General features: G+C 44.1%; 2 protein-coding genes across 8 annotated transcripts in view; one reads left to right on the forward strand and one right to left on the reverse strand.

Moving 5' to 3' along the window:
- Positions 1-9,789, forward strand: part of LOC137346997 (delta-type opioid receptor-like) — a 23,352-nt gene extending 13,563 nt beyond the window's left edge. The window contains exons 2-3 of the mRNA XM_068010982.1: positions 7,553-7,908; positions 9,263-9,789. Coding sequence (XP_067867083.1) covers positions 7,553-7,908; positions 9,263-9,789 — 883 coding nt within the window. The remainder of the gene's footprint in view (positions 1-7,552; positions 7,909-9,262) is intronic.
- Positions 9,790-29,853: 20,064 nt separating this feature from the next.
- Positions 29,854-60,728, reverse strand: rcc1 (regulator of chromosome condensation 1). Of its 7 annotated transcripts, none has more exons than XM_068011501.1 (10): positions 60,635-60,728; positions 59,061-59,151; positions 46,355-46,545; positions 41,941-42,120; positions 40,534-40,630; positions 39,182-39,304; positions 38,728-38,880; positions 37,635-37,754; positions 30,568-30,720; positions 29,854-30,444 (listed from the first exon to the last, which is right to left on the reverse strand). In XM_068011501.1, the coding sequence occupies exons 1-10, from the start codon at positions 60,635-60,637 to the stop codon at positions 30,269-30,271; spliced, it is 1,287 nt and encodes a 428-aa protein (XP_067867602.1). In that variant the 5' UTR covers positions 60,638-60,728; the 3' UTR covers positions 29,854-30,268. The 7 variants fall into 7 exon arrangements, with proteins under 7 accessions (XP_067867602.1, XP_067867606.1, XP_067867603.1 ...); XM_068011505.1 differs by lacking the exon at positions 60,635-60,728 and adding an exon at positions 60,356-60,430; XM_068011502.1 differs by lacking the exon at positions 60,635-60,728 and adding an exon at positions 60,270-60,357.
- Between the last annotated feature and the right edge of the window lie 220 nt (positions 60,729-60,948).

Consider the following 60,948-nt stretch of genomic DNA (forward strand, 5'->3'; position numbering starts at 1 on the left):
AAATAAAGTATATTTTTAGGAAAAAAATCAATCTTATTTTTGGTGCTTTTGGTTGAAGTGGAGAAATTAGTGGAAATAGATCCGGGTTTTGGCAGATGCATCCAAGAATGCTGAGAGAAATCAGAAAGGAAGTAACGGAAACATTAGCCACAATCTTTCAAACCTACTTGGAGATGGAAGTGTGGCAGAGGATTGGATCGTTGCTCACATAGCATCTCTGCCCAAAAGCAGAGAAAAGCATAAACCAAGTAACTATAGACCAGTCAATCTAACATTGGCCAACGGTAGTTTCTGGAGGTTATAGTACAGGATAATATTAATACTCATATAGAAAGGGCGTGACTTAATTAAGGACAGCCAATGTTAATTTGTAAAAAGTCATGTCTGACAAACATAATTGCATTTGTTGAAGAAACAATGGACTGAATTGATAAAGGAAATGTCTTTGATGTGTACATGGATTTTCAAAAGGCACTTGATAAGGTTCCTCATAACAGCCTTGCTGATTAAGTGAAAGCACATGGTATTAAAGGGAGTGTGGCTACAAGGGTAGTGAGCCCCCAACCTTCTGGTAAAAATGCTACCAAATTGACATTGATCATTACAAGGAATGAGGAACTTCAGTTACAAAGAAAGGTTTAGAAAAGTTATGACTTTTTTTTATTCTTTCATGGGATGTGGCATCAATAGCAAGGCCAGCTTTTGTTGCCCATCCCTAATTACCCTTGACAACTGAGTGGCTTTCTTGTCCATTTCAGAGGGCAGCTAAGAGTCAACCACATTGCTGTGTCTCTAGAGTCACATGTAGGCCAGACCAGGCAAGGAAGGCAGATTTCCTTCACTAAAGAACATTAGTGAACCAGATGTGTTTTTATGACCATCAATGATAGTTTCATGGCACAATTACTGAGGCTAACTTTCAATTCCAGCTTCTTTCAAATTACTTAATTGAATTTATTAATTAATTGAATTTAATTTCCATCAGCTGCTGTGGAACAGAGATAGTTAGGAGGTAACCTAATAGAGGTTTCAAGATGATGAGGAATTTTAATTGCATCAAGAAAAACTATTCCCTCTGGTGAGTGGGCCGACAACCAGAGGTCACAGATTTAAAATCATTAGCAAAAGATCTAGAGGGGAGATGAGGCGATTTTTTTTACACTCAGAGTTGTCAGGATCTGGAACGTTCCACCCAAAAAGGTCGTGGAAGCTGATTCCATAAATAATTTTAAAAGAGAATTGGACAGGTACTTGAGGATGAGGACCTTTCAGGGTTACGAGCAAAAATTGGTGTTGTGGGACTAACTTCAAAGAGCCAGCACATGCATGATGGGCTGAATGGCATCCTCCTTTGCTGTAAGTTTCTATGATTCCCTGATTCTATGATCCAAGTATTACCTGGAGTGATGCATCAGAGCAGTGTACACAATCTTTAATGTTTTGCTAAAATTTACTGGAAAACTGAACAGAGCAAAAACGTTTGGTAATTAGATTTTTTTTTATTACTTCAGAGTATAATGAGAACAATCTTTTATTACATTTGGGAAACATAAAAAATAACAAGAACTTGATATCTTTATTGGCATGCATCAGCTTTATATACAGGTTATAAGGTGGTGATCTAACTATGGTATTTAAAATATTGAACAGATTTGCAAGGCAGTTACAGAGGGCTGGATTTAATAAGCTTGCCGCTGATCTTGCCCGCCCGCGTGGGCCGCATGCCAAAGAGCCGTCGCACTCTCAAGCGTGGCTGCTCATTTAAATAGTCAGGGCGGGCCGCCACCCCACCAATCATGTGGAGGGGCAGGCTGTCAGTCCCCAGCAATGGCGTCAGCTGCCTGTGCACTACCGGCTTATTTAAATATTTTAAGACATATTGAATAAAATTAAATAAATACATTTCTTTTGCCCCTCTGCCAACCCACAATAACAATTGGATTAACTGTTTGCCCTTCCCCCCCCCCCCCCACCAAAACACTTAACTTTACCATCTAACTTTCCCCCCCCTAAAACTGCACAAAGTTTAAAGTGCAGCCCTTCCCAACATCCCCTACACGCATGACATTTATTTGACCCCATCCCCCCAACCTGCACTGATAAACTTACCTCCTCCCCCTTCCCCATCAGTGTAGCGCCTTGTTTCCCCAGACAGAGATCTGAAGGCGCGGGAGTGCAGGCCGCAGGACCAAAGGTTGCATCAAGATTAGACGTAAGTATATGTGGGCGGCGCAGTGGTTAGCACCGCAGCCTCACAGCTCCAGCGACCCGGGTTCAATTCTGGGTACTGCCTGTGTGGAGTTTGCATGTTCTCCCTGTGTCTGCGTGGGTTTCCTCCGGGTGCTCCGGTTTCCTCCCACATGCCAAAGACTTGCAGGTTGATAGGTAAATTGGCCATTATAAATTGCCCCTAGTATAGGTAGGTGGTAGGGAAATATATAGGAACAGGTGGGGATGTGGTAGGAATATGGAATTAGTGTAGGATTAGTATAAATGGGTGGTTGATGGTCGGCACAGATTCGTTGGGCCGAAGGGCCTGTTTCAGTGCTGTATCTCTAAACTAAAACTAAACTAAACATATGTAAATCTGTTCGTTTTATTAATTTGCATATGCTGATTGTGGTCCCATCACCAAACGGCTGGGGTGTCGCCATGGTGTGAAAAAGGTAGTGGAAATCTGGAATCTGTCCCCCAAAAGGCTATCGATGCTGGAGCCAATTTAAATTTTCAAGACTGAAAGTGATAAATTTTTATCAGTAGGGGTGTCAAGGTATTTGGATTAAATGTGGAAAATTGGAATTGAGGTATGTTTCATTCATGATCTGATTGAATGGCAGAAGAGGCTCAAGGGGCTGACTGGGCCTACTCCTGTTCCTATATTCCTAAAGTTTTTAGTTCTCATCAAAGTGATGGATGTACACATGGTGGAATAGAACAATTTCAATTTAAGGCACCCTAGTGTTAGAATCAAGCATTCCCAGGTCAAGTACATCCATTGTTAGATTCTTTCCCAATGAAGACATCAGAAGAGCACCTGCACTGCACGAGTGAGACATTTATACATTACCTACATGGTGGGCTTTTGAGCAAGAATTCCAATTGGGGTCATTTTTTGTGCTGTGGTCTAATGTTTACTGGGATCTAGATTACACCTCAATTCACACAGGACCCTCACAGATAGAGAAGATTCTCAACCTGCCAATTTGGGCTGGCTTTGATTCCACGGCTCAGAGATAAAAGGCCAGTGTTAACCTCCTAGTATCCTCATTTGTTTTATCCTAATCGTCTGCTTATACTGAGCTATGGAATCGGATCTTACAAAGTCCGAAGTAGATATTGGCCACCATTTTCTTGCAGGATTGAGACCAATGTGATGTCACAGTGTGCGTCTACAAACAGTTAGAGAACGTGCCACATCCACCAACTCATGTCAGCCATGTCTGTGCGGTAGCACTCTGGCCACTGCATCAAAAGGTTGTGGGTTCAAGTCTCAGTCTGGAGACTTGAGCACAAAAATCTAGGCTGACACTTCAATGTAGTACTGAGGGAGTACTACTGTGTTGAATGTGCCATCTTTCTCATGAGCTGTCAAAGTGCTCTCTCAGGTGAATGTTAAAAAATCCCATGGCACTATTTTGAAGGACAGCCGGGAAGTTCTTCTCGGTGTCTTGGCCAATATTTATCCCTCAACCAGCTTCACTATAAAAACAGATTAGCACGTTGCTGTTTGATAGAGCTTGCCATGCTTGCAAATTGGTTGCTGCACTTTCTACATTACAACGGTGACCACACTTCAAAAGTACTTCATTGGTTATAAAGTGCTTCAGGATGTGAGGCTATGAAAGGTGCTATAGAACTGGAAGTCTTTCAACTCTTCAGAAGTGACAATGTACCTTCAAACACTGGTGCTTGTGTTGTTGAAAATGCTATAATATATAATGGGAAAACAACTGCGTCCTATCATGTAGAAATATGCACAGTGAATACTATTTGAGATAGATGTTAATGAAATCAGCAAGCAGATTTCTGCCAATGAATAACTCTGCAACATAATCATCCCCAAACCCACAGAGGTCCTGTCAGTTTTCCAAGCTGTTTGGTGTTAATATATATTCAATCAGTGCAATGAAAAGGCATCAGTCCAAGGGCACAGTTAACGAGAACCAGAGTTTTGGATGCTATGGGCTTAGAGAACTGGCAATCAGTGAATTTATGACAACAGCAAGGATGAAGAATTTTCGTAGGAACTCTGGTCCAGATGTCCAGAGAATGCATGTCAAAGTGAGTTAAGAGAAACAGTAGCTTGGGGAACCGAAGGACGTGAGATGGGGGAAATAATAATCTCTAGAAAAATAATGTGCTGGATAATGGATAGCCATGGGTTAATTATGTGGTGAAACCCGATATTCCATGAATTACACACAGAATGATGGCTGCTAGCCAGTGAAATAAAATGCAAGCATCCAATAAGGAATCCAGGGAAGGAAGTAGGATTCCAATATTTGTCACAGTTTTAATGTGTTGGTTTAATTTATTGTAAGGTCTGCACAAAAATATGTGAAGATTCTATTTGTTCTTGGCTCCCAGCACAATTTTTGCGCAGGAGTAGAGAGGGATGGAGTCATTGATTTATGCAGCCCACAGGATACTGTGCTTTGTTTTTCTTTGCATCATCTCAGTATTGAATAAAGCACCAAAAGTTGAAATCGAGCTTCACTGCAAACTCATCCTTTCCTCTGTAACGCTTCTAGCTCCTGCAGTTTTTTTTTTTGGTGTTTTCATATCTTGATAATCTTCTCCTTGGGAACAGTGTGAAGCAGTGGAGGGATTTGCAGGCTGACTAACTGTCTGGGTCATTCTTTGTACTTCTAGCACTTTCTTATTTTCTTTCTGGGGATATAGGCTTTGCTGGCAAGGCTGGCTTATTGCCCATCACAATTTGCCCTGAGAAGGTCATGGTGGGCCTTCTTCTTGAACCTTTTCTCTTTGTAGCATTTCAATACATCTGAGTGGCTTGCTAATAGGTCACTTTAGAGGGCATTGGTATGGGACTGGAGTCACATGTAGGCCCAGAGGGGCTAAGGACAGAGGTTTTCTTTCCTAAAAGGACATTAGTGAACCAGTTGGGTTTTTACAACAATCCAATTGCTCCCACAGTCACTTTTACTGATATTTATTTTCAGATTTTCCTCTTATTGTTCCAGAGTTTCTACAATTGCAGTTCATTTCCTCTTACCTCAGAAATGCCCCTTCATTCACAAAATCTCAATTCCTAATCTTCGTTGAAAATTCTTCACATCAAGAAAAAAACAAGAGATCATTCTTGCTTGTCCAAAGTACAACTTCCATCTCACAGCAGATTGACCAGCCACCCCATGATAACTGTAAAATGCAGAGAGCAATTTATGCCAGAGTAGCAGCTCATCTTATTACACTATAAACCTGAAGAAACACTGGTATCTAGCCAAACGAAGCAGTTTATAATCAGTTAATTGTTCTATTTGTTTTTACAGTCAGATGCACATTTTTATTACTGCAATTTGCCAAAGCAAAGGGATTTTTAAAGCTGTTTCGTAAATTGTTTTAATACATGCCAAAGCGAAGCTTCTTGTTATGTTTTATTCTGAGATTAATAATTTCAATCAGCATCAATGATTTTACAAGGGTAAATCACAAGTTCTGATCCCACAGTGTGAAACTCTCAATCCAATTCAACCCCATAGACCAAACATGGGCAACAGTTTGCCTTTTGAGTCAGACGGTTGAGGGTCCCACACCAGAGTCTTGTGCATATTATCTAGGGTGACCCTCCAGGCAGTACTGAGGGAATGCTACACTGTCAGGGGTGCCATCTTTCAGATGAAACGTTAAACTGGGGCCCCATCCGTCCTCTTAGGTGGACATAAAAGATAGTGCAGCACTTGCTGAATTTTTAAAAATTCTCATCTTTCCTCAGGTTCTTTTGTCAATTATCTCAAATCCATGTCCTCTAATTACTGACCCACCCATCAGTCTCACTCTCATGGAAGTGTTTAGTGCTCTGCTTAATGTGCTCCTATCAGCTGCTCCCTGCACTATTCTAAAATAGGTGAATGGTTGCATTAAAGTATAGCAGACCAGAATTGGAGCAAAACACATGGCCAATATCCAAAGAGCACACATACAGGAAATTAAACTGTCTAGTGAGAGCATATGATTTTGGAAACTTTTCCAACGGCCCATTCAAAAAAGACTGTGCAATCCAAAACCAGTCAGGAGGCAACACAATTCCGATCGATCCTCCACTCATGCAGTCTAGACATTGATTTTCGTTAAGTGTGAGTACGGGAACAGAGAAGCACTATTTCCCGGACGAACATAAGAGCAGATTCAGCTCAGTGATGTTCCCATTTCCTGTTCTATCAAAGCTGAAGTGGAACGATGACCCAAAGTACCAGAAAAATCTTTGGCTGTGTCAGGCTGCCTCAATTAACATTGAATAGATCAGTCAGTCAAGTAGAGTTATCAGTGGTCTTACAGCAATGCTGTCACCAAGTACAGATTCCCATTAAAGTCAGTTACATCTAACTAACACACTAGAGATCACATTAAGAGCTTTCCAGATAGCTTGGCATGCAGTAATAGTCCTCTTGCCTCTAAGTCAGAAGGTTGTGGCCTCAAGTCCCACACCAGTGACTTGAGCACAAGATCTAGGCTGATATTCCCGGTGTTTCATCTTCCGGATGAGATGTTAAATTGAGGCTCTGCCTGCTCTCTCAGACAGTGAGAAAGATTCCATGGCACTACTCGAAGAAGAGCAGGGGAGTTCTCCCTTGTGTCCAGAGCAAAATGCATCCCTCAACTGACTTCACTGAATTAGATTATCTGGTCATTATCATATTGCTGTTTGTCGGAGCTTGCGGTGCACAAATGGGCTGCCACATTTTACATTACAACAGTGACGGCAAGGTTGTAAAGTGCTTTGAGATGTCCTGCATTTGTGAAAGTTATATAACTGGACTGAGTAGGGAAATAATAAGTCATACAGACCAACTGTAATCCCTGGACTGAATTAGCTAAACTCAGCACTAGCACCACAATAGTAGATCTTGGTATCACAAGGGTAAGGAATGAGGACAATAAGTAGCTACAGTTCCATCTCCTGATTGTCATCCAGTGACTACATTAGGTAAGTACATATTCATGGATGCCAGGGTGGGGACTGTTCAGCACTGGACAGTGATGCCTTCTAGTGCTGAATAGCCTGTCAAGGCCCAACCATGAAGAATGGCTGCTTGGACTTGGTAACGGACTCTGCCTGCATCTGTGGAACTCCCTCACCACTGCCGTAGGGGAAGAGACTATTCCGTACAATGAACATAACAGGAAATAGAAGTAGGACTAGGTCATTCAGCCCTTCATTACCGCTCTGCCATTCAATAAGATCATGGCTGATCTTCTACTTCAACACCATTTTCCTGTACTATCCCCGTATCCCTTGATGTTTATAAGGATATAAGAATATCCCAGGTGTAACACAATGCTTCTATTTGTTTCTTTTTTTCTTCCCCAGATACACGAAAATGAAGACAGCCACAAACATTTATATCTTCAACCTTGCCCTGGCAGACGCACTCGCCACGAGCACACTGCCATTTCAGAGTGCCAAATATTTGATGGATACGTGGCCCTTCGGGGAGCTCTTGTGCAAAACAGTCCTATCAATTGACTACTACAATATGTTCACCAGCATCTTCACCCTCACCATGATGAGTGTCGATCGTTACATTGCCGTCTGCCACCCTGTTAAGGCGTTAGATTTCCGCACACCCATGAACGCAAAGATCGTCAACGTCTGCGTGTGGCTACTGTCATCTGCCATAGGAGTCCCAGTCATGGTCATGGCTGTCACCAAACCCAACAGTAAAGGTAAGTAACGACCAATGTTCCCTGTAAAATTTTGTTGTTGTTTTATACTGACAGTTTTTTCTGTCAACGATACTTTTAAATTCCTTTGCATAGCAGTATTTAACATGGAACAGGGCCTGTGTGGTACGTTCCAGACTGCTGCGTGGCCATGCACGCCTGCAACTTAGCAGGAACATTAGTAGCGACCAAACCAGAACAATTGTTAGCCGGTAACGGTTGATCTCCTCAAAGCATTGATGATTAAGGGGAGGTTTAATTGAGACATGGAAGGGTTTTAATAGAGTGATTAAGCAGAAGCTGTTGCCACAAGCAGAAGGGTCCAGAGGACACACAGATTTGAGATAACTGGCAACAGAAACAGAAGAGAGATAAGGAGCAATATTTTTTACACAACGAGTTGTTATGACCTGGAACGCACTCCCAGAGAAGGCGGTGGAAGCAGATTTAATAACTTTCAAAGGGAATTGGATTAATACTTGAAAGGGATTATTTTACAAGGCTATGGGGAAAGGGGAAGGGGAGTGAGATTAATTGGATAGCTCTTTCAAAGAGCCAGCACACGCACGATGGGCTGAATGGCCGCATGCTGTGCTGTATGATTCAGAATTGCAGGGAACCTGAAGATGAAAAGATTCCTTATCAAAGTGAGCCTGTTTATTAGAAGCAGGGCCTTCTCCATTCTTATACACTCTTAGCATCTATGATGCCCATATGTAGGACTTTGGAAGAGCTTTGAATTCAATGAGGAGACTTTTAACTGTGACTGCCCAGTGTAACCAGGGAAGTAGGAACCTTAATATGGGGTCGGTGACTTACTGACCCGCTTACACTTGCAGTCCAGTTGCCATCGTATTGGTAAGGGTGTTTATTTAAGTGATTGGAGTATTTGCCTGTTTCAAGTAAGAGGATGCTTTTAATATGCAAATTGGGGTGCTGTGGTACCCACCTCTCTGCCCCTTTGCTCAGCAGCCTAAATTGTTACTCATTGGTGGGAAAGTACTTTGCGACATCCTGTGGTTGTGAAAATTGCCATGTAAATGTAAGTTTATCCTTTGCATTTGCATGAGTGTTTCCCCACGCAGGATCCTAAAATGGACCCTGATATTTCAAAAGCAAACAAATATTGTGTCAAAAACCTGGAATCCTACCTAACCGCAATGTGAGAGCACCTTCACTACATTGAATGCCTCCGTTCAAGAAGGTGACTCACCAACACCTTCTCAAGGGCAACTGGGAGGGAAGGGGCAATGAATCCTGGGCTTGCCAGCAACACCCACGTCCCGAAAATGATTAATTTTTTTAAAAATTAAAGACCTTATTTATATGCATTTCTTCTTTTCTTCTTCCCTTTCAGGTAACGTGATGTGTACCATACAATTTCCAGCGCCCACTTGGTACTGGGATAATGTAACCAAAATCTGTGTCTTCATATTTGCCTTTGTGATACCAGTCCTGGTCATAACCATCTGCTACGGCCTGATGATTCTGCGCCTGAAAAGCGTCCGACTCCTTTCAGGCTCCAAAGAGAAGGACAGAAACCTGCGGAGGATCACACGAATGGTCCTAGTGGTGGTGGCCATCTTTATCATCTGCTGGACACCCATCCACATCTTCGTCATTGTCAAGACCTTAGTGGAGATCCACCCCAGCCCCTTGGTGACCGCCAGCTGGCACTTCTGCATTGCCCTGGGCTACACCAACAGCTGCCTGAACCCTGTGCTCTATGCCTTCCTGGACGAGAACTTCAAGCGGTGTTTCCGGGAGTTCTGCCTGCCCCTACGCTCCAGGCTTGAGCAGAACAGCTTCACCCGAGCCAGGAAGTCAACCAGGGAATCGGTCTGTGCCTGCACTCCCTCCGAGATGGTCAACAAGTCGGTATGACTAGGCGTGGACAAGCCCGGCAAGGGCTCACACTATAGGAGAGGACAGGACCTGAACACTGAAGTAACCCAAATCACGACTGAGTTTTAAAACTTAACGATTTCAAAGAAGCTCTTTATGATTGTAACCAAGTCTTTACAAAAGAACAAGGAATCTCAACTGACTTGCCTCACTTTTCTAGGGTATTTAGCTCATGAGGTCACACTGTGATCCTGTTAGCTTTTAATTTATGAACAGAAAGAAAATTTAATTGATTGCTCATAAGGAAAAATAACTAATCAATTATTTTTAATTAGAAAACATACATATGCATACATAGTGCCTTTGGCACAAAGATTTTTGAATTGAAGAAATAACAACAACTTGCATTTATATAGCACCTTTACCATAATAAAACGTTCCACGGTGCTTGACAAGCAGTATCAAACAAACTTTGACAGCAAGCAGATAAGGTTTCAATGTTTCAATGTGCCTGGCTGTTTTACTTAACGCTAAATGTTTTCTGACCTTTGTTGGAAAGCTTGAAACTAAAAGGCGTTCGGTCACATTACCATAATTATAAAATTTCTATTTTAATGCTCACTGGATGTCGATTGAATGCATTACCTGTACAGAACTATGTAGATACTTTTATGGAGTTGCTGCAAAGGTTTAATGAACTTCTTGAGGGAAGGTAAGCAGGTCTGGTTTTTCCTTTCTTGCTGATCATGTTTATAGAAATCAATGGGATTGTTTCCTTCGAATCACTCTCAGCCCCCAAAAACAAACAAATGAATGCATCTTCCCTGAAAGGAGGTGAAGACGGAAAATGAGCTATTTATTTTTCTCTTTTGCAGAATTCAGTTACGAAAGTAGGAGATTGGAAATTCAACAGCTGCAAAGATGTCCGAGGACGTTGTGGTTAATGTTTTATATTGCTGTATATGTGCTTGAAGTTATCACTGTCAAGTGAGTTAAGATATTCCTTATTGTACTGTATTTCTGACATTATAAATGCATTGATTAAAGAGTCGATCACATTTTCTCCAGCCAGGTTTTATCCCTTCCCATCATCAGGTCTTCCCATAGAATGACTAGCTTGCTTCTGTGCTGTAATGGTCTATGGTACAACAACAATAACTTGCATTTATATAGCAACGTTAACACAGTAAAATGTCCAAAGGCGCTTCACAGGAATATTATCAATCAAAATTTGACAGCGAGCCACATAAGGAGACTGGTGACCAAAACCTTGATAAAAGAGATAAGTTTGAATTGGCTTCTTAAAAGAGAGGTGGAGAAGTTTATGGAAGAATTCCAGAGCTTAGGGCCAAGGCAACTGCAGGCACGGCCACCAAGGGAGGTATGCTGAAAATCAGGGATGCACAGGAGGCCAGAATTGGAGGACTGCAGCGATCTGAGAGAGTTGTAGGGCTGCAGCGATCTGAGAGAGGTGGGGAGGGGTGAGGCCATGGAGGGAATTGAACTCAAGGATGTGAATTTAAGCTCCAAAATAACAGCTGTTTTCAAGCACCTTTTAAACCACAGTAAAGATCGCTGAATAAAAATGTTTAAAACTTTGGTCAGAGTCTATGTGCTCATTTAAACATTAGTTGGGGAGGGGGTGGAGTGGGGGTAATTTTGATTTTGGACAGTAGTGTAAAATGGTAGAAACTGATATCTGATCATTTGCCCATTTTACATCTCTTCTGATTATCATTTCCATGGAAGGAATGGGGAAGAGGTAAATCGAAGAGATGTAAAATGAGCAAACAATTCGCCATCACCCAGAGTCAGTTATTCCCCCCAGGGGCTAAAATTCCTCACAGACTCTTCCAATCACCCAACACAACCCCAGATTAGACAAGTGTATGGGATTCCACTGACTTCCAACCAAAGTTACCGCAACCAATTATGAGAAGCCTCAAGGAAATTTCTGTCCTCGGTCACCAGGGTTCTCTGCTTGCAAAGGATGTTAGTTTTAGCGACTGTATGTGTGTCGAAGAGACTTAGTAGTTGGCAGGAAAAAAGACAGAGGCGCAAGGGGAGAGCCAACTGTGCAACAACCCCAACAAACAAATTTCTCTGCAGCACCTGTGGAAGAGCCTGTCACTCCAGAATTGGCCTTTATAGCCACTCCAGGCGCTGCTTCACAAACCACTGACCACCTCCAGGCGCGTATCCATTGTCTCTCGAGATAAGGAGGCCCAAAAGAAAAAAAGAAAGATGTGTGTTCCAGTGATAAGCTGTGTGTTTTGTATTGCACAGTCAGCCAGAGCTCTGGTACCAATTGCTTTGGCTCTCACACGTCACCTTGCAATAGACTTGGGCAACCTTGGCAGTGTCCTGTACTTCACATAGAACCCGTACTGTCAATAGAGGAAAGAGCACTACACTGGCTGTTTTTTTTTATTTGTTCTTGGGATGCGAGTGTCACTGGCAAGGCCAGCATTTGTTGCTCACCCCAACTGCTCGCGAGAAGGTGGTGATAGGCTTTTATAATGTAATCATGGACATTTTCAATTTTCAGTACCACTGCACTGACTTCAGGAAAAGAAAAAAGAAAAATTTGCATTTCTATAGCATTTTTCACAACCTCAGGGCACCCCAAAGCACTTCACAGTTAATGAGGTGAAGTCACAGTTGTAATGTAGAAAACGTGGCAGCCAATTAGCACACAGCAAGATCCCACAAACAGCAGTGAAATAATAACCAGATAATCTGTTTTTTTGATGTTAATTGAGAGATAAATATTGGCCAGGACACCAGGATAACACCCCTGCTCTTCATCAAAATAGTGCCATAGCATATTTTACATCCACTTGAGAGGGCAGACAGGGAGTCAGTTTAACATCTTATCCAAAAGACTGCACCGCAACAGTGCAGCACTAGAGTGTCAGCTTTTTGATCTTTGGGTTTAAGTCCTAGAATAGGAGCTGAACTAACAACCTTCTGAATCAGAGATGAAAGTGCTATCAACTCAGCCATGGGTAATACCTAGACCAGTGCATGTCATGGAACCTCAAGTTGTAGTGACTGTCCTAACCATTTCACCAAGACACTTAGAGCTGGGCTTTTTCTCAGTTATCCTGCTTGAAGTCAGAGTGGAAATGTGGGCAAAATTGTGCAGTAAGGCCCTACATGTATTACCTTCCTAATGCCCAGGCCAGGGCTGCCCCTCTCCCCACCACTGCCTCCCCCTCCCCTATCCGCTGCATGCAAATGGCGGCAAGAGATGGAGGATCAGGTTCCCCCCACAACCCCTCACTTCCCTTCTGCTCCGGGCAATAGCAAATCAGTCTCCCAATTTACCTCTTTTCTATTGCCTTCAACGGAAATGGGAAGCCTGGGGTACAGAAAGAACTTACCTTTATATAGCACCTTTCACCACCTCAGAAAATTCCAAAGCACTTTACAACCAATCAAGTAATGTTGAAGTGTCGTCACTGTTGTGCAAATATGCTGCTGTATATTTTACAAGCAAGCTTCCACAATCAGCAATGTGATAAACAACCAGATAATCTGTTTTTTTTTATGATTTTGGTTGAGGGATAAAATTGACCAGGACACCAGGAAAATCTTCCCTGCCCTCCTTCACAAATGTATCATGGCAACTTTTATGTCCACCCAAGAGAGCAGACAGGGCCTTGGTTTAACATCTCATCCAAAAGACGCCCTCTGCAACAGTGCAGCACTCCCTCTAAGTATTGCAATGTGAGTAGCAAAGGGAAGTGTCCAGTTAGGGGCAGAGGAGATTGCAATGGCCTCCTCCCCTTCCATTTCGCCCCCAGCACTCAGCTGCTGAAGGGCTCAGTCTGAGTTGAGGCCTTCGGTGGGAGAGTCATTAAATCTTTCTAGCCCTTTACTATGGTTCATGTCTCTTATGGATGCCCCACTGCAACCTGACTGGCATTTCCCACAGGGTAAGTGACAGGATCATACCTGCTGGGAGGGAATGCATCGGAACCCCGCCACGAGTGTTTACAAACTACTGGGTCAAAACTGGGCAAGTTCAGGGCAACAGGTGCAAGCCCTGTTCTGGCCCTGTAGGACAGGGAGAGAGAAATGGAACCTCTTAAAGTATCAGTAAAAATACCTTTATTTCGGGATGCAATGCTATTACCAGCCTTTTTCAAATTAACAGTTCACAACCTTGCTGTCACTACGTTTACTGAAGAACTCCAGGACAATAAAAATCACACCTCCCTCCGCCCCCTTTGCTTTCAATCCATCACCTGAAATTAGTGCCACCTTTAGGGACAGAGCTACAATCAGGGAGTTCTCCCTGGTGTCCTGGCCCAATATTTATTCCTCAACCAGCATCACTAAAACAGATGATCTCGTCATTATCACAGTGCTTGTTTGTGGGATCTTGCTGTGTGCACATTGGCTGCACGTTTGCTGCATTGCAACAGTGACCATACTTCGAAAAGCACTTTATTGGCTGTAAAGCACTTTGGAATGTCCTGAGGTTGTTTAGAGATACAGCACTAAAACAGCCCTTCGGCCCACCGAGTCTGTGCCGACCATCAACCACCCATTTATACTAATCCTACACTAATTCCATATTCCTACCACATCCCCACCTGTCCCTATATTTCCCTACCACCTACCTATACTAGGGACAATTTATAATGGCCAATTTACCTATCAACCTGCAAGTCTTTGGCATGTGGGAGGAAACCGGAGCACCCGGAGGAAACCCACGCAGACACAGGGAGAACTTGCAAACTCCACACAGGCAGTACCCAGAATTGAACCCGGGTCGCTGGAGCTGTGAGGCTGCGGTGCTAACCACTGCGCCACTGTGCCGCCCACCGTTGTGAAAGGCTCTATATAAATGCAATTTATTTTGTTTACAATCACAGATGCTTCAACCCCTCTGCAATACAGCTCAAAATGCTCTCTCCAGATATAACCTATGTTTAGACGGACAAAGATGGTGACTGCACTGCTCTATGGTTCATGTTGTCCACCTTAGGTGGATGACGGTTGAGGTGAGGACTGCCCAGATTTAAACCCAAGATCTGTGAGCCTTGTGCACCCATACAAATATTACCAAGCATGTCTTCCACAATCAAGCATATTCATCATAGGGAGGCCAAGAGCTCTTCAAAATAATTCTAGAACTCTACAATGCAGGAAGAGGCCATTCGGACCATCATGCCTGTGCCACCTCTTTGAAAGAGCCGCACTGTCCTCCTATGTTGCCCCATAGCCCTGCAAATTTTTGCTTTTCAAGTACTCTATTTATTTTTGAAAGTTACTACTGGATCTGTTTACATTGCTATTTCAGGTAGTGCATTTCAGGTCATCATAACTCGACATGTAAAAAGAATTCTGCTCATCTCTCCCTCCCCACCCCCCAGGTTCTTTTGCCAATTAGCTTAAATCTGTGTCCTCTTGTTACCGAACCTGCTGCCAGTGGAAACAGTTTCTTCTTATTTACTCAATCAAACTCCCTCACGATTTTGAGCATCTCTATTAAATCTCCCCTTAACCTTCTCTGCTCTAAAGAGAATAATCTAAAGGCCGGCTACCCAACCTGAACCTGATGGGACCTGACATGTGTCGGGTTCGGGTTGGGTCCGGCGCGTGAGAAAATGAATAGGACTTGGGCCGGATCGGACTTGGGGTGGTTCTGTCAGGCTTGCGTCGGGTTTCATTTGCAGACCCGAGCCGGCCTTTAGAATAATCCTAGTTTTTCCAGTGTCTCCACATAACTGAAGATGTTCATCTTTCATCCAAATCCAGAGACTTGGAATGTAAGCTGCTTTCAATAGAGAAAAAGCACTTATATAAACGCTATATAAAATCTGATGAACTTCATCAAGCCATCATCAGAAAAATGGCCAGCGATCTGAAAAAGGAGATATTAGGAGGAGTGGTCAAAGGTTTGCTGAAAGAGGTGGTTTTTTTAAGGAGTGTCTTTAAGGGGTAGCTGGTGGTGGAGAGGAAGAGTTTAGGATCCAAGATGGCTGAAGGCACCTGCTACTGGTGGTGCGATGAAAGGGAAGTGGGCTTCCACAAGAGCACCAGAAGGTAGAGTCAATGGAACAGAAAGTCCCAGTGACAGTGTGGGGGGGGGTTGTTGGATTGGAGAAGTTAACAGAGAATTCTGAATCTAGCATACACCAACCGTGAGTCTATCATTGGGGTCCCAGAATCCAAACTCAAGATAAGACCAATATAAAAGTGGCTCCAATTGATCCTACCCCATGAGGGCTGGCGATGGAAAGGGGCCTAACTCAAAACTCCTAGCTCATTCAAAGCAGGGCCCATCATTTTACAATTTGGCCGATGTTATTTTAATTTTAAACGTAGAAGGAGGTTGTTTGCCAATTTACTTGGAATACTTAAATTTCAGGCATCCTGACTCCGGAAAAGGGGATGATTCTCAGTATGACCAATAAGTTGGTGTGTTTAGCTCTTGGTTCATGCACCATGTATTATGTATTTAGATTATATCATTGAATGCACTTTTAATAAGGAAGGCCTGTGCTATTAGAATAATTGGTCTGCAAATTAAAACTATAAACTGAATATGCGTAAAGCCTCCTGCAGCTGGGTGCAGTAATAGTGCACAGGAGTTTTTAAAAATGCAGATTTTGATTTATGTATGATGATCCCTGGGAATGCAGCTCTCAAAACCTACTTACATTTATATACAGCATCTTTAACATAGTAAAAGTTGTAAAGGTGCTTCACAGAAGTGTAAACAAATAACATTTGACACTGAGCTACACAAGGAGATATTAGGACAGATGACCAAAAGTAAAATCAAAGAGGTAGGTTATAAGCGGCATCTTAACGGAGGAGAGAGTTAGCAAAGCAGAGAGGTTTAGAGAGAGAATTCCTGAGCACAGCAGCCAACGGTCAAGCAATGAAAATCAGGGAATGCGCAAGAGGCCAGAATTGGAGGGAACTCAGAGTTGTAGGAGGACGAAGTTACAGAGATAGGGAGGGGCGAGACCATGGAGGGATGTGAACTCAAGGATGTGAACTTTACATTCCAAAAGAGCAGCTGTTTTCAAGCATCTTTCAAACCACCGTAAAGATCATGGAATAAAAATATGAAAACATTGGTCAGAGTCAATCTGCTCTTTTAATTTGAAATCAAGGAGAACGCGGATTCAAACATTTCATATGGTCCCCTGGGGCTCAAAGTTACGTAACAATGCAACCCGCTAAGACCATAAGGTGAATACTCCAGCCGCACTGCAAGCAACATTTCACAGCTCCTGATTTTTTTTCCTCATCAATTTTCAACACTGTATAACTCTCAATAAAAGAAATGAAACAAAGAAAAATGCATTCTGTAGTTGACACAAAGAATGACGCCCGATATATAGACAAGTAGAAGACAGGCTTTTCTTGAAAGGACAGATCATACGATGTCTGCTTCACCCAGCAAATTAATGAAAAGTCTGTCTGAGGTACAAACAGATAATTCTTGAATACGTCTGTATTTTTTAAAAAGACTCGCCAGTATACAGCATATCACAACGTCCCAAAGAGCTCGACAATCAATTAAGTACTTTTGTAGGAAATGAGGCAGCCAACTTGCACACAGGCAGACCCCACAAACAGCAAACAAACGACTAGTTAATCTTTTTTAGTGATGTTGGTTCAGGGATAAATATTGGCTAGGACACCAGGGATAACTCCACTGCTCCCCTTCGAAATAGTGGTGGTGGGATCTTATACGCCCACTGTATCTGAACATTGATTGTACTCCCGTCGCACATCAAATCCTGTGCTACGCCATATGTCACACTGAATCCCATATCTCACACTGAACACTCTATACCATATCTCACACTGAACTCCATACCTCACACTGAACTCCTGAACCCCAGATCTCACACTGAACCCCATATACCATACACAACAAGAACACGAATTAGAAGCTGCAGTAGGCCATTTGGCCCCTCAAGCCTGCTCCACCATGCGATAAGATTATGGCTGATCTGATTGTGGCCTCAAATCCACTTTCCTATCTGTTCCCCATAATGCTTGATTTCCTTGTCCATCAAAAATCAATTTTTTAAAATTCATTCATGGGATGTGGGCATCGCTGGCTCGGCCAGCATTTATTGCCCATCCCTAATTGCCCTCGAGAAGGTGGTGGTGAGCTTGCCTTCTTGAACCGCTGCAGTCCATGTGAGGTAGGAACACCCACAGTGCTGTTAGGAAGGGAGTTCCAGGATTTTGACACAGCGACAATGAAGGAACCACAATATAGTTCCAAGTCAGGTTGGCGTGGGGCTTGGAGGAGAACTTGCAGGTGGTGGTGTTCCCACGCATCCACTGCCCTTGTCCTTCTAGGTGGTAGAGTTTGCGAGTTTGGGAGGTGCTAAGGAGCCTTGGGTGCATTGCTGCAGTGCATCTTATAGATAGTAACCTCTGCTACCACTGCGCGTCGGTGGTGGAGGGAGCAAATGTTTGTGGATGGGGTGTCAATCAAGCAGGCTGCTTTGTCCTGGATGGTGTCGAGCTTCTTGAGTGTTGTTGGGGCTGCCCCCATCCAGGCAAGTGGTGAGAATTCCATTACACTCCTGACTTGTGCTTTGTAGATGGTGGACAGGCTTTGGGGAGTCAGGAGGTGAGTTACCCGCCGCAGGATTCCTAGCCTCTCACCTGCTCTTGTAGCCACAGTATTTACATGGCTACACCAGTTCAGTTTCTGGTCAATGGTAACCCCCCAGGATATTGATAGTGGGAGATTCAGCGATCGTAATGCCATTGAATGTCAACGGAAGATGGTTAGATTCTCTCTTGTTGGAGATGGTCATTGCATGGCACTTGTGTGGCGCGAATGTTACTGCCACTTATCAGCCCAAGCCTGTATACTGTCATGGACAGATGCATCTGTGGCAGGCAGATTAGTGAGGACAATGTCAATTATGTTTTTCCCTCTTGTTGGTTCCCTCACCACCTGCTGCAGATCCAGTCTAGCAGCTATGTCCTTTAGGACTCGGCCAGCTTGGTCAGTAGTGGTGCTATTGAGCCACTCTTGATGATGGACATTGAAGTTCCCAACCAGAGTACATTCTGCGCCCTTGCCACACTCAGTGCTTCCTTCAAGTGCTGTTGAACATGGAGGAGTACTGATTCATCAGCTGAGGGTTGGCGGTAGGTGGTAATCAGCAGATTTCCTTGCCCATGTTGACCTGATGCCATAAGACATCATGGGGTCTGGAGCTGATGTTGAGGACTCCCAGGGCAACTCCCTCCTGACTGTATACCACTGTTCCGCCACCTCTGCTGGGTCTGTCCTGTCGGTGGGTCAGGAGATACCCGGGGATGGTGATGGCAGTGTATGGGACATTGTCTGTAAGATATGATTTGGTGAGTATGATTATGTCAGGCTGTTGCTTGACTAGTCTGTGTGACAGCTCTCCCAACTTTGGCACAAGCCCTCAGATGTTAGTAAGGAGGACTTTGCAGGTTGGCGGGGCTGCGTTTGCCGTTGATGTTTCCTGTGCCTAGGTTGATGCCGGGTTGTCCGTCCGGTTTCATTGTAGCGATTTGATACAACGGAGTGGCTTGCTAGGCCATTTCAGAGGGCATTTAAGAGTCAACCACATTGCCAGGACACCCAGATCCCTCTGTACTGCAGTTCTGTAATCTCTCTCCATTTAAATATACTGCTTTTCTATTCTTCCTGCCAAAGTGGACAAGTTCACATTTTCCCACATTATACTCCATCTGCCAAATGTTTGCCCACTCCTCTAAAACACTTTGTAGACTCTTCATGCCCTCTTGACAGCTTACTTTCCTACCTTTGTGTCATCAATATAGCTACCATATATTCAGTCCCTTCATCCAAGTCATTGATATAGATTGTAAATATTTGAGACCACAGTACTGTTCCCCGTGGCACTCCAATAGTAATGGCTTGCCAACCTGAAAATGACCCATTTATCCCTACTCTCTGCTTCCTGTTAGCTAACTAATTCTCTATCCATACTACTATGTTTCACCCTACACCATGAGCTCTTATTTTGTAGAGTAACCTTTGAAGTGGCACCGTATCAAATGCCTTTGGAAATCGAAGTACACCACATCTACAGGTTCCCCTTTATCCACCTTGTTTGTTACTTCCTCTCAGAACTCTAATAAATTAGTCCAACACGATTTCCCTTTCACAAAACTATGTTGACTCTGCCTGATTGTATTACGATTTTCTAAATGTTCTGCTATTGCCTCCTTAATAATGGATTCTAGCATTTTCCCTATGATAGATGTTAGCCCAACTGGCCTATAGTTTCCTGTTTTCTGCCTATCACACAAATGAGTAATGTGATATATGAATTTCAATACCAGTGTGATGCTAGATATATTGGCTGTAAGCCCCAAAGACCGGCAGATCGTATCAAACAGCATGTCCCTTCCACTGTTCACAACAGGAAAGTTACAGGCCGTACCCAACCAGCCCGTTCTTGCAAAACTCAGAACACAGTGTCCAACATTAGATGTGATTCCACAATTGGACAACATTTGCTAAATAATCCTCAGTGTGCTAAGAATTACACTGACAACCAATTTAAGATTGTCAGTTGGGCTCACAGTGTGGCGCATTTGCACATACTAAAAGCTACATATATTAATACACAGTGCCCTGTTCTTTGAAGACAGAAAGAACATGTACACACATTGCACCTGTTTCAGCTAAACAAAATAAGTGACAGTCTTTCACTGGTTCATTCCTCAGGACAATGCCTTGACCAATCAGAGTCAAGCTGCCTGGTTTAAACTTCAAACAAAGCTTGGCAGTTCCGATGAAGGGTCACTGACCCGAAACGTTAACTCTGCTTCTCTTTCCACAGATGCTGCCAGACCTGCTGAGTGGTTCCAGCATTTCTTGTTTTTATTTCAGATTTCCAGCATCTGCAGTATTTTGCTTTTATTATATTGGCAGTTACCTGTCAGTCACCATAAACTGGTGTATTCTCCATGGCAACACCTCTACCAATCAGAGTCCACTTGCCAACCAATCAGCACTCTCTTCTCTTATAGAATAAATTTGTTGCTTGATACATTGGTATTCTTGCGAATTGTATTGATGAGCGCAAGGTGAAAAGCTTCAACAAAATGTCTCCGTTTTCAGCAATACTTCTTATGGTAGCAAGTTCCACATTCTAACCACTCTCAAGTAAAGAGATTTCTCCTTATTTCATTATTGGAGTTATTAGTAACTAACTTGGATTTATGTCCCCTAGTTTTGCTTTCTTCCACAAGGGGAAATATTCCCTCCCCATCCACCCTGTCCAACCCATTCATATTTCTATCAGGTCACTGCTAAGTCTACTCTTTTCTAACAATGAGTTTTACCCTTCATCCGATGAAGGGTCACTGACCCGAAACGTTAACTCTGCTTCTCTTTCCACAGATGCTGCCAGACCTGCTGAGTGGTTCCAGCATTTCTTGTTTTTATTTCAGATTTCCAGCATCCACAGTATTTTGCTTTTATTATATTAATGTGTTTTACCCCTTAGGTGGGCCATCACTTCCTCTGAATTGTCATGCTGCTGGTCCAACAGTCAGTATAAAATGAGCAGACATTTCTTCCAATTAAGTACTTGGATGACCAAACCTGTCACCACCACAAGTTCCGTTCCTGAGCCACTGATTCCAAAACTCTGTTGCCCATGTCCTAACTCGCACCAAGTCCCGTTCACCCATCGCCCCTGTGCTCGCTGACCTACATTAGCTCCTGATCAGGCCATGCTTTAAATTTAAAATTCTCATCCACATTTTCAAATCCCTCCATGGTCTCACCCCTTTCTATCACTGTAACCTCCTCCACACTATGACTCGCCGAGATCTCTTCCCTCTTCTAATTTTGGTCTCTTGCACATTGCCGATTTTCATCACTCCACCATTGCTTGCTATGCCTTTGGCTACCTGAGTCCTAAGCTCTGGAATTCCCTCTCTAAACCTCACCACCTCTCCCTCTTCCTTTAAGAGGCTTCTAAACCTATTTCTATGACGACCTAATATCTCATGTGGCTTGGTGTCATATTTTATCTGATTATGCTCTTGAGAGACACCTTTGGATGTTTTACTATGTTAAAGGCATTATATAAGTGCAAGGTGTTGTTGTTCTCTGGTTTACATTAGTGGTAATTTGTAATCATCTGGGGGAATTTTACATTGGCAAATAATGGGGGGCGGGTGCGGTAGTGGGGTGGGGGGAGGGAACTGGATTTTGGGACTTTACATAAACACACTAGGGTGATAGCTGGTGATCAGATTTATTAACTGGTCATCAAAGGACCCCTGTTTAACTTGATAATTTAAGCTGCAAATAAGCATAAGCAAATAATCATCAGGGGTCTGGACAGAGAGGATGGGAGAAACTCTTCCCATTGGCAGAAAGATCCAGAACCAGAGGACACCAATTTAAGGCAAATGGTAAAAGATTCAATTGTAATTTTCAAAAGGGCATTGGATAATTATCTGAATAGAAAAAATCTGCAGGGCTTCAGGGAAGAGGTGGAGAGTGAGACTAGCTGAGTAGCTCCTACAGAGAGCCAGTACGGGCACGATGGACAGAATGGCCTCCTTCTGTGCTGTAACCATTCTATGATTCGATAAAATCATAGTAACGAGGCTATTGTCACAGTCTAAGTAGAAACCATAGAGAACATTAGTGCTTGAGAGCAAACTACATCAATGAACATCATCCTGTGTCAGAGGTGGCTATGACTGCCCGGTCACATGCGACTGCTGGAATTTGGAGATGTTGGACAGTGAATTCCACTTCTGTTTAGAGGCATTAAGAAGTCTTTGTTGAACTTATTATAAATTACAGTGTGAAAGCATCAGATCATGGACATTATAATATGCTGCATAAATCACATGTTAAATATATATTTCTCTCCTTTCTGTGCCTGATTTATATTTTAATGGTTCTGTCAAGAAAACATGCTTCACCAAATGAAGACTTTTAATTCATCAGTTGGACATCTACTTTAAACTTTTAAAAAGGAGCTGGGATCCCACAGTTAACTTTTTAAAAAGCTGGCAGCCAAGACGGCCACCACAATTTGCATTGAAATACCACACATTCCAGGACATCGAATCAGAGACACATGTCTAGTGAGGTTGCATCCAGGACAATGCCTCATGAATTTGGAAACAGCGAACAGCTTTGTTTCAAATGGCAAAACATTCAAAGCCATCTTGGTACATTAACAGAGCAGTCATACCTCCAGGAGGTGAACATTGAAACAATGAGACACAAGAGAGATTGAAAATATCTAGACTCTAATCTAATTAACTTGCAAACAATGTCACTGGACAATCATGTGAATGCCCCTCCCCCATCTGCAGAAAAACTAACAGTCTTTTGCAAAAGGACAAGCTCCTGAGACTTTGAAGTAGACAAGCTTTGACTGCTAACCAGACCAGACCTCAGTAGGGCTGTGTGTGTGCATCTCTCGCTCTCTCTCTCCAGAAAGCATCGCAAGTTTGAAACCTGTCTGTGACTGTGGAATTTCCAAGTCTACCATTGCTACAGACAGAGACCCTGGGGAGGAAAGCCACCTACAACTCTGTCTCCAAGAAAAACCTAAACCAGGTGGGCCAGCCACAAAGTGCACTTCTACCTGCCAAAGACTTCAAGATCACAACTTCAGCCGGAAGACAAGGGAATTACCCGACCCTACAGACTGTATATTAATTATTACTTGTTCTGGACTCTAATACAACCCAAACTATATCTCTATTACTTATCACTCTGTACTCTATTTGTGTGTGTGATTCTCGTGTGCATGTGTGAGTGAAAGTGTAGCGTAGTTTTATTATTGTATTTAGATCGGGATTAGTTTTTTTTTTAAGTACAATAAACTCACCTCTTTCTTGCTTAAACTCAAGAAAACTTGTCTGATTCGTTCTTTTACGATCACAACAAAGGAAAAAGGTAAAACACTCACTGAAGTGGTAAGCACATCCACTGTTTTAAAAAGAAATAAACCCTGTTGTGGTCAAATAAGGAAGACATGAAGGGAGCCTTGTCACCTGATCATAACAGTTCAGTTAAAATATTCTACCCTCTCTGTACCTATTTCTAATATATTTCTAAGCCTGGATATAGTGACATCTCATGTTCTGGCCAGAATGGAGATGATTGGGTAACTTACCTGTCAATTATGCCTGGAGTCAATCAATGCTGTACCTGCCGGTGATTGATTTTATGCTCATTTGTACAGTGTAACTATCCTCCACTCACTGTAAGCCCCACCATGCCTCCAACTCATTGACTGACAGTGGTTTCAGTGATCACAGTGTGTGTGAAAAAAGTATTGTGTATCTTGTTTGCCCTGTAACACTTCTTGGTCATATTGAATTACAGACAGATTTATTCCAAACTGCTCATTTCCTTGCTAAATTTATTCTGCCACACCTGATTAGTCCATTCTTGCCTTGTGATTGAACCCATGCCCTGATCCTACCAGCCCTGTCTTCCACCTTCTCAGTAGTTGCAGCAGACCACAAAAAAATAAGCTAAAACAACTGATTATTTCAATTTTGTAAATAATTATTTTTAGAATTAGGATTATGTCGATCTCCCGTGCTCTTTACAGCCACTTGCACTTATATAGCACCTTTAACTTAGTAAAAGGTCTCAAGGCATGTCACAGGAGTGTTAGCAAACAGAATTTGGTCGTGTCAAATAATATGGACTCCTTTACATTGAGGGGCCAAATGTGGATTAGGGGATTGTTTTACTGAATTACTCCGCTCAGTCAGTCAGCCAGCATGACTCTGAGCTTCTGCTCACTTGCCATCTTGATTCCACGCCCTACTCCCACTCTGACCTCGGCCTCCTGCCCTGTTCCAATGAAGCTCAACAGAAGCTCGAGGTACAGTACCAATTTTTCAAGTAGGCTGTAACATTGAGTCCAACAATTTCAGATCATAACCACCACTGCTCCCATTTTTTATTTATTTTTATTTTATTTATTTAGAGATACAGCACTGAAACAGGCCCTTCAGCCCACCGAGTCTGTGCCGACCATCAACCACCCATTTCTACTAGTCCTATATTCCTACCGCATCCCCACCTGTCCCTATATTCCCCTACCACCTACCTATACTAGGGGCAATTTATAATGGCCAATTTACCCATCAACCTGCAAGTCTTTGGCGGTGGGAGGAAACCGGAGCACCCGGCGGAAACCCACGCAGACACAGGGAGAACTTGCAAACTCCGCACAGGCAGTACCCAGAATTGAACCGGGGTCGCTGGAGCTGTGAGGCTGCGGTGCTAACCACTGCGCCACTGTAACACCCTAAAGAGAGCAGGTGCTGAAAATGGTTCTGCTGTTGCCATTTTGATTCTCTACCTGTTCCATTACCATCCCCTTTTGCCTTGCACCATCATCCCTTTTGTCATTTAATCTCTCCTCCCTTCCAGCCACCCTTTCCCTGCTTAAAATTGTTCTGATGAAAGGTCATCGACCTGAAACATTAACTCAGTTTCTGTCTCCACAGATGCAGCCTGGCTTGTTGAGTGTTGCCAGCAGTTTCTATTTCATTACTAATTAACACTGATTCAGATTGGACAGTTTAGTTTAACGTGCTCCTGGCCTGCCATTTTCTGACAGCAGATGACACTGTTCAGTTCATAACAGGTTTTATTTTTATCTAATGCAACACCACCATCTGCAGATGGGAAGTAGAAGTACAGGAACAACATGGAAAACTAACACTTAGGTGAGAAAGTACAGCAATCAGAATGATACAGTAGAGGTGGTCATCATTTGGACCATTGTGTCTGTGCCAGCTCTTTGAAAGTGCTATCCAGTAAGTCCCAATCCCCTGCTTTCCCCATAGCCCCACAAATGTTTCCTTTTCAAGTATTGCTCCAATTCCTTTATTATTTATTTAGATACAGCACTGAAACAGGTCCTTCGGCCCACCGAGTCTGCGCCGACCATCAACCACCCATTTATACTAATCCTACATTAATCCCATATTTCTACCACATCCCCATCTACCCTCAATTCCCCTACCACCCACCTATACCAGGGGCAATTTATAATGGCCAATTTACCTATCAATCTGCAAGTCTTTGGCTGTGGGAGGAAACCGAAGCACCAGGCGAAAACCCACGCGGTCACAGGGAGAACTTGCAAACTTGCAAGTTACCACTGGATCGGCTTCCACCACCCTTCACAGCAGTGAATCAGATCATAAAACAATTCAGTGCATTAAAAAAGATTCTCGTCGTCCCTCTGGTTCTTTTGTAATTACCTTAAATCTGATGAAAGGTCATCCACCTGAAATGTTAACTTTGTTTCTCTCTCCACAGATGCTGCCTCACCTGCTGAGTATTTCCAGCACTTTGTTTTTATTTCAGATTTCCAGCATCCGCAGTATTTTGCTTTTAATTTGAGTTAGCTGATATCAGCCGGAGCACTAGTATTTATGTCAGTGGCCCTGGGTACAGAGGGGATAAATCAGCTGGGTTTCTGCTCCTACTTGCTCTCCAGTGACCTCTACTGGCAAGTGATGCAAATCACAGCTCACCCCCCCAATCCCTGCCACAACCAGCAGCTACTGACACTCACCCTCTGGGCTCCAGCCTGAACTACGGAGACTTGGACAAGACAGCTAACATCCATGCAACTGTCATCCGGCAACAATCAGCACCTTCGAGAAAAGAGGGAGAAACTTGGAAGGAGAACTGCAATGCAAAGTGACAAAATGGAACATGAAAAGGACAATTCAACTCACCTCGATGTTTAGGTCCTCATTCAGGTTCTGCACAGACCGTTTGTCTCTCAGTCCATCGCCTTTTAGTGCTCATTATGTAACTTCAGCCCTTCCCTGGGAAAGGGCATCAGAAATCTACCAATTTCTTCTTTTGAGTGGCAGGAGAATTCAGCCATTTGGCCCATCGAACTTGTGTCCCCACAATGACAGCACTGTCACATCTGAGCAGGAGGGCAGTCTTTACACAAGATCACATTAGTGCCACATGAAAGTCTTTACACAAGGAGCTTAATAGTGTCACATCTCAATTTATGAGATGTAAATCTACTCTTCAGAATAAAGTCTGTTTCATTGGTTACTCATTTTCATAATACATTATGCATTAAGCAGAGGTTATTCAAACATAAAATTTTACAGGACAGATAAAGACCATTCCACCCATCAAGTCTATGCTATATCCTTAAAAGAGCAATCCAAGTTGTTCCATCCCCATTCACTGGACCTTTTGGAATTTGTCACTTCCAAAAGTTTATTCACTTGTCTTTTAAAAGTGATTATGAGCGTTGATTCCATCAGCGTTTTGGTTGAACATTCCATGTCCGAACAATTTCTTTATTGAATTTTAAACAACAGAACTTTACCCAACCCCGCCCCAGTCTGGTCTTATCCAGGCTCCAGTGAACCCAGACGTAAAGGCGCAACCCATCCCAGTGTTGATGTGACGTGCCCAGGACATTGTAGTGGGGGCGGGGGTGGACGCAAAATTACAAACCTCAACTTTCCGACCTATTGGTCCCATTCCAGGAGGTAATTCTAGCAAGCATTTAGAAATGCAACTGCCTGAGGGCAGCCAGCGCCAACTTGCCAAAGGCAAGTCACATTTGACAAGTTTAAGAGAATTGGTTTTTAAACGGGTAGATAAAAGTAACACAAATGTAGTCTATATGGACTTTCAGGTGGTGAAGAATCAGGTTTCTCACAAGAAGCTTGTTCGAAAACGTTCAGCGTGTGTTACAAATGTAGCAGCATAGATAGAAAGTTGAACAGGAAAGGGGCAAATATTAACTCTGGACAATAGTGTAAAACGAGTGACGTTGATTCAGCTGCCCATTATACACCACTCATTTGAAAATGGCAACTAAAGCCATTTTTAAAAAAGCCAACAGAATTTTGCATTTTATAAATAGGGGCATAGCATACAAGAGCAAACTATGACAAATTTATACAAAACATTGGTTATTCCAGTTAGACTGCTGTGCAGTTTTGGGTGTTTTGTAGAAAGGGTATGAAATCTGTAAGAAAGCATTCAGCGTTGATGCACCAGGATGATCCAAAGGTTTGGGAATTGTAGCTATGAGGAAAGACGAGATACGTGGTTATTTGAACTTGAACACAGAAGGCTAACAGGAGATTTAGTGAAGTTTTTTCTTAATTATGCAAAGTTTGCATCGTGAGAGTAGGGAAAAGATCATTTCCCTGGGGAGTCCGTGACAATAGATCAATTTAAAATTGTCACTAAGTGACTGGATTATGTTAAATTTCTTTAGAGGCTTGTTGCAGCTGATCAAGGCAGAGACCATTATTTCTTTTAAGGGAAAATTAGGTGAGTATTTGAAGTACAAAGTTACAAAGCAATAGGGATAGCACAGAGAGGCTGATTAATTTTAGGTTCATTGAGCAAGAAAACCAGACATAAAAAGCAAATTGTAGAGCTGAAGCACCCACACTGCTGCATGAAGAATTTGCATTTATATAGCACCTTTCACAATCTCAGGACATCCCAAAGTGCTGCAACCAAAGAAGCACTTTTTGGAAGTCTAGTCACTGTTGTAATGTAGGAAACGCAGCAAACTCGAACAAACAGTAATGTGATAACGAACAATTAGTTTTAACCTCCACCTGAGAGGGCAGATGCAGCCTCGGCTGAATATCTTATCCAAAGAGCAGCACCTCCGACAGTTCAGTACTGCAATGAAGCGTCAGCCTGGCTTTTGTGTTCAAATTTCTGGAGTGATTCTTGAACCCATGACATTCTGACACAGGTGAGAGTGCCTCCCACTGAGCAAATGCTGACACCTTAATGTTAGTGAACATATGAAACTGAAGGGCAAGGAAATACCAACTGGCCCATCATAATAGTGATGACTGGAGCATCGTGACGCGACACTTCCTTCCTCTCACTCCCCACAGCCACATCACTTTTCATTTCTCTGCTGACTGTGTTTCCTCACACTGCCAGAACACTCCGTCACCAGTTGTCCAGCAAATACCTCATCCAAATCATCCAACATCTTTCATTTGACCGCAACTTGCACACAGTTGCAGTGTGGGGTCACAGAGTAATGACTAGAAACAGACATCCAGTTCAACTCCACCCTTCCGGCTGTAAACCAGGGCTGTAACTCGCTGAATAAATCCACTCTGCCAGTGTGGATTGGGTTGGATCAGCTCCTTGAACCAGGTTTTTATTATACAGGTAAAACAAAGCAAGTCTGATGATACCACATAGTTTGAATCCTTTGGATGCTTTAATTCTTTATGCTTGCTATTTTTGGTCCAAACAATGCCTTTGCATAAATTTCTGTCTGTTTATTTTTAGTCAGATAGTAGGGGCAGAATCGCAGAATGATACAGCACAGGAGGCCTTTTGGCCCATCATGCCCATGCCAGCTCTTTGAAAGAACTCTCAAATTAGTCCCATTCTTTTGCTCTTTCCCTACAGCCCTGTAAATTTTCCCCCTTCAAGTGTTTATCCAATTCTCTTTGAAAGTTACTACTGAATCTGCTTCCACCACCCTGTCAGACAGTGCATTCCAGATCAGTATAACTCGCTGAGTATTTCCCGCCCCCACCCACACCTCCCCCCATGATGCCTCTGGTTCTTCTGTCAATCATCTTCACCGTGTGCACTGGTTACTAACCCTCCTGCCACTGAAAACAGATTCTCCTCATTTGCTCCATCTAAAGCCTTCATGCTTTCGAACACCAGTACACAATAGTGGGGTTACCAACAATGGCACACAGGCAAAAGAAATTAAACACATTCAAACCTAGGAAACTTTTCTTTTTATTCATTTCATAGGATGTGGGCATCACTGGCAAGGCCAGCATTTGTTGCCCATCCCTAATTGCCCTTCAGAAGGTGGTGGTGAGCTGCCTTCTTGAACTGCTGCAGATACCCCCACAGTGCTGTTAGGGAGTTCCAGCATTTCGATCTAGTGACAGTGAAGGAACAGCGATGGTGTGTGACATAGAGGGGAACTTACAGATGGTGGTGTTCCCATGCATCTGCTGCCCTTGTCCTTCTAAAAGTGTCAAAATCAGTCAAGTTACACAAGGATGAGAAATGCAAAAATCTTATAGAAAACTATCACAAAAAGATTTATTTGATTTTAAAAGAATATTTCTTTTCTCCCCTCTTCAATCTACTTGCCTGCCCGGCCATTCTCCCCAAACAGAACTGAAATTTAACATAAAAAATAACAGCTCTTACTGTAAAATCTGAATCAAAGTCAACACATCGAAGTGAGGACAAACCAAGTTCATACATCTGTAACAACGTTAAAATGGCTCTGCAGAGTACACGAGTGCATAGGGTTGGATTTCTATTCCAAAGGGCTATTAGAGAAAATACAAATGAACAAAAATAAAAAGGCTTATTTATTCCTGTAGCATCCAAGCATTGCATTCAAGGATTGTGGGGAAAGTGCAGGGCTCAGTCTTTACAATCGAGGTTAACGGCAGTAGGCTCTGCACAGAGGAGGTGCTTTCATCAGCTCTGCCCCCGGTCTGCAACGAGTAACGCAGTGTGCTGCCCTCCACTGGAGATGGACAGCACCTCTCTGTTCTCCAGCTGCTGGCCCGACATCTGGACCGGGCTCCACATATCTTCCTCATTGCCTGTGCTCAGCTGGAAGTTTGTTCCCATTCCCCAGGCAAAGGCTTGGCCTAAGAGAACAATCCGGGGGGAGAAAGAAAACAAAATAAACATCAGAACCCAGTAAGCAAACTCGGCACAGATCAACAGCTTTATGAGGGGAGAAAAGAGAGAGCGAGGAAGCAAAAACTTACCATCCTTGCTGACAGCATAACTAACAGAAGCCCCACAAGCCACCGCAGTGATAATGGGAAGTCCTTGAACAACGGTCGGCGTGCTCTTCTCTGTACCATGCTCTCCTAACCCTAGGCGTCCGTACTCTGCTCGACCCAGGCTGTACACTTTACCTTTTATTTTAAAAAAAAATCAGAATTCATGACGGGAAAAGAAATAAAACTCACAGAATAACCAAGCCTGGCTGCAGGGGAACATTTTACCACCCAAACCTGGTGGAGCAGAAATGTTTGACTGTTTCCTCGGGACTCCCTTCCATAACATGTGTCAAGAAGCAAATCAGGAAATGGCAGAGAGGGAGGAAATCAAGAAAATTACAATCACCAAGGAAGTGGTACTGAACAAATTGTTAGAGCTGCAGGCTGACAAGTCCCGGGTCCTGATGGACTTCATCCTTAGGTCTTATAAGAAGTGGCTCATGAGATAGTTGATACATTGGCTTTAATTTTCCAAATTTCCCGAGATTCGAGGAACGTTCCATTAGATTGGAAAATAGTGAATGTAACTCCTTTATTCAAAAAGGGAGGGAGACAGAAAGCAGGAAACTACAGGCCAGTTAGCTTAACATCTGTCTTAGGGAAAATGTTAGAAGCTATTAAAGATGTTATAGCAGGGCACTTAAGAAAATTCAACATGGTTTTGTGAAAGGGAAATCAGGTTTAACCAATTTATTGGAGTTCTTTGAGGAAGTAACATGTGCTGTGGATAAAGGGGAAATCAGTGGATGTACTATACTTAGATTTCCAGAAGGCAACTGTTAAGGTGCCACATCAAAGGTTATTATGAAAAATAAAAGCTCATGGTGTACGGGGTAACACATTGGCTAGCTAACAGTAGGCATAAATGGGTCACATTCTGGTTGGCAAGATGTAACGAGTGGTGTGCCACAGGGATCAGTGCTGGGGCCTCAGCTTTTTACAATTTATATAAATGACTTAGATGAAGGGACCAAAGGTATGGTTGCTAAATCTGCTGATGACACAAAGATAGGTAGGAAAGCTGGTTGAAGAGGATATAAGGAGGCGTCTGAGGGATATAGATAGATGAAGTGAGTGGGCAAAGATCTGGCAAATGTGAAATTGTCCATTTTGGCAGGAAGAATAAAAAAGCATATTACGACCATACGAGTTAGGAGCAGAAATAGACCATTCGGCCCATCAAGCCTGCTCTGCCATTCAATAAGATCATGGTTGATCTGCTTCAGTCTTGAATTCCACACTCCCATCTACCTCCAATAATCTTTGATTCACTTGCCTAACAAGAATCTATCTACCTCCGCCTTAAAAATATTCAATGACCCCGCCTCCACCACCATCTGAGGCAGAGTTTCAAAGTTGCACAACCCTCAGAAAAATTTCTCCTCGTCTCTTCTTAAAAGGGCAATTCCTAATTTTAAAACCAAAGTGACTCGCGACAACGCAGCGGCCCACCGACGTCATCAGAACACTTCAAGCTGCGCTCACACGCAGCCTATGTCTTGCCAGGACTAAGTGGCGCAAGCGCAGGATAACATCATTGCGTATCGGCGCCTGGTCGGGCTTCTCACACTGGCTGGAGGGAGCGGCTGAATGGAGACTTTGAGGCTAGTGCTCAATCCCTGCCAACTCAGCTACTCTCCCACCCCACAGGCCGCTCTCCCCCCCCCTTGGTAACATGCTCCAGGCCTAGACGCTTCTCCTCCCCGCCCCCCACTCCACTCAACCGCTTGCTCCAGACCTCACTGTACCCCCCACTCCCCTGGCCGATTGTTCCCCGCTCCTCGCTTCATGCCACCCCACTCTCCGGCCACTCACGCCCGCACCGCACCACCACCACCCCTCCAGCCACTAGCTCTGGGCCATGCTGCTTCCCTCCTCTTGGTCACTTGTTCTTGCGTTGCCCCGTCACCCCTCGCGGCCTGCCTTGCTTTTTGGGTGGCACGCGAAGAACGATCAAACGTAGGAGTGAGTGGCCGAGAGGAGGGAAGCGGCCCAGTCTGCAGCTTGGGTGGGGTGGGGAGGGGGGGGCGTGGGGAATGAGCAGCTGGAGAGTGGGACGGAGCGAAGCGATGAATAATCAAACGGGGAGTGGGGGGAGCAGCAAAGTCTGGTGCAAGTAGTGGGGGTGGGTGGGGGGGGTGGGGAGGAGCGGCAGTGGGGCAGGTGCGAGGAGCTAATTTGGGGTGAAATCAGTCCTGGTCAGTCATATAAAATATGGGTAACAAATTGGCAGCACATTTTATACTCTGCCCCATTATTCTCTCCATTGATCGGAGTGCCAATTCACTATCTCCCAAAAGTATCAGAACATGGAAATTCAATCATAAAATTCCTTTTGTATTTACTGGAATATTAAATGGATCGGAGGATTACAGTTAATATCCTATACTACATACTAGTATATTACTGGGCTGCCATCCAACTTAATGTAAGGTTAGTTTGCTAGACTAAATAGCCATAAGCATTTCCTGTGATAAATTGAGCAGCGCCATCTTTAATCCTGGCAGCTGCCTGAACGTCATAGACAGTGACATTCCAGTGAAAGAGGCTGCATTTGTACATGTGCTAGTACTGCGCCACTTGTGGTTGCGTTATCAGCAAATGCAACCTTTTAAAACAGTGCCCCTTAGTTCTGGACTCACCCACAAGAGGAAACATCCTTTCCGCATCCACCTTGTCAAGACTGTTCAGAATCTTAGATACTTCAATCAAGTCTCCCCTCACTCTTCTAAACTCCAGTGAAAACAAGCCTAGTCTGTCCAACCTTTCCTCATAAGACAACCCGATTATTCCAGATATCAATCGAGTACACCTGCTCGGAACCGTCTCCAACGCATTCACATCCTTCCTTAAATAAGGAGACCAAAACTGCACACGGTATTCGAGATGTGGCCTCACCAATGCCCTGTATAACTGAAGCATAACATCCTTACTTTTACTTTCAGTTCCTCTTGTAATAAAGGATAGCATTCCATCAGCCTTCTTTATTACTCGCGGTACCTGCATACTAACTTTTTCTGACTCAAGCGCTAGAACACCTAGCTCCCTCTGCACCTCTGAATTCTGCAGTAGTTTCCCATTTAAGTAATACTCTGCTTTTTTATTCTTCCTGCCAAAGTGATCAACTTCACATTTTCCAACATTATACTCCATCTGCCAGATTTTTGCCCGCTCGACCTATCTATATTGGTCTGCAACCTCCTTTACGTCCTCTTCACATCATACTTCCCTACCTGTGTGTCATCTGCAAATTTAGCTACCATGCCATCACACCCCTCATCTAAGTCATTGATATAAATTGTAAAAAGTTGAGCACAGACCCCTGCGGGATTCCACTTGTCACATCCTGCCAATCAGAAAAGGACCCATTTATGCATACTCTGTTTTCTGTCAGCCAACGAATCCTCTACCCATGCTAATAGATTAGCCCCTACACCATGAGCTCCTACTTTGCACAACAACCTTTTCTGTGGCATCTTGTCAAATGCCTTCTGGAAATTCAAGTACAGTACGTCAACGGGCTGCGCTTTATCCACAGCGCATGTTACTCCTTCAAAGAACTCCAATAAATTGGTTAAACATGATTTCCCTTTCACAAATCCATGCTGACTATTCCCGATTACCTCGAGTTTTTCTAAGTACACAGTTGTGGCCTCCTTAAATGATCGATTCTAACACCTTCCCTATGACAGACGTCAAGCTAACTGGCCTATAGTTACCGGTTTTCTGCCTCCCCCCACTTCTTGAATAGAGGGGTTATATTTGCTTCTTCCCAGTCTGATGAAACCTTTCCAGAATCTAGCAAATTTTGAAAAATTAACCACAACGCAATTACTACCTCATTAGCCACCTTTTTTAAAACTCTAGAATGAAGCCCATCAGGACCCAGGGACATGTCAGCCCACAGCTCCATCAGTTTGCTCAGTACCGCTTCCCTGGTGATTGTAATTTCACCAAGTTCCTCTCTTCCTTCCACCTCCTGATTTACAGCTATCACTGGAATGTTCTTGTATCCTCTTTAGTGAAGACAGAAGCAAAATATTTGTTCATTCCATCCTCCATTTCCTTATTATCTATTAACTCCCCATTCTCACTCTCTAGAGGACCAACACTCACTTTAATTACTCTGTTCCTTTTTAAATACCTGTAGAAACTCTTGCTGTCCGTTTTTACATTTCTAGTTAGCTTCCTCTCATACTGTAATTTCTTTCTCTTGATTAACCTTTTATTCATTCTCTGCTGTACTTGATATTTTGACCAATCATCTGACCTCCCTCTCATCCTTGCACAATTATATGCTTTTCCCTCAAATTTGATGCTTTCCTTAACATCTTAAGTTAACCACGGATGGTGGGTCCTCCCCTTTGAATTTTTCTTTATAGTTGGAATATACGTATTCTGAAATATCCCCTTAAATGTCTGCCACTGCTTCTCTATTGATCTATACTAGTCTAGTAACCCAGTTCACTTCAGCTAGCTCAGCTTTCGTGCCCACATTGTTGCCCTTATTTAAGTTTAAAATACTAGTCTTAAACCCACTCCTCTCTTTTTCAAACTGGATGTAAAATTCAATCATATTGTGGTCACTGCTACCTAGAGGTGCCTTTACTCTGAGGTTGTTAATTAATCCGGTCATATTATCTAAATAGTAAGAGATTGCAGGCCTCCGAGATGCAGAGGGATCTGGTGTCCAGATAGCAAGTAATTAGGAATGCTAATAGAATGTTATTGTTTATTGCAAGGGGAATTGAATACAATAGTAGGGAGGTTATGCTTGTTCTACAGGGCATTGGTGAGACCACATCTGGAGTACTGTGTACAGTATTGGTCTCCTTATTTAAGGAAGGATGTAAATCGTTGGAAGCAGTTCAGAGAATGTTTACTCGACTAATACCTGGAATAGGCGAGTTGTCTTATGAGGGAAGATTGGACAGGTTGGGCTTGCATCCGCTGGAGTTTAGAAGAGTAAGAGGTGACTTGATCGAACCCCTTATAAGATCCTGAGGAGTCTTGACAAGGTGGTTGCGGAAAGGATGTTTCCCCTTGTGGGAGAATCTAGAACTAAGGGTCACTATTTAAAAATAAGGGGTCTCCCATTTAAGACAGAAGGGGAAGCACACTGTGGTAGTAGTAGCTATTCAACAATGAGAGAGATAGATTTGCAAGCATGACCGAGAGTTCCGCACGGTAAGCTGCCTGCCTGTTGTCAGGGCGAGGGACATCACAAATCAGCTTAAAAGGATAATGGAGAGGGAGGGGCAGGATCCAGTTATTGATGGTCCATGTTGGGACCATCGGTAAGTGGCCCTGTTTGAAGAGCATCAGGAACGAGCAGCTAAATTAAACGTAACTTCAAGAATTACAATCTCTGGATTATTACCCGAACCATGAGCTAACTGGCATAGGGATAAGCTTAGGGAGGTGAACACATGGCTGAAGGAGTGGTGTGGGAAAGAGGGGTTCCATTTCTTGAGGTACTGGCACCAGTATGGTGACAGGAAGGAACTGCAGGATCTGAGTAGTGGTGTCCTGCAAGATCTGTGTTAAAGCCTCATCTATTCATCGTATTTATTAATGACTTAGATGATGGGATAGAAAGCCACATATCCATATTTGTTGATGATTCAAAGAAATGGGGTGCTGTAAGCAGTGTAAATGGAAGCATAAATTACAAAGAGATATTAATAAATTAAGTGAATGCGCAAAACTGTGACAAATGGATTTCAATGTAGGCAAATGTCAGGTCATCCACTTTGATCCTCAAAAACAATACAGGGTACTTGTTAAATGGGGAATAGCAAGAAACAGTGGAGATCCAAAGAGACTTGGGTGGGGGTTGGGGGGTGCGGGGGAGATAGAAGTCATGCTTCAGCTATATGAAGCACTGGCTAAATCACATCTGGAGCACTGCAAGGGTTCTGGGCCCCACACCTTAGGAAGGATATGTTAGCTTTGGAGTTAGTGCAGCACAGATTTACCAGAATGATACCTGGACACCGGGGGTGAAATTAAGAGTAGAAATTACACACTCAAGGGATGTATCACCTAGAATTTAGAAAGTTAAAGGGTGATTTGATCGTAGTTTTCAAGATATTCGGGGAACAGATAGGGTAGATTGAAAGAAACTATTTCGACTAGTTGGGGAGTCTAGGACTAGACAGCATAGTTAAAAAATTAGAGCGAGACCTTCCAGGAGTGAAATTAGGAAACACTTATACACAAAAAGGGTGGAAGAAGTTTGGAACTGTCTTCCTCAAACAGCAATTGACACTAGATCAATTGTAAATTTTAAATTGGACACTGATAGATTTTTTATATCCAGAGATATTAACAAATATGGGGCAAAGGCAGGTATATGGAGTTAGGTCCTTGATCGGCCATGATGTCAGTGAATGGCAGAACAGGCTCGAGAAGCAGAATGGCCTCCTCTGGTTCCTATGTGCCTAGTAGGTCAGGACAGCAGGTTTCCTTCCCTAAGGGACATTAGTGAACCAGCTGGATTTTTACAACAACTTCACAGCCACTTTTACTGGCAACAGCTTTTTATTTCCAGATTTTTAAAAAAAGTGAAATAATATTCTCAAACTGGCCATTATAGAATCATACAGCACAGAAGGAGGCCATTCCTCCCATCATGTCTGTGCCGGCTCACTGATGGATCTGACTACTTAGCCCCACTATTAAATATTGTTTGCAAATAGATAGTTCAAGTCTTATGATGGAAATCCAACATAATTTGGTGTACTAGTCCTGTAACATAACCACTATAAATCAGTACTGTAACTCTGATCAGGACTGGGGCAAGTGCATTATTGAGAGACTGCTTTGGATAAAGCATTGGGACCAGGTTCCTACCAACTTATCCCAGGTGGACACTGATAACGGAGAAGCCAGTGGGATTGATGAACTTGACAATAAAAGTCAGGGACAAAGATAGATGAGAAATGGTGAGACTTCACTGCCTTTCCGAAAACCTCAGAACAAAATGGTAGCTGCCTCCCACCACACCCAGTGCCTGTAGTCATTTGCCCCTGCACTGTAACACCCACCTTCAGAGTCTAAGCACAGGGTGTGGTGTTGTCCACCAGAGAACTTTACCCAAGACTTGGTCGAGTTCTTGAACGCAGTTAGCTTGTGCGCTGAATAACAGGGAGTTGTGCCTGATGTTCCTGCAGTGGAAACAATACATGTCTTACATACACAGCATCTTCATTTCTCTTTTTGCCCCTTCAGTTGACTTGTTTCCCCAACCCCCACCTCTGTCCTGAAAGACCCAGTCCTGCTGGGGAACATTTCCACACTTTATCCTTGGAGCTTCACCCACGCTGCTGCCCCAATACACAAGCCTAACCAGTGAGCATCAACAGACTATTCAACTGCAGGGGCAGCACAGGTTGTGTGTGATCCGGTCGGCAGCCTGTTAACCACACATACATTCTGCACCACAGTAAAGTTAAAGCAAAGCTGCTATCCCTCACAACCTTATGCCTGGTTAAGCAATAGCCCCACTACAGATCCAGGAACAAACAGCATACTTCCCTCTCTTACTAAACCTCACCCATTGGGCCTCAGCTCGGCTACTGTGTCCAATTTTCCATTCATGTTTGAGTGAATCATGAAACCTGCAACCTGTATCGAAACTTACACCAAGTCCCGTTACCCATCAACCCCGGAGCTCGCTGACCTATGTTGGCTCCTGGTCCAGCAACGCCTTGATTTTAAAATTCTCAATCTTGTTTTCAACGGTCCCAACCCTTCCCATCCCTCTAATCTTCTCCAGCTCTGCAACTCTCAGAGATCACTGCACACCTCCAATTCTGGCCTCTTGGGCATCCCCAATTTTTATCACTCCACATTAGCAGCTGTGCCTTCTGCTGCCAGGGCCCTGAGCTCAGGAATTCCCTCCCTAAACCTCTCTATCTGCCTTTAAGACCATCCCTAAAACCTATCTCTATGACTAAGCTTCTGCTCATGTGTACCAATATCTCATGTGTTAAATTTTGTTTTATAACGCTCCTGTGACATTTCACTGCATTAAAGGTTCTACATAAGTACATGTTATTTGGGCTGAACAAAAATAGCATTTTTTTTGTGCTGTATGTCCACATGGCCCAGGTTATAAGTAACGGTAATTGTGCTCACCCAGCTGATGATAGTTGGACAGTCCAAAACCATAGACATGTCCTTCCTTTGAAATTGCAAATGTACAATATGCCCCGCAGAAAACGTCATGAAATTTCACCTTCCCACTCCCCTTAGCTTTGAGATGGAGGCTCTTGGGAATCAGGAGTCGCTCTGAGCAAAATAAACAAAAATAATTAGTGATTAAACAGAACAAACTATTTTCAATAACAGACATCAACGGACATCACGGTGAATGGGCCGCAGCTCCGGATCAATAATGAACGCAAGAGAGCCGAGACTGCAACGTAATTCTCATCAGTTTACTGGGTGTGTAATTGGATGCAAAGGGCATGGAGCAAATGGAGATGTGGTGTAGTTCAGCTGTGTTCTAACTGAAAGGCGAAGCAGGCACGAGGGGCTGAATGGCCTGGTCCTGATGGTCGTGTGTTGTAGGAATTAGCGCCACATTTACCTAGACCCCGCCTTCCTCCCCGGTTTGTAAAGCATTCTGCAATTCTTCCCAGCTGTCCCTGTTCGCCACAGCCGGAGGTATAAATGTCACCATCGAGAGACAACAATGCCAAGTGGTCGTTGCCTAGAAATAAAGAACAGAAAAGAGACTTTTTGATAAACTGTATTCAAAATAAAATGTCCATTAGCATGCAGGCTCCTGACCCAATTCACCAGTCACTGAGACGGACAAGAGCAGTCGTGTCCGAGGAACACCATCACTTCCAATTCACAAACCATGCTGACTGGGACCACACCCTAGAATTCCCCAATACCAGTGTGGCTGCATCAGCAGCAAGTTAGAGCCAGTGAAGTACTTCTGCAGTGTAGCAATGCAGGAAACACGACAGCCAATTTGTGCACAGCAAGTTCCCACAAATAGCAATGTGTTAATGACCTGACCATTTTTTTTTTTAAATGTGATTTTGATTGAGGGATAAATATTGGCCAGGACACCAAGAAGAACTCCCCTGCCCTTCTTCAAAATAGTGCCATGGGATCTTTTATTTCCACTCATCATCTGAAGGATGGCACCTCCAACAGTGCAGCACTTCCTCAGTACTGCACCAGAGTGTCAATCAAGATTGTTGTCCTCAAGGCTCTGGAATGGGACTTTAACCCGCAATCTTCTGATTCAGAGGCGAGAGTGCTACTCACTGATTCATGGCTGAGTATACAATGACTGCAGCAACTGGAAGAGGAGGCTCACCAGCAAAACTTTCAGGACAATAGGGCGGCACAGTGGCGCAGTGGTTAGCACCGCAGCCTCACAGCTCCAGCGGCCCGGGTTCAATTCTGGGTACTGCCTGTGTGGAGTTTGCAAGTTCTCCCTGTGTCTGCGTGGGTTTTCACCGGGTGCTCCGGTTTCCTCCCACAGCCAAAGACTTGCAGGTTGATAGGTAAATTGGCCATTATAAATTGCCCCTAGTATGGTTAGGTGGTAGGGGAATATAGGGACAGGTTAGGATGTGGTAAGAATATGGGATTAGTGTAGGATTAGTATAAATGGGTAGTTAATGGTCGGCACAGACTTGGTGGGCCGAAGGGCCTGTTTCAGTGCTGTTTCTCTAAATAAATAAATAACATCACAACAATAAGTATTCAAATCAAGTAGGAATCTGCAAACATCAAGATGTGCCACAACTGAAAAAGAAGCACTTGTATATTTATACCGTTACCATATTGAAATAACGTTTTACTTCCAGTTTCTCATCTCCCCCTCCCAACCCTCCAGGAAAGCTCTCCCCATTGTATCTGACACAGAAACTCCTTGTAAATCTGGATCAAACTATACCGGAAGTGAAGCCTTCTCACCTGAGGCGATTTTAACTATGGGAACGTCAAGGGGGACTTTCTGTGGCAAAAAGCTGGTCTTCATGGGCTCCAGAAGTCCTATAACTCCATTGTTATCCTGTGGGATTCCACATTTAAGCACAAGTTAAGCACAGTCATCAAATTTCTACATGTTTTGAAAACATACAGTGCCCCGTGAGGAACAGAAACAAAATCTAAGCTGATACTCCCAGTTCTGAGGGAGTGCTGCACTGCCAGAGATGCATCTTTGATATGTTAAACCAAGGCACCATCTACCCTCTCAGGTAGACGTTATTTTAAAGAGCAGGGGAGTTCTCCCCAGTGCCCTGGCCAATATTGATCCCTCAACCAATTGGTCATCTATCTCATTCCTCTTTGCGGGAGCTTGCTGCAACATTTTCCTCCATTTAAACACTGACTATATTTCAAAAGAGCTTCATTGGCTGTAAAGTGTTTTGGGACTTCCCGAGATCATGAAAGGTGCTATATAAATCCAAGCCGTACTTATTTTTCTTCAACAAACACACACCTGGGTCTTTAGGGCAGTTACAACAGGCAACACCTCCCCTTGGTTAGAAAGGCACAAATCAGATAGGGCTCCCACCCCTGGTCGCTATGGAGCACCACAACGGCCACATGCGGATATCAAGAGAGGATAAATCAGGTTCAGAGGGACAGAAGGCGGCAATTCAAGGTCTCGAGCCTCTTCTGTCATTCAATTAGATCATGGCTGATCTGTATCTTAATTCCATTTACCTGCCTTTGTTCCACATTCCTCGATAGCCTTTACCCAACAAAAATCTATCAATCCAAGTCCTGAAAATTTCAATTGACCCACAGCTTTGAGGAAGAGAGTTCCTGACTTCCACAACCCTTTGTGTGAACACAATGTTTACCGACTTCCCTCTAGACAGAATTAAGAAATAGTTGGCTGTGATGTCTCCATTATTCAGTCCCTAGATTGACATAAAAGGATGCCCACTTGTGCTTGGTACCCCAACAAGGAGCGGCAATGAGAAAACTAACTAGAATCGCACAGCACAGGAAGTGACCACTCGGCCCAGCCTATGCTGGCTCTTCAAAAGTGCTATCCAATTAGTTCCACTCCCTTGCACTTTCCTCATAGTCCTGCAATTTTCTCCTTTTCAAGGTTATATCCAATTTCTTTTTGAACGTTACTATGGAATCTGCTTCCACCACCCTTTCAGGCAGCGCATTCCAGATCCTCATAACTCGCTGCATAAAAGAACTCATCTCCCCTCTGGTTCTTTTACTAATTACCTGAAATCTGTGTCCTCTGGTTACTGAACTTCTACCAGTGGAAACAGTTTCGCCCTATCCGATCTATCAAAACTGCTCAATTTTGAAAGCCTCAATTAAATATCCCCGTAACCTCTCGCAGCTCACCCTGAAGGAACCCCAGATGTAAACTTGGCCAACGTCGGTCAGAGCCGCAGAGTGACTGTCGCCGGCAGAAACCTGGACTACGTGTTCACTGAGCGGAATCTGGACCGGGACCATTTCCGACCCATCCTGCAATGTATCGCGACCGAGTGCACCTTCATCATTGCAGCCGAACGTGTAAACCTGAGGACACAAGATAGGTCAGGATTATCCTCCAATATTGGGTGAAAACAATCAGCGCGGCTTTAATGGGCCACTCCTAACCGTTGGAGCAGCAGAGTTTCCCCCGCCCCCAACTCCCCGAGTTCAGGTGAATATTTATCCCTCAACCGACATCACTAAAAACAACGATTTGGTCATTTATCTCATTGCTGTTACTGGGAGCTTACTGTGTGCAAAATGGCTGCTGCCTTTCCTACACTACATTTCATTGGCTGTTTGCCCTTTGGGACATCCAGAGGACGTGAAAGGTTCCATATAAATGCAAGTCTTTCTTTCACAGACAAAAACAGAAAAAACTGGAAACATTCACTTCAGTCAGCATCTGTAGAGAGAAGAGTTCATGTTTCAAGTGCTCTCACTTCATCTAGCTGACAAAATGTTCGCTCCTCTTTTCCCTCATCGATTAACCCTGAGTTTTCCCATCATTTCCTGCTTTTTAAATTACAAATGATACAGCACAAGAGGCAGCCAGTCGGCCCATCAAGCTTCTGCCAGTTCTTTGATAGAGCTATCTAGTTAGCCCCAACCTCCTGTCCTTTCCCCATAACCCATAAAATTGAAGCTAGCCTTTTTTCTAAAAGGGCTCAGATTGCTAACACAAAACCAGAGTATGATGGCAGGGCAGGGGAAGCACTTTCTGATGCAAGTTGAGGTCAGGGACGTGTATGAACTCTTTTTTTTTTTTATTTGTTCATGGGATGAGAGTGTGACTGGCAACGCCAGCGTTTATTTCCTATCCCTAACTGCCCTCGAGAAGGTGGTGGTGAGCCGCCTTCCAGAACCACGCAATCTATACGGTGTAGGTACACCCACAGTGCTGTTCGGAAGGGAGTTCCAGGATTTTGACCCAGCGACACTGAAGTAACGACGTTATAGTTCCAAGTCAGGATGGTGTGAGACTTGGAGAGGAATTTGCAGGTGGTGATGTTCCCATGCATCTGCTGCCCTTGTCTTTCTAGGTGGTAGAGGTCGCAGGTTTGGAAGATGCTGTCGAAGGAGCCTTGGCAAGTTGCTGCAGTGCATCTTGTAGATGGTACACACTGCTGCCACTGTGCACTGGTGGTGAAAGGAGTGACCATCTAAGGTGGTGGATGGAATAACGAGCTTGCAGGCTGCTTTGTCCAGGACTGGGTTGAGTATCGGGTGCTGTTGGAGCTTCACTCACCCAAGCAAGGAGAGTATTCCATCAAACTCCTGACTTGTGCCTTGTAGATGGTGGACAGGCTTTGGGGAGTCAGGTGGACAGTTACTGGCCACAAAATTCCCAGCCTCTGACCTGCTATTGCAGTCACAGTATTTATATACTTGTAACTATGTTGTACAAACATGGCACCCCTTCTGTCACTATGCAAAAGCATACATGAAGAATGATTACAGCAACAATGCACTATAATTATTAGCATAAAGATTATGAATTATAAAGGATTTGCCCACATATTTAGAAACCAGCCATTCGCCTTGCAGCCAGAAGCATTCTAAGGGTCAGCGACCTGATACGTTAAGTCGGTTTCTCTCTCCACAGATACTGCCAAACCTGCCAAGTATTTCCAGTATTTTCTGCTGTTATTTCGAAAGGGTCAGCTTGTCACGTGCATGGTGGGAGGAAGAATACAAGTAATCTGCACATACTGGGCACCCATTTCAAAATGTACTGCATGATCACTACGGCATTAAATACTAATGATGTTCATAGAGGTTCACTGTGGGACTCCTTTCAATGATCTTTGGCCTCCTTGTCTCGAGACACAATGGGTAAGTGCCTGGAGGTGGTCAGTGGTTTGTGAAGCAACGCCTGGAGTGGCTATAAAGGCTAATTCTAGAGTGACAGGCTCTTCCACAGGTGCTGCAGATAAAATTGGTTGTTGGGGCTGTTACACAGTTGGCTCTCTCCTTGCGCCTCTGTCTTTTTTCCTGCCAACTGCTAGGTCTCTTTGACTCGCCACTCTTTAGCCCCGCCTTTATGGCTGTCCGCCAGCTCTGGCGATCACTGGCAACTGACTCCCACGACTTGTGATCAATGTCACAGGACTTCATGTCGCGCTTGAAGACGTCTTTAAAGCGGAGACATGGACGGCCGGTGGGTCTGATACCAGTGACGAGCTCACTGTATAATGTGTCCTTGGGGATCCTGCCATCTTCCATGCGGCTCACATGGCCAAGCCATCTCAAGCGCCACTGGCTCAGTAGGGTGTATATGCTAGGGATGTTGGCCGCCTCGAGGACTTCTGTGTTGGAGATGCGGTCCTGCCACCTGATGCCAAGGATTCTCTGGAGGCAGCGAAGATGGAATGAATTGAGACGTCGCTCTTGGCTGGCATACGTTGTCCAGGCCTCGCAGCCGTAGAGCAAGGTACTGAGGACACAGGCTTGATACACTCGGACTTTTGTGTTCTGTGTCAGTGCGCCATTTTCCCACACTCCCTTGGCCAGTCTGGACATAGCAGTGGAAGCCTTTCCCATGCACTTGTTGATTTCTGCCTCGAGAGACGGGTTACTGGTGATAGTTGAGCCTAGGTAGGTGAACTCTTGAACCACTTCCAGAGCGTGGTCGCCGATATTGATGGATGGAGCATTTCTGGTGTCCTGTCCCATGATGTTCGTTTTCTTGAGGCTGATGGCTAGGCCAAATTTGCTGCAGGCATCGCAATCCTGTCGATGAGTCTCTGCAGACACTCTTCTGTGTGGGATGTTAATGCAGCATCGTCAGCAAAGAGGAGTTCCCTGATGAGGACCTTCCGTACTTTGGTCTTCACTCTTAGACAGGCAAGGTCGAACAACCTGCCATCTAATCTTGTGTGGAAGAAAATTCCTTCTTAAGACTTGAACGCATGTGACAGCAGCAAGGAGATGATGATCCCAAACAGTGTAGGTGTGAGAACACAGCCCTGTTTCACACCACTCAGGATAGGAAAGAGGTCTGATGAGGCGCCAATATGCTGAATTGTGCCTTTCATATTGTCATGGAAGTGAGGTGATGATACTTAGTAGCTTTGGTGAACATCCGATCTTTGCTAGCAGTCTGAAGAGACCACGTCTGCTGACGAGGTTAAAGGCTTTGGTGAGATCAATGAAAGCAATGTAGAGGGGCATCTGTTGTTCACGGCATTTCTCCTGTATCTGGCGAAGGGAGAACAGCAGGTCAATGGTGGATCTCTTTGCTCGAAAGCCACACTGTGCCTCAGGCAGACACGCGCAGCCAGCTTCTGGAGCCTGTTTAAAATGACTCCTGCGAAGACTTTCCCCACTATGCTGAGCAGGGAGATTCCACAGGTAGTTGTTGCAGTCACCGCGGTCACCCTTGTTCTTATAGAGGGTGATGATATTGGCATCATACATGTCCTGTGGTGCTGCTCCCTCATCCCAGCACAGGCAAAGCAGTTCACGGAGTGGTGAAAGTATAGCAGGCTTGGCACTCTTGATGATTTTAGGGGTATTGCCGTCCTTCCCAGGGGCTTTTCCACTGGCTAGAGAATCAATGACATCACTGAGTTCCGATTTTGTTGGCTGTTCGTCCAGCTCATCCATGACTGGCAGAGACTAGGCTGCATTGAGGGCGGTCTCAGTGACAACATTTTTCCTGGAGTACAGTTCTAGGTAGTGCTCCACCCAACGGTCCATTTGCTTGCGTTGGTCAGTGATCGTGTCCCCTGATTTAGACTTGAGGGGGGGTGAACTTCCTGATGGTTGGCCCAAAGGCTCTCTTGATGCCATCATACATTCCTCTGATGTTTCCAGTGTCAGAGGCCAGCTGAATACGACTGCATAGGTGTTTCCAGTAGTCATTTGCGCAGCGCCTAGCTGTTCTTTGTGCAGCGCTTCTGGCTACTTTAAGTGCTACGGATGTTAACTCGCTGGGGGCTTTCTTGTAGTTCAACAGTCCAATGCGCTTAGTGGCTATGACAGGTTTCAGCTCTTCAATGTGAGATTGAAACCAGTCTGCATTCTGCTTCTCACGTTTGCCAAAGGTGGTCACTGCTGAATCACCGATGGCATCTCTGATGTGGGCCCACTTGGTCTCTGCATCCCCTGTACGAGTGTTTTGAAGGGCTTTTTCAAGTGAATTTAGAAATTTATCTAACAGCTGCGGATAAGAAGTTCTGTTAGTTACCACATTCAGAAAGCACTTCACTGGCTGTGAAGAGTTTTGGGTCATAAAAGGCGCTACATAAATGCTAGTTATTCTTTCTGTACTTACGCTGCCCGACAACCCGAGGCACACAGTGTGCATTCCCCCAGCCTCCACCTGCACTATTTTCTCCGGCAATAGCTTGACGAAGGCGGGTTTCTTCCTCTCCATCACATTTTCTCCGAGACCGAGTTGGCCAACGTCACCCTGGCCCAAGGTCAGGACAATCCCAGGGATCGTCCTATGTGAGGAATGAGAGACTGCAGGGAGGAAAAACAAATTAGGCTTCCATCATCAGAAAGCACACACTCAGCAAGTAGAACCACACAGACTAGGTTTCTATTCCCTTGAGTCTCGAAGATTAAAGGGGTGATATAACTGAGGCATTTAAGATGAGCAAAAGAACTTGATAGGGTAGACAGAGAGAAACTATTTCCTCTGGTGGGGGAAATCCAGAAACAGGGGGGCATACCCTTAAAATTAGAGCTAGGCTGCTCAGGAGTGATGTCAGGAAATCCTTCTCCACACAAAGGGTACTGGAAATTTCTCTCATTAGGGCGGCAGTGGCTAGCACCGCAGAATCACAGCTCCAGTGACCCGGGTCCAATTCTGGGTACTGCCTGTGCGGAGTTTGCAAGTTCTCCCTGTGACCGCATGGGTTTCCGCCGGGTGCTCCGGTTTCCTCCCACAGCAGGTGGATAGGTAAACTGGCCGTTGTAAATTGCCCCTAGTGTAGGTAGGTGGTAGGGGAATTGAGGGGATGCGGTAGAAATATGGGATTAATGTAGGATTAGTATAAGTGGGTGGTTGATGGTCAGCACAGACTCAGTGGGCCGGAGGGCCTGTTTCAGTGCTGTATCTCTAAATAAAAATAAAATAAAAATCTGGAATTCTCTCCCCCAAACCGCTGGGAGTCAACTGAAAACTTCAAAACAGAGATTGATAGAATTTTATTCGGCAAGGATATTAAAAAGTTACAAAACCAAGGCGGGTAAATGGAGTTAAGATACAGATCAGCCATGATCTAATTCATTTGGGCGGAACAGGTTCGAGGGACTGAATGGCCTACTCCAGTTCCTATGCGCCTAGAATAACTTCTGCTCAAATAATTAGTAGATGGAGTTTCTAATTAAATTGAGTTGCTTTTGATACAGTTCCAATATCGCCACATCCTGTTTTCCCAGTCAGCAATAGCATCAAGGAACCACTTGCGAATTTCACTGATGCCAACAGGTGAGAAGACCTTTTTACTCAGGGGTTTGTGACAGGAGCAGCTTTTCACAAAACTTTACTCACAATGTGCAGGAGCGACATAAGATCATTGGGCAGGTGGATTTGTTGTTTAGAAAATGGTTCTTTCAAAGATATACTCCAAATCTAAGCTCTAAACTGCCTCTAACTTTTAAGTCATCTGCAAAAATGCAGCCACGTTGAATTTCTAAATGCCTCCCTTGCAATTGGTAATGCACTGAATGCATGCAGCAGTGCGTCAAGGAGGTCCCAGGTTCACTGGAGAACCTGATCCCAGCTGGGGGGTCGATATTGCTCCTAAGTTTGGGGTGGGGGGGGGGGCAGGGGAAAGAGGAAACTGAACAGCCTGGGATCTCACTTCTGATCATTATCCAGCAACCCCTGATGAAAAGTGCATGTTTGAGTGGATGGGTGTGAAGACCCCCGCAGTTGACCAGCCCATCACGACTCACTGCCGAGGCTCGCCCTTGGAAAAAAATTGACACTCGAGTGAGTTTCGAAGGGAAGCTGGTATTTGTGCAGCCATACCCAAGCGTCAGCACCTTCAGAAAAGGCGAATAAACCATATTTTAAAAATTGCCAGTGTGTCAGTTTACATCAAATAGTCTTCAGGGACCATTGCAGGACAGCAATGTGTGTGTGCAGACATCATAGCAGCTTCCTCACAACCTTACCAAAGCAGCACAAACACATGCGTGAAGGCTCAAGAGTCAGATTCGAGCTAATTTCCCCTATCCTCTCTCACCCATTCCCCACTGACGTGAGGCCAACTGAAGGTGACTAAATTGCTGCTCTAGCTGAATTAGTGATCGTAGCATAATAATAAAAAAAAATGCAAAATTTCACTATAGTGAGAAATCTGTCATACAGGCTGTGGCTTTATGTTATTGCTTTTTGTAAGACTTTCAACCCAGTGCTTCCTGCGACCCTCAGGAAGAAGTTAAATAACATGGGAGTGCATGACAAAATCTTGGGATTTTATCTGACAGTCTCATTCCAAGAATCCATGTAAGGTTAACTGAGAGACTCACGAAATTTGGCGGGCACAGACACGATGGGCCAAAGGGCCTGCTTCTGTGCTGTATAACTATCTCGCTCCAATGAAAGAGGAACGAGGCAAGATTAACCTCGGTTGTCCATCTTATATAATGTCTTTTATCAATTACATGTTTGATGGCATCATGATGGACCACGTGGAAAGGTTTTACCAGGAGTTCTTAAAGCAGTGCAATGCTGCGTTATTGATGAACTTGTCTGAAGATCTAGTGCACTCTATTCACAATTCCGGGCCGAACAGCAGGATAGGTTTATGGGTGTCCCGAGTGTAGTACTATGGGTTTTCACAGATCATGGACATTTTGAGGTATTGACTGGAAGATACAAAGGCCACTGACCTGAATGTTATTTGGAATTTAGAGCACAGAAACAAGGCATTCAGCCCAACTGGTTTATGCCAGTGTTGTTATGCTCCACATGAGCCTCCTCCTGTACTACTTCATCTAACGCTACAAGTACGTCCTTCTATTCCTTTCTCCTTCATGTCCTCTACTATTTTCCCCTTAAATGTATCCATACCATTTGTCCCAACGATTTCATGTGGTAGCAAATTCCACATTCTAACCACTCTAAGTGAAATCATTTCTCCTGAATGCCCTACTGGAATTATCGGTGACTCTTACATTTATGGCCCCCAGTATTGGTCTCCCCACAAGTGGGAACATCTTCTCTACATCTAGCCTAACGAACGACAAACATTGGTGCACACTGATACTCTGAGGCCCTGATAGATGCCAACATCAGTTGTTGCAGCAGTCTGGGAAGAGGCAAAGAGGCCTTTGGTGTTGCTTCAAAAGCAGCCAATTCCCACTGCAGACTAAGCTTGTGGTGTGGAGGTTATGTCCAAATACTTGTCCTTCATGGTTCAGAACTCTCAATCAGGCAATGAAAGGGCTTCTTCCAGCCCACACACGAGATACAGGAGCAAGCTAAATGGTCCTGTATGACCAAGATCAAGTATAGGGCAGGGGGTGGGGGCTTGGAAATAGGGTGAAGTGATAAAGTTACTGGACTAGAACAAAGAGCTCACATTTGAGTATATGGAAATAAACGTCCAGTATCAGTAAAAGTTACCAGGAAGCAGTCTGATTATCACCATGATTTAGTGATGTCATTTGGGGAAGAAAACCTACTGTTCTTACCTGGTCTGGCCTATACGTGACTCCAGACCCACAAGACTGTGGTTGACTCTGACCTGCCCTCTGAAGTGATCGACAGCCCATCCACCACCTAAAATATTCACTCACACATCACCAGCAAAACATGGCTGCAGTGTGCACCATCTACAAGATGCAATGCAGAAACTCACCATATGAACATACGGACGAACATATGAACATACAAATTAGGAGCAGGAGAAGGCCACTCAGCCCTTCGAGCCTGCTCTGCCATTCAATAAGTTCATGGCTGTATGGATTACTCCACATTTCCACCTACTCCTGATAACCTTTTACCCCCTTGCTCATCAAGAATCTATCTACCTCTGCCTTAAAAATATTCAAAGACTCTGCTTCCACCACCTTTTGATGAAGAGAGTTCCAAAGACTCAAGACCCTCAGAGAAAAAATTTCCCCTCATCTCTGTCTTGAATGGGCAACCTCTTATTTTTAAACAGTGACCCCTAGTTCTAGATTCTCCCACAAGGGGAAACATCCTTTCCACATCCACCCTGTCAAGACCCCTCAGGATCTTATGTTTCAATCCAGTCACCTCCTACTCTTCTAAATTCCAGCGGATACAAGCCTAGCCTGTCCAATCTTTCCTCGTAAGACAGCGCTCCCATTCCAGGTATTAAGTCTAGAAAACCTTCTCTGCACTGCCTCCTACGCATTTACAGTACTCCAGATGTGGTCTCACAAATGCCCTGTATAGCTGAAGCATCACCTCCCTACTTTTGTATTCAATTCCCCTTGCGATAAACGATAACATTCTATTAACTTTCCTAATTACGTGCTGTACCTGCATACTAACCTCTGGCGATACATGCGCTAGGACACCCAGATCCCTTTGCATCTCCGAGATCTGCAATCTCTCACCATTTAGATAATATGCTTCTTTTTTAATTCTTCCTGCCAAAGCGGACAATTTCCCACTTTCCCACATTATACTCCATCTGCCAGGTCTTTGCCCACTCACTTAACCTATGTCCCTTTGTAGCCCCCTTGTGTCCTCTTCACAAATTACTTTCCAACCTATCAATAACCAGGGGGCATAGATTTAAGGTAAGAGGCAGGAGGTTTAGAGGGAATTTGAGGAAATTCTTTTTCACTCAGAGGGTGGTTGGAATCTGGAACACACTGCCTGAAGGGTTGGTAGAGACAGGAACATTCACAACATTTAAGAAGTATTTAGATGAGCACTTGAAATGCCATAGCATACAAGGCTACGGGAAAAGTGCTGGAAAATGGGATTCGAAGAGATAGGTGCTTGATGGCCAGCACGGACATGATGGGCCAAAGGGCCTGTTTCTGTGCCATATAACTATGACAATCTTTGTGTCATCAGCAAATTTGGCAACCATACCTTCGGTTCCTTCATCTAAGTCATTTATATAAATTGTAAAAGGTTGAGGCCCAGCGCTGATCCCTGTGGCACTCGTTACATCTTGCCAACCAGAAAATTACCCATTTATGCCTACTGTGTTTCCTGTTAGCTAGCCAATCTTCTATCCATGCCAATACGTTACCCACTGCACCGTGAGCTTTTATTTTCTGCAATAACCTTTGATCTGGCACCTTACCAAATGCATTCTGGAAATCTAAGTGCAATACATCCACGTTTATCCACAGCACATATACCTCCCTCAAAGACCTCCAATAAATTGGTTGAACATGATTTCCTTTCACATAACCATGTTGACTCAGCCTGATTACCTTGAGTTTTTCTAAATGCCCTGCTATAATGTCTTTAATAATAGCTTCTTACATTTTCCCTAAGACAGATGTTAAGCTAACTGGCCTGTAGTTTCCTGCCTTCTGTCGCCCTCCCTTTTTGAATAAAGGAGTTACATTCACTAATTTCCAATCTAATAGAACCTTCCCTGAATCTAGAGAATTTTGGAAAATTAAAACTACCGCATCAACTATCTCACTAGCCACTTCCTTTAACACCCTAGGATGAAGTCCATCAGGACCCGGGTACTTGTCAGTCCACAGCTCCAACAATTTGTTCAGTACCACTTCCTGGTGTTTCTAATGTTGTTGAGTTCCTCCCTCCCTTCCATTTCCTGACTTACAGCTAATACTGGGATGTTACTTGTATCCTCAATAGTGAAGACTGATGCAAAATATCTGTTCAATTCATCTGCCATCTCCTTATTATCCATCATTAATTCCCGAAACTCACTTTCTACAGGACCAGTGCTTACTTTGTTAGCTCTTTTCTTTTTAAAATATCTATAGAAACTATTACTTTATATTTCTATAATAAAAGCAAAATAGTGCGGATGCTGGAAATCGGAAATAAAAACAAGAAATGCTGGAACCACTCAGCAGGTCTGGCAGCATCTGTGGAAAGAGAAGCAGAGTTAACGTTTCGGGTCAGTGACCCTGCTTCTCTTTCCACAGATGCTGCCAGACCTGCTGAGTGGTTCCAGCAATTCTTTATATTTCTAGCTCGCTTTCTCTCATACTCTAATTTTACCTTCCTTATCAATCTTTAGTCATTCTTTGCTGTTTTTTATATTCTGTCCAATCCTCTGACCTGCCTCTCATCTTTGCACAGATATAGGCTTTTTATTTAAGTTTGATACTATCTTTAATTGTTTTAGTTAACCACGGATGGTGGTATTTTTTGGAATTTTTCTTTCTCGTTGAAATGTATCTATTCTGCGTATTTTGAAATAACCCCTTAAATGTCTGCCACTACATCTCTATTGACCTATCCCTTAACCTGATTTGCAACTTCACTTTAGCTAGCTCGACTTTCATGCCCTCATAATTGCCCTTATTTAAGTTTAAAATACTAGTCTTGGACCCACTCTTCTCTCCCTCAAACTGAATGTAAAATTCAATCATATTATGATCGCTGCTACCTAGGGGCGCCTTAACTATGAGGTCATTAATTAACCCTATCTCGTAGCACAATACCAGATCTAGTATAGCCTGCTCTCTGGTTGGCTCCAAAACATATTGTTCCAAGAAATTATCCCGAAAACATTCTACGTACGCCTCATCTAGGCTACCTCTGCCCATCTGATTTTTCCAGTCTATATGTTGGTTAAAATCCCCTATAATTATCGCTGTACCTTTCTGACAAGCTGCCATTATTTCTTCCTTTATATCCCATCCAACAGTGTGGTTAATCCTGTACACCACTCCCACAAGTGACTTCTTACCTTTATGATTTCTCATCTCTACCCAAACTGCTTCAACATCCCGGTCTCCTGAACTTAGGTCATCCCTCTCTATTGCGTTAATACCATCATTAATTAATTAAGAGCCACCCCTCCACCTTTTCCTAGCTTCCTATCCTTCCTAAATGCTATGTACCCTTCAATATTCAGGTCCCAATCTATGTCGTCCTGCAGCCCTGTCTCTGTAATCAGATTGCACTTATTTTATTTTTATTTGTGCTCTCAGTTCATCTGTTTTGTTCCGAATGCTAGGTGCATTCAGATTTAGAGCCTTTAGTTTTGTCCTTTTATTATTTTTGTAACCTCTAGCCTTATTTGTTGATTTACTGTTAGATTTGTATGCTCTGTCCCTTCTAGTCACAGTCTGTTTATCATTTCCCTTATTAATACCTTTCTCTTTTGTCTTGTCTCTACTCCTTGATTTACCATATCTTCCCAAATTTGATCTCTTTCCCCCACTATTCAGTTTAAAACCCCCTCTACCTCCCTAGCTATGCAGCTCGCTAGAATACCGGCCTCATGACAGTTCAGGTGTAGACCGTCCCACCACTTTCCCCAGTACTGGTGCCAATGCCCCACGAACCAGAACCCACTTCTACCACACCAGTCTTTGAGCCACACATTAATTTCTATAATCTTATTTGCCCTATGCCAGTTTGCACATGGCACATTATTACCTTTGAGGTTCAGCTTCTTAATTTGGTGCCTAGTTCCTCATACTGACTATGCAGAACCTCTTTCCTTGCCCTACCTATGTCGTTGGTACCTACATGGACCACGACGATTGGATCCTCCCCCTCCCACTGTACGTTCCTCTCCATCCCTGGCACCGGGCAGGCAACACAGCCATCTGGACTCTCACTCTTTGCTGCAGAGAACAGTATCAATCCCAATAATTATACTGTCCCCTACTACCACTACATTCCTTTTTTCTCCTTCCACTTGAATGGTTCCTGTACCATGGTGAGGTTGCTCATCCACCCTGCAGCCCCCACTCTCATCCAAACAAGCTGAAAGAACCTCAAACCTGTTGGACAATCGCAAAGACTGAGGCTTCTGCACTCCTGCCCTCTGGGTCCCCTTACCTGCCTCAGCTACAGCCACACTCTCCTGTACCTGACCAATGACCAAATCAGAAGACCACCTCCTCCTAGTACAAAATGTCCAGGTAACTTTCCTCCTCCCTCATGTGTTGCAGTGTCTGCAGCTCGGGCTCCAGTTCAATGATCTGAGCCGAAGTTCTTCGAGCCGCAAACACTTACTGCAGACATGCGCGCCCTGGATCACACTGGCATCCAGGAGCTCCCATATGCTGTAGCCATGACACATCACCTGTCCTGCCATTCTTAATGTGTTTTAATTACCAATTACTTTAAATTATTTTCCTTTTTTATATATATTTTATTAAGCTTATCACTAGTTCCTTTACAATTTTAAATGTTAAGTGATTAAGGTCCATTCTAATCCTAACAGATACTCACCAAACAGGTAGCTTCTTCCCAAACCAATCACCTACCTGCTTGCCTGTGATGTTCGGTGCTAGGTTTGATTTAAATTAAATTAAAGGCTTACCTGTATACTCACCCCAGCGGCTCTCTGTTTCCCTGCTCTCTCTGTTGATTGTGACATCACTCTGATGTCACTTTTCGATTTTTCTCTGTTCCACTCCTGCTGCTCCTCTCTCTCTCGCTCGGTATCAGTCTCCAACTCTGGGCTTTTGATATGCTTTTTAAACCTCCGCTCCCGCCATGCTCCTCCCTCTCTCTCTCACTCTGTCTCCGGTCTCCGACTCTGGGCTTTTGGCGCGCTTTTTAAACCTCCGCTCCCACTGTGCTCCCCTCTCTCTCTCGCCGTTTCGGTTTCTTCAACAGCACATCCCAAACCCATTCCTTCACCGTCACTGGGTCAAAATCCTGGAACTCCTTCCCCAAGATGCACTGTGAGTGCACCTACACTAGACGGACTGCAGCAGTTCACTACCACTTTCTCAAGGGCAATTAGGTGTGGACAATAAATGCCAGACTTGCCAACAATGGCCTCATCCCAAAAATGAATAAAAAAGTTGAGGCATTGCGTGTCCATGCTGTGGTCCAAAGCCTAATCAATGGTTGTTGGCCTCTTATTACAGCACTTCTCGTGAATCAGTTTTGTCCTCACTCATCAGGCATCTTTACATTGATGCCAGAGCTTCAGGAAGAGAGGTTTGAGTGCAGTAACACAACCTCCGATTGCCACTGGCTTCTTTTACTGCATTTCGGGGCTGCTGTTTCTTGCAATCTTCACATCTCTGACCTCCCTCAGTTCTCATTGTCCAATAAAAGTTAGGCCCTGGATTTCATCATAAGGAGTCCACCTTGCTTTGTATCACATTCAGAGACCAGGTGTCTGTTGATTGTACGTTATATAAACATACATGTGTGGCTATGAATTCAACTGGGTTCTCCGTTTTAACAGTGACATTCAGACCTACTTAGAATATGGGTATTATACAGCAAGTTAAAAAAAAACTGATTATCCCAACTTGTTTCCCCCACTACAACAACTGACATTTATATAGTACTTTAAGGTAATAAAAACACCCCAAAGCACTTCACAGGAGGATATGAATCAAAACTGTGACACCGAGCCATGTAAGGTGACATAAGGGCAGCTAACCAAAAGGGTAGGTTTTAAGGAGCATTTTAAAGGAGAGAGGACAGAGGATTGAGAGGGAATTCTGGAGCTCAAGATCTAGGCTGCTGAAGGCATGGTTGTTATAGTGGAGTGATGGAAATGGGGAATGCCCAAGAGACTGGAATTGCAGGAGTGCAGAGGTCTCAGAGGTTTGTAGGGCTGGAGCTCACAGACATATGTTTCAATCCCAGCTGAAGAACTCCCTCCAAATGCAACAAATGTCTAGAAAGGTAAGAATCTTAGAACAATCCTGCTGGGTGATTTTCATGCAAGTTTAGCTGGAAACCGGACAAAATGTCACATGCCCATCTTTAAAGAAGCTGATCATGGCAGAGGTCAAGATCCAAGCCCCTCTCCTCGACTAATGGGCCACCTTCATTTGAGATTCTAGGTGGCTGGCTTTGGCAGGTTATTCAGCTGTGGAGGGCATCAAAGCCAGGTTCAGCCCTGGCTCTGCTTAAAACAGGATTCAGGGAATAGCTATCTGGGCAGAAATAACAACAGAAAATGCTAGAAACACTCAGCAGTTTTGATGAAAGATCATCGACCTGAAATATTAACTCTGTTTCTCTCAACAGATGCTGCCAGACCTGCTGAGTATTTCCAGCACTTTCTGTCTGTATTTCCAGCACTTTCTGTCTGTATTTCAGATTTCCAGCAACTGCAGTATTTTGCATTTGTATTGGGAATGCTGGCTTAATTGTTTCCCCACCCACTAGCCCACAGAGTGCACAGACTGCTGCTTGGACTGAGATCAGGTAAATGAACAGGCCGGAATCAACCCTTATGGTCTAAATGTGACTGAACTGGATGCCTTTACTGACTACGAAGCTATGTTTGTTTTGGTACTTACTTTTCTGCTGCGAGTAGACTTCTGTATAGGTACAATTATTGCTCAGCACATGGTGCTTACAGTTAAAACATGGGGCAAGTTTATACAGTTTTTCTAGCCATTGGTAGCAGCAGTGAAAATTAAGGATTTTACTCAGGAGTGTGCAACCAAGTATATATGTATTCAACCACACCGACAAAGGTGCAAGATTACTTTCCACTGACATGCGGGCCATAGCTGAGACACTATCACCAGGCTGCAAGACCGACACACTGCGAGGCGCAGTTGCAACGTCATAACTGCATCCAGAGAAAAAGGGACCAAGCCAGTTCGCCCCCCCCACCACCACCCCAAGTAAGGTCATAATCTTATGATGCGGGAAAGCAGCAGTGTGATGCACAGAACATCATGGCACCGGGAATCATTTACAAAACAAAACAGCAAACCTCATCAATAGAGCTGCAGACATCACAAAGCAGGACAGTGACTTTGGAGCAATTTAAACAGTTTCACCTCCTGATGCCTTAATTTTTTTTGCCCACTTAACACAGAAACCCCCTGTAGTTTAGAGCGTCAGCCTTTTTTTGTTCCACTTCTTTGTTGGAACCGACTCCTGACACCCAGAGCCATCCAAGCCCTGATGCACAATGGGTCGATCATTCTAATGTAATCTGTTGGAGACTTCTGAAATGATGATTAATTGTTGATTAACCAGGGGGAATACACAACTGGCTAATTTACCCCAATGTTCAGTTACAATTGCTAAGCAAATGAGTGCAAATGGGCCAGCAATTGTATCAGAATCCACCAGTTCCAAACTGCCCTGCGTGTAACTTGCAGAAGATTCGGCAACAGACAGAAAGTTGTGCACGTGCGGCATTCACGGACACACAGTTAATAGAGCGTGGGATTTGCGATGTTTGCCAATCTGATGGAAAGATCAATAGCAACTTGCATTTATTTGGCTTCCATAAATGTATCAATAAAGGCATGTTGTTATCATTTACTCCACAGGCCTGTCTCCAACACAGGATGCAATGCAATACGATGATGATGCAAGTATTGGGTTTAATTGGGACAGTTCTGCTTTGTCCACTATTTGAAGACCAGCTGAAGCAACACACTTCAATAAATGACACGTCCGCACATTCCTGAATATTCCAATCACTTTCACCTGAATTGGCTGCCCTGTGGCACATTGGACTCAGCATTTCACTCCCCTCTCCTCATTCAAGTGTCCACCAGAGCTCAGAGTTGTTCCTCACCTTACAACCCCACACATATTGCCCCACCCTTCAAAGACCGAGGCCACTCTGCTCTATGTGGCTCAGTACCACACTACAGTCTGCATTTCAAGAAAGACTTGCATTTATATAGCACCTTTCATGATCTCAGGAAGTTCCAAAGCACTTGACAGCCAAAGTACTTTTGAAGTGTAGTTACTGTTGTAATGTAGGAAATCTGGCTGTCAACTTGGGCCGAGCAAGCTCCCAAATGCAGCAATGTATTAACAGTTGGATAATCTGTTTTTAATGATGTTGAACTCCCCGCTCTTCTTCAAAACAATGTCATGGGGTCTTTTACATCCACCTTGGAGAGCAGATGGGGCCTCATTTTAATGCCTCATCTGAAAATTGGAGCTCGGTCAGTACCGCACCACAAGTCAGAGGGACTTGAACTCACAATCTTCTGACTCAGAGGTGAGAATGCTACCCACTTAGCCACAGCTGACACTCCAAGTAGGTTAGTAAGTGCAAACGTCTGCCAGGCTTGGAAATACACTGTCACATCTCGGAATCTCCAAACCACACTGCTGAGTAATCCACACAGGTTTCATCCTTAAAGAGTTTTTCCTTTACCCAATACAGCATGCTGACTCTCTTGCCATAAGGATAAACCCCACTTACCCAAGTCCAGGGAGTTTAGGTGTACATTGGCAATACTTGAATACTGTCAGCTAAAAGTGCAGAGATGATAGCAGAGCATTGAGAGTGCAGCCATCTCCACACTACTTACCCAGCCAACAGTCTGTTCGGCACTGGTTTGCAAAACTCTCTAGTGATAAGTAGAAACAATCCCTGGCCCCAGCGCCAAGTCTTAATCACTATTACCTTGCCAGGCTTGTTTACCCAACCTTCAACAGTGCTGCCTGGCATCACAGGCCTGCCTGATTCTGGCATTACATTATTGAATCCACCACAGAGAGTGGGCTCACTTGCCTCTGCACTTCCAGCATCAGGCGTATGCATCAACTTAGAGAAACTTCAACCCCAAAGCAAGCCTTATTTAACCCCTTCCCCTCCCCCCAGCAAGGGGTGTGAGCCCTCACTAGGTAAATGTCAGCGACGTGAGCAGCACAGCATACCAATGTAGAGTTCCCAACAGGTCAGCACCCATTATTCAAATGCAAGTCACTTTATCTCAAAGTAACAGAAAATATGAAGATTTTATCATAAGTTTAATATTGCACCCAAAATAGTTAACAAGTGAATGACAGCATTTTTAAAGTGTATGTATGTGTTTGTGATATCGCCAGGTCAATAGCAATAGAAGAACCCAAGCATGTTGCAAGTTAACTAGTGATTGACAAAGTGAATGCACATACTCACTCTTTAACTTTTTACTTTCTTCAACTTGTGTTTCTTCTTCATCTTTTGACCTTTTCACTGACCTTTTTCCTGGCATTGTATTCTGAAATTCCTGTTAAGCAACAATAGCCAGTTTAAGTGAAATGCATATGTACGACTGATACTATCTGAGATTTCGCTGCACCATGCTTTTGTGGTGGAGTATTCCTGATGTTTTTCAGTTTATTAATAATGTGCAAGAACACCTAATCCTCCCGAAAGTTCCTTTTTTAATAAACACAATTATAAAGAGAATTGCTTTCCTTAATTGTGGCTATCCCATTGGTGTAGCACTTTAATAAGTGACTGTTATATGATCAGAATCAAAGATTAACAGCTTATGACTTGTAAAATAACAATTCAGAGACAGCAGCACACTATCTTAAAGTATGCACAGACTTTTACAACATCGGAGACCATTTAGCCCATCCTGCCTGTGCAGCTCTTTCAAAGCAGTCCCACTCCCGTACTCTTTCTCCATAGCCTTGCAATTTTTTTCCTTTAAGTCCTTATCCAATCCTCCTTTGAAAGTTACTATTGAACCAGCTTCCACCACCCTTTCAGGCAGGTCATCGTAATTCGCTGTGTAGAAAAAAAATCTCATCTCCCCTCTGGTTATCAAACATTTATAAAAAGTACTTAGATATCCCAGCTCCTGATTCTCAGTATCTCCACTGGTGTGCAGACGACCCCTCAAAGAGAAACTATTATTCAAACAACTGCCAGCAAAGAAACAACAGAGAAAGGGATCACTGGGCCTAAAATTTTATACTCTAATCTCTCTGCAACTCTCGCCATCCAATGAACAAGCAGTCACTACGCACACTCCCAAAATTTAAAAAAAAAACTTCCTGAAAGTACAGCGAGAGTGTCGATAAATAAAACACACACACTAACACCACGAATACTGCAACAAGGTCACAGAGCTAAGGGCCTATTCTGGAATGGTCCACCAGTACGGGCCGAGGCAAGGAAGCAAGAGACAGTGAAGGGGTTCACAGCCAAACGACCGTGCAGGCAAGAGCGGGCGTGATGGCAGGAACGGCGAGCCTGGGCTCTGAATCACCCGAGGCTCCGCGCTCCCCAGGCCCCGCGACTTTTAAAATTCCCGCGTCCCCAAGACAACTTTTCTGTTATTTAAAACTTTATTTACAAGCAAGCAGTAAGACAGACTTGCAGAAGCATCCGGACCTTTTAAGACACGGGTTACAATGTGGAATTGAATAACCTGGTTTAACTCGGGCGGGGAAAGAGAGAGAATTAAAAGTGAAACGTGCTTTTAGAAAGAGGGAATCCGCCCCATTCCACACAAGGATGCTACTTTGTGGCACGCCAGTGGAATGTGGGATCCGCGCTCCGAACGCCGTCGCAGGCCGAACGTTCCAAAAGAGAACACTCGGAGCCGCGGCGTTCGGAAATGGAACGTTGGGTATCCCGCGGCGTTCGGAGCGCGAGGTGAACGCGGTCACACCGCGTCCGGCCCTGTAGTTTCACTTTTTTTTTAAAAAAAACTTAAACTGGTTTGCCATTACGATTACTACACGGAAGATATTTACCATTTGCTCTCACTGAATTGCCGCCCGCCCCCCCCAGCTGCTCGCACTTTTTTTGCTTGCTCTCTCTCTCTCCCTTCCCACAGCACTGGCCGGCGCGTGCGCACTGGAGATCAGAGCCCGCGCAGTTTCAAATGGGAGACGGAATCCCCCACCCCAACCCCAACCCCAACCCCGGCACAAATGGGTTGGCTGGAGCCGAACGGCTCTGCGCCCAGACAAGGGGCCACATTGTTATGCAGCCGCTGCCATATGTTCGCGGCTGTCATTCTCCGACGCTGCACAAGTCATGTGTTGAACTACAGAATGCTCAGCTT

This window comes from Heterodontus francisci, chromosome 31 (genome assembly GCF_036365525.1).
Source record: "Heterodontus francisci isolate sHetFra1 chromosome 31, sHetFra1.hap1, whole genome shotgun sequence".
Lineage (NCBI taxonomy): Eukaryota > Metazoa > Chordata > Chondrichthyes > Heterodontiformes > Heterodontidae > Heterodontus > Heterodontus francisci.

What these genes read in the sequence shown, in the direction of transcription:
- rcc1 (XM_068011501.1), bottom strand. An exon ending in AGAAAGTAAAAAGTTAAAGA is followed by an intron (nt 46,546 to 59,060) that starts GTGAGTATGTGC and finishes TCCTCCCTGCAG; the next exon opens with TCTCTCATTCCTCACATAGG. An exon ending in CATAGTTAAAATCGCCTCAG is followed by an intron (nt 39,305 to 40,533) that starts GTGAGAAGGCTT and finishes CTTTATTTCTAG; the next exon opens with GCAACGACCACTTGGCATTG.